We start from the raw sequence: 60,948 nt of genomic DNA, 5'->3' as shown, positions 1-60,948 counted from the left end.
ATTCAAGTTTTCACTGTAAGGTCAGTTTCCACTGATACTTTTTACAATTTGTCAACTAGTTTTTTGTATAAATAAAAGTAAGGTGTAATGTCGGTCTGGCGAGATTCCTCGAAGTTTTCGACGTTAGGTCCGTTTCTCAGATACTATGAGCAGCAGGCTAACTGTATCTAGTGCATGGAATTGTTGTTATAATATATGTACATACTCGTCTTGCAGGGTTAATCTGATACAACCCTTATTTTAATGAATCATTTTGTATGTCCAGTTTCTGTGATATTTGATTATAAAGACTCAACAATCAATTCAATTATCATCAGTAAAGCAGGCGAAACATCTCAACTGTGCACTGTTGTTTAAATTATGCGATCGTCAAAACAGAAATATTTAATCCGAAAAGAACAACACGATAATGGACACAACTACAGAGAATACCAAAGAAAGTTACCAAGTTATAAGGTAAATTTTATAAAAGAATAATATGGTTTGAAAAAATTTACAAACCAAAAATGAAAAGGACAAAAGATTGGGACAAATTACAAAGGCATAGCGAAAAGTAAATTCCCAAAATACTGAACGCCGAGGAAAATTCAAAATGGAAAGTCCCTAATCAAATGGCAAAATCAAATGCTCAAACACATCAAACGAATGGATAGCAAACAACTATATACACAAAGAACTTTCATTAATTAAAAATAAACAAAAGCATGAGAAAACTTTGAGCTATAAAAAACCAGAAGTGACACAGTATGTAGACAAAATAAACATTTCACCTTCTACACCTGTTAGACTGAAAAATACAACTTTACGTCAGACGAGATGACTTCAGCTCTACATTAGGGAACTTTCAATTTCTATGTAGCAACATTCCAGCCGTGTGTACTACGGAGTATTTATGTCCTAATATTTACGGGCTTGAATTTCCTACGATGATTTCCTTGATAGAGGGGTTTCACTCACAAGTAAGCTATAAAACAAATGGTGCAGTTGAAATCATTCTTTCATAAATTTTACAGACGCCTTCACGAGTTGACTTACATGAAATATCTGTTTCACAGATGATAGCAGATTTATTCCTAATATCGTAATTACAATCCTGTCCCCTTTTTACGAATAAGAACTACCAAATTAGAGTTATTACCGAGTTTGTACTAACATTATCAGCCTGACAGCCTCTCATTTAAACAGAGGTAAATGAATGTTGCCTTTATTTGTATATGTCTTGGGTAAAAGAATGAATTGGAATCATTTACTGGTTAAAATGTATGGAAGGTATCTTTTTTTCCCCGACTTAATTTAAATGCATTTTGAAAGTTATTATTATAATGGTATTTTTCATAAAAGTCACAACACATTTCAGAATTTTATGAAAAAGACTGCGTTATATTAATCTTATTCTCTTTGAGGTGTTATATTAGCAGTAACAATATATTGCATTTGTTCAACAAGACAAATAGACAGCATTCTACTTTTGTTATCAACACAAACACCACAGCTTGAGCTCAAGAATACAATGTTAATAAATTGTTCGATTTTGATATAAACATTTCTCTTCAAAAACATGTATTGCATTATAAAGTCATCACGTATTAAACTGGTAGGATTTTCGATTATATCGGTCTTCATCGCAAAATCTGAAAAAATAAAGATATTTTTAGTTAGCTTTTAAAAAAAAATGACCCCGTAAATATATAGCGATGTCCTGATAAATGATAATATTTTTAATTAAGCAATGTTGATATCTTGAACACTAAAATTGATACAGAGACGATCGTCACACGGTTAAGTCTTATTCATCGTTGGCTTTCAAATGTTTTGGTTTCAGCAATTCAAATGAAGTTTAGTTCAGCGGAGCGGTGCGGACACACGGAATTTATACGTGTTATTTACATTGTAAAAAACATCTGTTCTTTTGGACATTTGAATTATTTATGCATTCAAATCCATAACGTTATTCGGTAACATAACAACCTGTTCAATAACTATCATATTTATTTTATTCAAATATATCAAAACAAATATCAATAACCAATTCATCATAACCAACTTCATAATATCATAATAAGAAAAAAGCCACGACAATAAATTAATGTAAAGGAGTGGCGAAAAATGCCAAAGTGACAACAAAAAAGTCGAAAACAACCTGACAACGCCATGACTAAATTAACATAAGTCCAACAGACAAAACATCAGTTTATAAAACACAATAAAGAAAACTCCTGACTGAGCAACACGAACCCTACCAAAAAATTGGGATGATCTTAAATTCTATAGAAGGGTAGGAAGTTCCTGCTTTACATATGACACCCATCAAAGTTCAAATTAGATTATGTTTAAAAAAAAAAACAGCGTAAAATTCAGCTCATATCTGTATCAAAATGTTATAACCTTACATTTTAACAAAAATAATTCATTTCTTTTCAAAATATAGGTATTTTTTTAACGGAATAATTCCGAACAATGCCAATTTTATGTGCTTAAAGACAAGAATAATGATTTGTGTAAGGTCCATATTTACTCTGACTTTGATGCAACAAACAGTTTGTTAAAACATTTGATTTTTTATCATGTAAGGTTGTCAACTAGAGTGTTACTCTCTAACTTTCAATCATTATTAGTATTTTAAGGTTTTGACAGAACCACTCCCTTCCATTGTTAATTAAATTGAAATATCAGAAAACGGTGTTTATGTACATAAACATGCCATAAAACAGGGGGAAATACTTTTTGTGGCTATGATACATTTGTGTGACGCACAGTTCATAATTCTTTTGTTGTGTACTGGTAAACTGTGGTAAATGAATGGGAGGTGTCCGTTGTTATTCTAATGGGAGGTTTCCGTTGTTATTCTAACGGGAGGTGTCCGTTGTTATTCTGTTGTCATGTTATATTGTGTGATTAATTGATGTATTTTTCTATCCTGCGTGATCCAGTGCAGGAACATGGCAGTTATTATCAAATAGTCTTTTCTATGTATGTTGACGGGTTTTTTTTAGCAGTTCAGTGTTTCTGTTGCTTCATTGTTTTTCTCTTATAGTTGATGTGTTTCCCTTTTAATTTTTACGCAAATGCATGTTAATTGGCAGTGATGACTAATGTTTATTATTATTTTTTCGACTTTTATTTCACGTCATAATTGAGCCTTTTGATGGCCATAAACCATAAACCATAAGAACAGAATTCCCCTCTTTTGTTATCTATAAAATTGCTCGAATTTCCCTGCGAACCTTGGCAGAATATCATATTACCGGACGGTATATAAGTGCATATCTTAACGTTTTTCCTTTCGTATAACAAATCTTGGAGTGTCAAGATAGCCAAAAAGCTACCAGTTTAATAAAAATGGGTTTGAAGCACAGATTAATGACCTGCTTAAGGTAATTACCATGATTATGGTGCAACATCCAATTTGTTAACACATGATGCAACAGATTGTAATCATGTAAGGTGGTAATCTAGAGTATTCTGGTAATCTGGCCATTGTTATATTAGAGTTCGTTTCTGTGTGTGTTACATTTTAAAAGGTCACTCCCGATGGTAGGTGGTGGTGTAACCGTGTTTAACTACCAGGGGTTTTATGACACTATGTCAACATAGGTCAGCTGATAGCCATTGTGTATAGGTAATCGGTAGTCACCCATTGTGCCTCAACAAAATATTATAAAATACTCTGTAGCCAAAGTAATGCCACAAAGTAAAAATGTATATTCTAGTCATGAAAATGTAAATTCAAGTTGGTGTAATAAAATGTATGTTAAATTCAAAGGATTGTTTTTGTATTAGTTGTAAAAGTTATAAATGAAAAACAGAGGATGGAACCTCTACACAAATAAGTATAATATACAGAAAGTCTGTATAATGTTAATTTTGGTATTTGTGAATTACTGTAAAACAACAGATAAGGAGAGACAACTCTAGATGAATTTTTAATCACTTTGTGATTAAAGGAAGGACTTCAACATAGTTTAGAAATACGTCAAAAACTCTGGATCGTTGTTCTTCGTCTCATTGTTATTCGTTCAGTATTGATATAAGGTCTTCTTTTATGAGTATTGCAATTAATTGAGATTATAAAAATTTTATATTTTCAATAATCTGGTTTAATTCAATCAAATATTTGTGTGGGTGCGTGGGTGTTGCAGCCTGTAGCTCAATGCCATATTTGGCATGGCCATAGTGGCACTGGCAGCATGAATCAGAAATTTTGGAATTCCCGTATCAGCTAGAATAGAATTTTAGAATTCCCGTATCGGGCACTTGTTAATTTGCTGTCGACAAGAAAGCAAGTGTTACGCAAATAAGTTAAAATATCCAAACCCGCCCACCCTCCCTATGAGAATAGTTGCTGCTGTTTTTGTTTTATATTTTCAGGCACTGGTTTACTGTATTTGATTACAATATTATGGTTACCAGTATACAAGCCGGACCTTCATAGTATTGGACCTATACAGGACTATTTGGAATAAACTTGCGTTTCTATGATTTGGACATTTCCGTCATTAAGCACGTTATTAACATATGGACTATTGTGATTTAAGCATCCAGAATTAATTCTAGTTTTAAGTAGTTAACAGTTTTAACAATTGGAAAGAAAACAAGACATTTTAAAGAAATTAATTATCTTCTAATATCCTTAGGCTCAGAGTCAAATTTGAATGGGGGAGGTCCAGGGAGACTGGTAGTGATTGGGGGGATTATTTCACTCGGCCCTTGCTTTGGGCCTGACAAGTTCAACAATTTGAAGGTTTGGAAAATGTGGTTAGTTGTAACGGTGGGGTCTACAGATGGGTAACTCTGGGACCTCCTCCACCTCATCTTATAGAGGGGAGGCCAACACCTGCCAACAGGTGGGCACTAATAACTGGAGCATTGGTAATACGAGTGTTTTCCCCGGTCACTCCCCATGGTAGGTGGTGGTGTAACCGTGTTTAACTACCAGGGGTTTTATGACACTATGTCAACATAGGTCAGCTGATAGCCATTGTGTATAGGTAATCGGTAGTCACCCTGGCGCCTCAACAAAATATTATAAAATACTCTGTAGCCAAAGTAATGCCACAAAAAAACAGAGGATGGAACCTCTACACAAATGAGTATAATATACAGAAAGTCTGTATAATGTTAATTTTGGTATTTGTGAATTACTGTAAAACAACAGATAAAGAGAGACAACTCTAGATGAATTTTTAATCACTTTGTGATTAAAGGAAAGACTTCAACATAGTTTAGAAATACGTCAACAACTCTTGATCGTTGTTCTTCATCTCATTGTTATTCGTTCAGTATTGATATAGGGTCTTCTTCTATGAGTATTGCAATTAATGCATACTTTAATTTTTTTCTTGTCGTATAACATGGAGTGTCAAAAAAGCCCGTACATGTGTTTTAATATATATATTTTAACTCCCTTGGTGTGTTTTACGTCAAGAATTACCTTGAATATATAACGTAATTTTGAAAATTTCAAAAATGTAAATGGATAATATATTATATGACATATACACCCTAAATGGATACATTGTAATCCACCATTTCAAGCTTTTTATGTGCATACAAACATCAGTGCCGCTTTTTTCAAAAGACTGGATAAATTTGTCCATTGGACCTGATCAGGTAATCTGCTTTATATCTTGTGCGTCGATTGATACTTACGAGGTACACCCCAACAATGATGGGCAAGAACTCCTTACACATGACGCGCATGTTGGAGTATCAAACGTTTTTGATTCCATTCTTCCTAAAAATTTCAGAAGGTCACTTCTATGTTCTTTTTTATATTCCTAAAAAAAAACCAACAACATAAAAATTGAAAAAAAAATACTAGAAGAACGTAGAACAAAACATAATTAGTTTATATACATAAAGAGTTAACAATTATGTTCCCACAAAATATTGAGACAAATGAATATTACCTTTTTTAAGAGAATCTAATAGTAGATAAACGTATAAATATAACTCTTCGACACCTCTTTTGATTCAAATAAAATAACAAAGTTTTCATTTCACTCAGGCAAAATGAACTTAAAATGATTTTTCTATTATTAAGGTTCTTTTTTATGTGAAATTGATCTTTAACTGTTTAAGTTCTTATACATATTCAGCTTACAAGTAATCGTTTTTTAAGTGTTTTCGATGACGGTAAATCCAGAAAAGTGCTTAAAAGAGATTTAGAAAGGGTTTTTTCCATTTGATAAAGACAGACTAAAGATCTAAATTTATGAATGAATTACGTTTTTGTATACTCACATTGTCGTGTTGATGCTCATATGCTGTGTTGAATATTGCTATAAATATGTTTAGAGTGATCAGAGTGAATAAAGCCAAAAAGGCAACAAGAAAGAATCCATTGAAAAAACGAATAATTTCTTTGTCTGAGTCAACAGCAGTGAATGTGACATAAACTTCATCCCCGTTTACTAGAGCAAGCAAAGACTGGAAGGTTGATGTAAAAGAGGCAAACTGTAAATAAAAACAAATATTTCTCAACCAAACGAAATGTTTTGTATGATATAATAAAGCAGAACATTGGTCAACTATACAATGTAGATTCGAATATCAATGTTGTGATTCGTTCTGTTCCTTGTAATCTATATTTTATTCAATATATTCAGTATTGATATAATAACATCCAGGTCTCAACAAACTACCCACAGCAACAGTTTTGCCGTTTAATCGGTAAGGAAATCTTTTCATGATTTTTAACCCTAAAACTTTTTCTTTGTAAGAGACACGTTGTTATTAAATCGGGGTCATTGATACTAGTTCATAAGCATATTATTTTAATTGTATAGAGAGAACTGGGTTTTTGTCCCAGGATCAATACCATAAGATTGATGATAACTCATTCCTTTGTTTAGTCGGAGTCGTGTTTTATCAATTAAAGCGAGACTACAAAGAGTATTTTCAATACCGTTCGCACAGGAGAGTCATCATCGTGTTAGCATGTATTGTTATTCAGGTTATCCTGAACATGTGTTTGTAGTTTGTCTTAGTTGAATTGTATGAGTTTTTTTCCTTCGAAGACACGTGTTAGTGGTCGGATTAGTCTGTTGTACTGTGGTATTTTTGCGATTTCAGTTTTAATCTATTATCGTATTCAAAGATACGTGCCTTCTGTAAAATGCCTTTGAACCATTCATCATATGTATCGTTGGAATTATCTGTTGACTCAATAAAAAAGTTATGTATACAGGATAATTACAATAATGTGTACCTTTATATGATATGGTCCAAGAACAGCCCATGCACATAATACAAACCCACCAAATAATATCGAAACACAAGTCAGATACTTGATAACAACAAAAGCGGATCTCTCCATCACAGAAAATAAAAGCTGAAATATAATTGATACTATACAATATGATTATGTAACACGAATTAGTATAATGTTTATTAATCATAAACCGTATCAATGATATAATGTCAGTACAGGTACATGTATACTGACTACGAAGCTCAAAAGATACTGAAAATGTAACAGGGCGTTGTAGACAGACTCTATTAGAAATATTTGAACGGTGCTTATGACTGGGGTAACTTTAACGTTTTTCTTTCCAGCAATTCGTTGGAAATGACCTTATCAACAATGTTTTGTCGGGTCAGCAACGCTGTATACTCAACTGTTGATACCCTGAGAAACTTAACTTCATACTGCAGTGGTATCGATGTAGGATTGTAAAACTTCAATTAAGACACTTTGCTCATTATTTAATACACTAAACGCATGTGTTGTCCACATAAGACTCATCTAGACACAGAACTTGGGTAGAAAATCAGGCGTATAGTTTTATACTACATGACTGATTTAATTGAATCAAACGATTTTAAAGATCAAAATCAGTAACACGGTGGAGGTCCTATGAACTAAAAAAAACATATGCTTTCTAATATTTCATATATTTAAAATCTTTTGTGTTTGGTCTCATATGAGGACGAAGAATGTTCACTAAATTATGTATGTGAATTATTTTAATTGCTAAAATATTTCGATAACTCATTGGTGGAAAAGAAATTTCCCAGTATCTATTTAAAAATTCTGTTAAAAATAAAAGATTTTGTATCTAAATTAAAAACAAAACAGCTGAACACAATTGAAGACACGGAAATGTTTGGAAAAACATATTTATAAGACAAGAAGTATTTGAATTGTTTACTCGTACTTACGCCGAATACATGATCATACGCTAAATAATGCAATACACTGATCCAAGTAAACAGACAGCCAATGCCTAAGAGGATACCAGTTGCGTCATACATTGATATAATATAGTTTGTCTGTAGCTGAAGTAGAACATAAAACAGAATAAAATAAAACTGAAAATTTCCCCTACTTCGAATCGAGCATCATTTTTCACGAGGAAAGATCTTCTATTAAAAAAAGTAGATATACTAAGGCTACTATGAAGCCCCTTGCATTCGAAACGCACAACTGTTTTCTATTAAATAAACAACACTATTCGAATTTTCACAAGACATACCTTTGATACTTAGATAGAAGCAAAAAGAGTATGTACCACAAGATGTCTTATGTAAGGTTCTTTATTTAGGAACTTTAACCTTTTTTGTAGGGCTTTTGTTCGTAGATAATGTTAATTAAACCCAAACGTAAGATTGTCTTTTAGTGCCGAAACGTAAATGTCGACCTGTTTATGACATCATTGTAACATCAAATCTTATAACTATAGTTTCCATATCAGTCTCCGTATATTCATCCGTACATAATATATACAAATTATAGACATGAGGATTTTTTTATATTTGTGCAATTTCCGTCACCGAATGATCGATGGGATTAAGCCTTTCTTTATTTATCTTAAACTAAAACATATAAAACAGAAGAAAAGAAGGGCGATAGATACCAGTGGGACATTCAAATTCATAGATCGAAAATAAACTGACAATGCTATGGCTAAAAACGAAAAAGACAAACAGACAAAAAGTAATATAGTACACAAGACACAACATAGAACACTGAAGACCTAACAACACGAACCCCATCAGAAATTTGGGGTGGTCTCATGTGCTCCGGAAGGGTAAACAGAACCTTCTCCACATGTTGCACCCGTCGTGTTACTCGTGTTATTAATAAGTTTCTATAAACGAGATGAAAAAACTTACCCCATGATCAATGCTTATTTTTATCACCGATCCAACTATTGTAACACAATGCGAAAAGAACAGAATTAAATCGTTTAGTTTAAATATTTCCCAACATGCCCTTGTTGATAATCTCTTTCCTGTCAAATCGTTATAGTAATCTCTTGTTTTCTGAAATAAACATTAAACAATAATTTCGACAAATATCAGGTTTATCTGTACGGATTACATAAGCTTTTAAAATATGTTTTTTTATCATAAGACATATTGTAAGTCATATGGCTCTATAAGAATTAAAATTTCCTGTCGAGTATACACATTCTATGGAAAATATGTTACTTCAATGCATTTACATTCAATTACATTTATTTCAATGACATATGTTTTCATATTATAGCTTATCTACAGTAACTTTTGACACTTCTTCAATATTGATGCTTAACTGGATAAATAATTGTCTAAAAACATTTTATTTACTAGTATATCAAATATAGAGTATATTTTTTTTTGAATATCACGTTGAATTGTCAATTTCAACGAATAATGTAATAAAATCTATTGCATTACCTTGAACAGTATGGCAGAAGTAATCCAACCTTGCAAACAAAACAGCCCGTGCAGTAAACAGAACAACAATGCAAGTGCAGAAATCACAATGTCTTGTGTTTTTGCTGAAATCATTGAGGAAATAGTCTTTAATGATTTTTTTTTTCAAAAAAGGCTAATTATTTAACCATATGAAATTTACGCTTTGGTAGGTATAATGTAGAAGCGAGGCAAAAGATACCAAAGAGACATTACATGTCATAGATCGAAAATAAAGAAAACACCATGGCAAAATTCGATAAAACGACAACGCACACAATAGTCGTAGCACCCAACAAAGAAAACTTAAGACTAATCAACATGAACATAATCAAACACTTTAGGTGTTCTTATGTGCTCTGGAAGGGTAAGCAGATCCTGCTTTACGTATGTCATCCGCCCTGTTGCTCGTGTAAGTGAAACGCGGTGATTCTGATTCAAGGTAATATGTCTGAAACTGAATGTAAATGACCTAATTACTTTCTCGTGTATTAATAAGAAGTAAATAAAAGGTCAAAATCTAGATCAAGGACCTAAAATTAAGAGACCCTACGTATCTTTGAGTTTTGGTTTATAAGTGATTATGAAATTGCACTTATGTTAGGTAAAGAAGGGAAACTAACTGTCAGAACGCGTTGTGAGGATAAAACGAGCAATTTTGAAAAAAAATATGTCGCTCTCTTTTTCGGTTGTAACTGAGAAGTCATAACAAAAAAACGTGTTGAGGAGATATCTGTTATGAAGAAAACTGTTCGGTCAAACATGGTCAGTTTTAGAAGCGTATAAACTAAACGATATTATATACAAAATATATAAGCAACATCGTTTGAAACATCAATACATGTGGAAATAAAGATTAGTTAGAAGAAAAATTAAGCAAAAGAAAAAAAGATAATCTGAAAAACGCAAAGGGTCTTTCCAGGAAGAGGAAAAGCCTTATTATGGATAGCTCAATTATTTTAGTCAAAGGAACAGAAATTGGTTATGTTAAGACTTTATTGGTGATTTTGTAAATTGATAATAATTCAAGCGTGTGCTTGGTGTTTTAAACAAACATTCATCTTAAGATTATGTTTTTAAATATCATTTTTACATAAAAAAAGATATCATTAGTTTAATTGACATACCGAATCATTATACCCTATCTAATTAAAGCATGTTAAATTTACAAGTTTCCCTACCGTACGTTGAACAGTAACAATAGAACAACATTATTTAACCATATGTAACCTACCGTTTCTCGCACTGTCTGAATTGCATTTTACTTCTTCAACATTTGTTTTGAGCTTAACTGTTATTTGTCCATCTATTTTTCGATTGTCAAAGAAAACCTGCACCAGTTAATAATTAGAAAAGAACAAACATTGATATTTAAAACTATAAACAGCACATGAGGTTGAGGTATTTGTATGATTATTATTTTTCTTGAATACTAATTTCGAATGAAAAAAAGTATTTTCACTCGTCTGGATGCTCATTCATATTAAATATAACAACAAGTCGCATTCAGTGATGTCAACGAGATACATTAAGATCCATTGTCACGATACTCGTATTAAACCAAAGCCGAAAAATAACAAGCTGAACAGATCATTTACGAATACACATACATGTTTTGTTGCAAATAAGTAGTTTTTAAACAGATGAAACAGCAACATAGAATTATATAGCAGTGAAGCTGACTTATTTTTCTTATTATTCAACATAAACACTAGTAGAAATCTTACGAAGAACTACTTACAGTTCCGTGAATACCAAAACATTGTACAGCTTTCCCAGTTTCAGCATTCAAATGGATTGAACTTAGTTTGAATTCAATGTTAACCGACAACAACCTTAAACAAATAAAAGTGAGTAGAGAAATACTTCGTTCACACATGAGAAATAAATGATCATTAACATTTTCACAATTTTTGTTCTCATAATAAACACAATCAGCAGCCATATTCTAATATCAGAAAACTGTTCAAAAAAAACATAAACAAACACACGAAATTGAAAATTTGATGCACTGGCAGGATAAAACTAATGTTTTTATCCAATTTACTATAAGTCCGAATAGTGTCAAAACTATGAAAATGATTTTAAAAATATCTACAGTTGTCTTAAACAACTAGAACTATGCATTGGCTTCTGTAATGTCTTATTGCTTTAGTTTCATTTGAAATTGTGCTTTCTTTTGTTTTGTTTTGGGGGGAGGGGTACAGAAAAAGAGGGACGATAGACACAAGAGGGACAGTCAAACTCCCAAATCGAAAATAAATAACACCATGGCTACATACAAAAAAAAAATAAAGAAACAAACAATAGCACAGAAGACACAACATAGAATACTAAAGACTAAGCAACACAAACTCCACCAAAAAACTTGGGGTGATCTCAGGTGTTCCAGAAGTGCAAGCAGATCCTGCTCCACATGTGACACCCATCGTGTTGCTTATGTCATTACAAATCCGGTAAATAGTCTAATTCGGTAAGTCACATTCATGAAAAGGTACAGCTTGTACTAGTAAATCTAAATGGACATACAAAACTGTAGTAAGTCAGGAGAATCCTTTGTCATGTTATGACATATTGGGAAAACCTTGTGTTGGTCACAATATATAAACATTAATTCGTTGAACAGAAACTCCATCTTCTGTGTTTGATTGTGAAATAGTTAGTTGTCTGAAGTTACAAAACATTACGTTTACAAACATATCTGAAAGCATTTACATCTTAATGCTAATATGTATTGTTTGGCAAATTGTAAGGAGACTTTTCAATCATACAGGTGGGAGGTTTAGCTTGCTATAAATGCAGGTTTCATCCACCATTTTCGGAATATGGCCTATGTTTTCCCTTTTCTGTTCATTGATAGCGTTAATTTTGGAAGTTTTTTGTGGAATTCCCTTATTGAATTTGTGCTGGATTTCACTAGTTTTGCTTTACTTTTTCTGCATTTAAAAATAAACAGAAATTACAATATTGTCAACGAATATTCTATAAAAACTTGATTCCGATTACAGGAAATGGGAGGAAATATAATCAATATGAACGTAAGTAGCATTACAACATAATATAAAAAATAAAAGAAAGGTACAGATTTGTTTGCGCAGTTTGTAAATCTACACCAGATTATATTACCTCACTAGTTTCCCATCAGTGCTTCGCATCAGGTCTGCTATGCTTGGTTGAAATCCATACCCTGGTGGACTTTGTTTATCAATGTCTCTACAGTCTGGTAGTAAATAGAAAACTTTACATCATTAACGTGCTCGAAGTATTTTTGAAAGGATATTTGCTATGTTTGACAAAGCGTTTTTATATCAGGAAGTATGTACAGGAAGTTGAAATATATTTTTCTTTTAAATTATAGGAAGCAAATTTCTTTTTTATGATTTCTCATGAAAAACAAATATACATGTACTAATCATTAAACAACTCAATCCGTTATGACAATACCTTCCCTTTATTGTTTAATTAATGCTTTATACGCATTTTTAACTCATCTATTCCATCTAGTTGAAATAACAGATACACGAGAAATGTTATATTTGTTTCTTACTTTGACATTCATCTACAAAATAAACAGATATTGCCTGTGATGAACTAAAAGTTTGTCAAGAAAATTAATTGCCGATTGTAGAATTTAACAATTTTCTTACTTCAATGGACATTACTTGGTACACCGGTACAAAGTATCTTTGAATTTATGTATCGCAAGGAGAGTCTCGACACTGATTGCTTTTCAATGATAAACTAGTTGTATTTTGTAGACAGAACGCTCGTTTGACGTACAAAATGTTAAGTCTGGTATCTATTGTGATTGTATTTGTATGTGTTTTATCTGATTTTTATACATAAAAGAAATAAAATCAGATAAACAATGGCAGAGCTGAGTACTGGCGCCCCTCCCTCGTTATGCTTTGAGGACTATTGTTTGTCGTTTTGTAGTTCTCTCCATATATTAATATTAAAAATCATATAATTGAGAATGGAAATGGGGAATATGTCAAACAGACAACAACCCGACCAAATAGCAGACAACCGCCGAAGGCCACCAATGGGTCTTCAACGCAGCGAGAAAATGCCGCACTCGGAGGTGGTCCTCAGCTGGCTCCTAAATAAAATTGTGTACTAGTTGATACATATTTGGGTATCATAGACTAGTATAAGCCATAAGCAAGACAAGAAGTAAGCTGTTTCTTTTTGTTCAACAAAAACAAAATGAAATTTAAGTTTAGCAAATATGTTTAGTGCTTTAGACGTCCGAATTAAAACAGCTAAACAATTACCACATAAAATGGTAGCTTGAATAAAAAAAAACTGAGTGCAAAGTACGTGAATAAATGTATTGTGTTTCAATATGATACTCTATTCGACCAACAAATCTAAATGTTAATAAAAAAATTATTTTCGTTAACATGACACTAGGAAGAAGATTTTGTCAATTTATTTATAAGCTATCGGTTACAGTTAAGTCTTTGCATGTTGTTTATAGTTTATGATATCAAGCTGTCTATTGAACGGCTCATTACCTGTTTTACGAGTTGTATCAATTGTCGCTATTTTTTCTTTGGCTTCATTATATATTCCTGTTTTGAAGTAATTGAGACACACTGTTACTGGTTTTTCCTTCCCACCTGTTCCGTTTGTCCGTCGTATAAAGAAAGACCCGACTGATGTTGTCGGTATGTTGTAAACCTACGGATAAAAAGATCATATACAGTCGAGGCCAGTAAGAAATTGCATAATATTATGAAATATCCATTATTATGAAACTTCATAAATACTAGTTAATCGGATTGTTTGTAACTTTACTATGGAATTTAGTTATTTATAAAATTATGGAAACGTGTAAGAAAAGAAACGAAGTTTTTTGTGGATTGGGGAGGGGGCATGTGATGAATTTTGGGAAGTTTTTTAAAAAACAAAATGGAATTTTGAGTAGCAATAATATCAAGTCATAATGATGTAGAACTTAAAAAGGCAAATCATTAACCAATCGAATGCTTTAACTTATTTCTTTATTGATATACACTTTGAAATTAATAAGACTCAAAGGTTACTACTCCTATAGGTATGTTTGCCTTATGTGATATGTGTGTTCTTTTTATGCCTTTTTTTCGTCATATAAGTTTTCCAGTATTTCAGTCTTTATACTTTCCTGACTTTTTTTTTTTATTTGAGCATTCATGTTAAGGTTAAAGTTAAATCTACAGATGCAAGTTTCATAAAATTGATAGGTTTATCCAGCTATAACTCCATGTGCAATCCACCATTTTCTACATAAGATAATGTCTGTACAAAATCAGGAATGTGACAGTTGATAACATAATTTGATTGATGTGTTAGAGCTTCTGATTTTGCCATTTAATTAGGGACTTTTCGTTTAAGATTTTCCTCGAGGTTTGGTTTTGTATTAATTTACTTTTTGACACACGAGTCATTTATTCAGCATCAATAACCCACTTCATCTAATTATTTTAATTAATTTGTAGCTTCGCACAAACAGAGATTCATAACAAATGATTCTGGAGGAGAGGTAAGTTGTAAATATATACTAAAGCCGATTTTTTTTAACTTAGACTGATTTCTGACATTTTAAAACCAAGTAACCAAGAATTAGTCATAAACAACTATTACTAGAGGATTATCTACAATTCTATTATAACGACCTATTATCGTCAACCAGTATAATTACAATATATCTACGTTTAGCGCAAACGAAGTAATAAACAAAAACGGCTGTCCCGCGTTAAGACCAATTCATTTATACTGCCATATATTCTCAATTTTCGTCATCAAAATCCCCAGTTTACGAAGGTCAAGATTCTGATACAATATGTTTGTCTCTATTCTACAGCAAAATGAGCAAATCAGTCCATTTCAATTCATTTTTCATGGGAAAATTCCACGAAATGATGTTATTTTTTAAATCTTCATGTACGCCTCAGAGCGAATAAAATTACATTGGAAGAAAATATATAAGTGAAAAATGCGAATAAAAAGAAATCTTTGAATTATATATTAATTTTACTTATATTATCAAAATAGAGTTAAACGGAACAGCCAAAGCAGTATCGTGTGTATGGGGCTTTCGCAATTAACAAAATTAACGAATTTGTCCTATAAGAATCGAAATACTTCATGGCAGCCGTAAAATAATCGAATATAAATGCCCAAGCCATGGTTAAATAAAAACAAATCTACGGCTGCCGTGAATTATTTCTTCAACCAATATGTTTTTATTTGTTGTTCATTCACTATATATAGATATATAATTGATATAATTAGTTTTCGTATTTGTTGAGAGGAGTGAAACATACACATATCATTCAGGGTTTCACTTCTCAAGTCAATTGTACTCAAACGCCTACATTCGATCGGACAAACGGACGGAAATTGATTTTTTATTAAGCCACTTTACTTTAAACTCGCCCAATACAAATTGAGCAGGTTTTAGACCAATAAACAATGACACATATTTTCAAAATGTTGTACGAGTTTTGTTTGGTCCAACTGCACTCATTTAGACCTAAGATGCATCCAGGTTATGTACAATACTTACGTTTGTAACAGTATAGTTGATATGCTCTAGCAGATTATCTATTGTGTAAATTGCATAGATACCAGTCGATGGAGGATAGGGCATAGTTTCATAATCTGGTGACCAGTCTTTCAACAACAAATGTTTCATTGCTACATTATTTCGTTCCAAAAAGTCAGCAAACTGTGCCCGATCAGTTCCAAAAAGTACTAACTATAATGACAAAATAAATTCGACTAACTCTCATGTTGTTAAATATTCTTGATGAATGTATTTCTCAAAAACCGCCAATTCCTAAGATCTCCGGAAACTACAATAAATCTCACAATTATTCACTCGATAATATTCTACCCATTCAAACTAACTGGTTAACCTTTTTGTAAGGGAAGTTACTAGTGTTAAAAAGGAAATTCCATGTATAAGATATGTTATCAATTCTATTAAAGAAATAGAGTATTACAAAAAAAAATATATATATCATTTAACACATGAGGCAAATGATATTTACTTATTACCCAAATTATTGCGTTATTCAAAATGCGAAATTATCTTTGATCATCAGATACACTTATATATAATATTTTGTCATAACAACTTTTTCAGGAACTGGTTTACTGGGTCCCTCAAAAGTTTTATGCCAAATATGAAAAATTACATGAAAGGACATTAATTTAATATGATTAAATTTTCACTGTCCCAGGTTAGGGGGAGGGTTTGGAGTCCGCTTTTATATTTTTCTCCATCACATTCTATATATTGTGTAGCCTTTTTTGTATATAAATTAGACCGGTTTTTTTTCTGTTTGGATTTCTTTACATTATCATTTTGGGGCCTTTAATTGCTGACTTAGCTCATTGTTGAAGGTCGTACGATGACCTATATACATGTAGTTGTTTATTTCTGTGTCATTTAATCTCTTGTGGAGAGTTGTCTCATTGGCAAACATACTAAAAAAAAATATATTTCTTCAATAGCCATCAAATTATTTAAGAATAAAATTATTTTCCTGCCTTAAAATGTTCCGGAAAGGGATTGACGTTGTTATTAATTATGACTTTATATAGCAATAAAAGACATCAGGAAGTGCTTAATTTGCAATATAAAAAGAATCACTAAGACCAAATGATCATGTGATCACAGAGATAGTTATTTCAAACATTTAAATAAATATTTATATATATTATATTTGTATTGATTTTGTCATTCAACGATATTAACCTAAGATAATGAATTAGGTAAGATGTGGGTGTCACGATTCGGTCTCAATTTAAAAAACACTCATATCACAATACAATTTTGATCCGAGCTATGAATTGATACAAAAAATGTACAAATTGTAAAAAACATATAGTTCACATAATAAGCGAAACTTTTGATTATGTTTCTGAACAGAATATGACAGTACAAAATATGATATGAAATTCAAGAATCCGCACATATGCAAAGAATCTATAAAAAAAAAATGAATAATTGAAATGTGAAATAAAAATTAAGCTACCTGATATGTGCAGAAAAACCATACTAAAGGCAGAAGAATGAGTTTTTCTGGTATCCTACCAATACCACGATCTCTACATATCCGTGTGTATGGATCTTTGAAATGATTATCAAGTTTTTTAAGAAGTTCTGCCTCATCTCTCCCTTTTGTAGCAGAATTGTGCTGCAAATGATCTGCGTAAAAAAATAACATTCTCTAATATTATTTTTAATTTTAACGAAATAAATGTTATGCGATATTTAAGCTCTATTCTGTATGGAAATTCTAATCATTGCATGACAAATGAGGGAAAGTATCAAAATGAAGAAATAGGTGGACATTTTGTTTTCGATTGATATATTAATTGATTTCATATTTTATCTAACAGTCAGCTTTTTATGTTTAAATGACAATATTTCATATTTACCTTCAATGTTTTGGTCCGCAGTCTTCATTTCAAAACCAACACGTGCACGAGTTTTTGGCACGTCTCCATTGTCAGACATGTCTGCTGCGGGTGTTGCCATACCTATAATCAACTTTTTTTTGTGATTATTTTTACAATTCACCTGACGCATAGATAACTTCATACCACATTTCCTGTATCAGTTAATTGCGGAAATTTTAGAAATATAACTACATCCTGCATTTTATATGATATTATATACATGTTAACCATATGTGAAAAAGAGAGAAATAGATTTTAACGTTATGTTAATGAAAAGGAAGTTAAATTTATAATTTACAGAGCGAACTATAATCAGAATATGGTGAGGAAGAGAACATCCTATAGTCAAAGAACTGTTATATCGATTAAAAACGTGGTTGCACAATCTTTCTTTAACACTGTAAAAAAGAGCTAACAGAGAATGCATCCAATGTATCAATCAATTCCTTCTCTATAATTGAAAAGTCTCGTTTAACCAATGATACCATCCAACTAAAGGGAAGGATAATTTTTTTTCAGCTGGAAAGTAAGCAAACCTTCATGATTGCACTCCAGACAACACTTCAACCGTTGGTGGACTTAAAATTTCCAAATGAATAGTGGTTATTGCACGCTATCATACTCTCAACTTTATAATCCAGCTTCATAGTATTCTTTTTTTTTTTTACTTATTAAATATTAATTTTACTGTTTAATCTATTTATCTATTTGACGTGGCTCGGTACTAATACATCCCGTCATTGTGTTATTGTGCTATGGTTAATTTTGCTTATGTGTTTTGTCTTTTTGTGTTTTTTTTGTAAATAATTTCTTTATATTGATTTTACACAATGTTGACAGTTGCATCCCTATTTTGACAGGTTTACCTATTGAGCTCTTGATTTTGACATTTGATTACGGACTTTCAATTTTGAATTTTATTCGAATTTCAGTATCTTTGTGATTTTACTTTTTTCTTTATAAAGAGCTTTAGAAGTTTTTAGTATCCAGTAAAATGACAATAGATTTTCTTCATTTACTTTGATATTACAGTTGGCAGGACAGATTTGTGATGTTTTAACCGGTTATCCTTTGTAAGCGATGTTAAAGAATATGTTAGATTATCAGTTTTATTCCAAACTTTTTTGTGAGACATTTCAAGCAATGGTTTTTACATATAAAGACAAAATTAGTGGATGCTTTACCAGTTAGACAAACGACATCGTTGTCATTCAAAGAAGACAAAGTATCAACATCCTCTGGGATCTCAGGTAAGTAAGAAACCTTTGTGCTAATACATCGTAGTTTCGGGTTGCGTTTCTAAATGCATATTTGAATAGTTTTGGTCCATTCAGACAAAGTTTACAGTTTTAGTTCATCTGGATCGCACTTTACCCCTTTTCTTTCATAGTCTTTAACTGCATCTATCAGTAACCGAAAATTCTTTTTTCCGTTTGATGGGCTGGGATATTTTATATGCTGGTTATTGATAACGATGTTACGGTAGCCAGCAATTAACATGATCAATGACCACTGGACTTTAATTGAGATTATAAAACTTTTATATTTTCAATAATCTGGTTTAAATCAGATCAAATATTCGTGTGGGCGCGTGGATGTGGCAGCCTGTAGCTCAATGCCATATTTGGCATGGCCATAGCGGCGCTCGCAGCATGAGTCAGAATTTTGGAATTCCCGTATTGATCAGCTTGAATAGAATTTTGGAATTCCCGTATCGGGCACTTGTTAATTTGCTGTCGACAAGAAAGCAGGTGTTACGCAAATTAGTTAAACTATCCAAAAAGAAGATGACTAAAAGAAAGACGGAACTGGCCGGAGAAGAACTTCCAAGAAAACAAAAGAGGTCGGACACGTGGTGGCAGAAGTACCTGTGAAAACTACTGATATCTCATCAGGTAATGAGTCGGAGGAGGATGCACGGGCATTCCCCTCTTTAAGGCACGACCCGTTACACCAAAACTTTGAAATTGCAAATAATTCCATTTATTTCACTCCGTCACAAGAATCTAGCGTAAATGACACAGTGGGAGAACACGTGCCTTTTGAAATTAAAGAAAAGATTTGGGAGGGAAAGTTTATAGAGCTTCATTCTCTTTTGAGAACGCAAAAAGAAATGGAAGAGGTTGACGAGGGCGATTTGAAATTAAAAAGGGGGAAAATTTGCATTGAAAAAAGATCGTCGGGAGTTTATTTGTCAATAAATAAATGGACTTCGGCATTCATGATTTTCTAAGTGTCTACATTGAGAAATACAGCACACGGACGCAGGAATTGTTAAAATATATGCGCGATAAAAGATTAGCGGCAACAAGGTCAGAAAACTGGGTCACCTATGACGAGCAATTTAGGCTAAAAATAGAAAAGAATCCAAATTTATCTTGGGGAAATATACAGGTGAATATTGGCTATTACACATTACATCTCCCACAGTACATAAGAGTGTGTCAGTGCAATCAAAGGGTTATAGAACAAATACACAAAATCGTGGTAATTATAAACTCAAATGCAGCTACACTTTCAAACAATAGAACAAACCAACAATCACAGGTAACTAGTGGAAGTGTAAATATGTCATGTAAATACTATAATAATTGGTAATGACTGTCCCTACATCCCTCGTTGTAGGTTTAAACACATATGTGAAATATGCAGTGGCAAGCACAGAGAGGCCCAATGTAATAACCGGGCCCAACGTAGAAGTAACAAAAAGTATTAATTTTTATTCATTAGGAAATACTCCAATAAAAGTATCAGTCTTGGAATATTATTTAGAATTCTACCCACTTAACAATGTAGCACATGAAATTATATCTAGTTTTAAATACGGTTTTTCATTAAAATATTTTGGCTCTAGGGAACCAATGGAGAGTTCCAATTTAAAAAGTGCATTACAGCTACCCAAAATTTTGAAAGAAAAATTAAAGAAGGGAGTTAAACTTGGTCGCATTGCTGGTCCTTTTAGATACCCACCTTTTCCAACACTTCAGGTATCACCAATCGGGCTAGTGCCAAAAAAGGATGGGGATTTCAGACTTATTCAACATTTATCCTATCCTGACAATAATTCAATAAACGATTTTATTGATAAAGATCATTGTCCAGTGCAGTACAGTTCAGTGGACGAAGCAGCATGTTTGATTAATAGACACAAAACATTTTCCCGATTAAGTCAGTGTGACGTAAAAGCGGCTTTTCGTTTGTTGCCAATTGCCCTGCACGATTTTGACTTGTTGGGGATACAATTTCAGGGTGAATATTAAAATGCTCCATATGGTGACCTCAATATATAAGTTGTGCCCTATGGGAGAAATTTGCAAAAGCTTTGCATAGGATAATACAGCTAAAAAGCCGAAATGATGATATCCTACATTATTTAGATGATTTTCTATTTGTCGAGTCGAGCCGCCAAACATCAAAAGTTGGCAATACTTTGAAGTTATTCCAAGAGGTATGCAACAAAATAGGTATTCCTCTTGCTAGTGACAAGACTATTTTGCCGACTACATTACTTATGTTTTTGGGAATAGAATTTGATACACAGAATTTAATCATGCGACTTCCAAATGAAAAACTGGTCAAACTCTCACAAAATTAGAGATACCTTGGACAGTTCTAAAATAACTCTTAAAGATATGCAATCCCTTCTTGGGCTCCTGAATTTTGCTTGTAAGGTAGTTGCTCCAGGCCGCACCTTCTGTCGCAGACTCATAAATTCAACAATCGGGATAATCGTATTACAAAATTCGAGTAAACAAGCAGATGAAAGCAGATTTAGAAGTTTGGTTAGACTTTTTAAAACAATACAATGGTGTCACTGTAATAACAGACAATGTATGGGTTTCAAATGAAAAATTAGAGTTGTTCACTGATAGTGCAGGGGGGTCCAAAGGAGGGTATGGGATTTATTTACAGGTCAGTGGGCCCAAGGCATATGGCCAAAACATTGGGTTGAGACTGGAATCACCAGAGATATGACGTTGTTAGAGTTGTTTCCAGTTGTAGCTGCTCTAGATCTTATGTCCTGGGAATCTTATTTTGTTAAGAAAAACGTTATTCTTCATGTTGATAATCAGGCGGTTGTTCAAATCATTAATATGAAAACTAGCAAATCAAGTAGAGTTATGACTTTAGGAAGACAGATGGTTTTAATGAACTTAAAAATGAACTTAAAAAATAATACATTAGTTAAGGCAATTTATATCCCTTCAAAACAAAACCAAATTGCTGATTGTCTTTCTCGTTCTCAGTGGGGAAGTTCAGAAGCATAGCTCCAGAAGCAAACCAAGCAAAATTCCAACACAGATCTGGAACATTTAAGTCAGGTGGCTGAATATATTGTCAATCAAGGTGTGTCCAAAAATACACAAAAATCATACAATTTGGCTCTGTCAAAACTTTGTACTTTTAGATCATCTTATCAATTGAAACAGGATTGGCCGGTGCCAATGAATGATTTGCTAAATTTGATAGCTTTTTTGTCAGTACAGGGACTTTCGGGGGGAGGGGCATATCATCTTATATATTAGGAGTTTCATACCATCATAAAATTCAAGGGATACAGGATACTACAAAATTCTTTATAATTGGAAAGGCATTAGAAGGAATAAAAAGAATTCAAGGAGGAAAACGTAATGACATTAGCGAAACAATTACAGTGCAATTGTTATCAAATATGATAAGTTGTTTAGATAAAGTATGTAAGAATATACATGATAAATATGAAGCTGCTTTATTTTTATCAGTTTTTTCTGTTGCCTTCTTTGGTTTGCTAAGAGTAGGGGAAATCACTACTTCAAAACCCGAGTCTGTTATACATGGCTCCAACTTAACAATTTCTGATATTTTAGTTAGGAGGAAAGTCCTGGAGCTAAGAGTAAGGTGGTCAAAAACTGACCAAAAGGGAAAGTCTGTTACTTTATTGATATCTGAGAACGGAAAAAAACTACTGTCTGATACGACTCATTAATAGATATTTAAAGATACGACCTACCTGTAACAATACAAATTTGTTTATCAATTATACTGGTTTGTCTGGTATGCCTTTAACTAGATACCAATTCAGTAGTATACCCGGAAAAGCTTTACATTTTCTTCATATTATTAAAGGTCATTTTAGGTCACATAGTTTTAGAATTGGGGGAGCCACGGAACTAGCTAGAGGGGGTAATTATGAGATTAGGCAGATGGAAATCGCATGCTTATTCTCGCTATATTAGGTTGCAATTTTTCTAGTTTCAAAAGGCTAACAAGCTACAGGTTTTCACAGGTCCCAAGATTTTATGAATTGTTGGAAGTTCCCTTGTTCATTGGGCCAACGTAGAGACGAAGAAATATGGTAGGAACAACCTGGGACTAGGGTCAAAAGGTGTAACAACATACTGGATCGGGCAACCTGGTTTACAGATTAAAGATTTGGACTCCCTACTGGACGCAAAAAGGAATTGTTTACCTTCTCCTCATTTTATTATTATTCACTGTGGAGCGTATGATTTTACAGATTTAGAATTGACAGGGAAGGGTTTTCTCCTACGTTACAAGGCTTTATTTTAAAATGTTATTATAATATGGTCTTCAATGCTACAGCGGAGATACTGGCATTTTGCCCCCTTGAATGCGGGTGCAATAATCAAACAGAAGAGAAAAAGAGTGAATTCAGTGGTCAAAAACATTGTAATAGAAAACGGGGGGAAAGCTGTATTACATGAGAACATTAGGGCAAGTGAAGTGTCTTTATACAGAACAGATGGAACTCATTTGTCACAAACTGGAAATCAGGTTTTCTTCAAGAATATACAAGGGGGAATTGAGTCTTTCCTACGCACAACAAAATCAACTTTTCCAATGATTCAATAATGAACATTTTGTGGAGGTGAGAACCCCAGTCAGATTTGGTAGCTGACTGGGGCTCTCATATGGCGGTCCAGGGAGACTGGTAGTGATTGGGAGATTATTTAACTCGGCCCTTGCTCTGGGCCTGACAAGTTCTACAATTTGCAGGTTTGGAAAATGTGGTTAGTGGTAACGTTGGGGTCTACAGATGGGTAACTATGGGACCTCCTCCACCGCATCTTATAGAGGGGAGGCCTACACCTGCCAACAGGTGGGGCACTAATAACTGGAGCATTGGTAATACGAGTGTTTTCCCCGGTTACTCCCCATGGTAGGTGGTGATGTAACCGTGTTTAACTACCCGGGGTTTTATGACACTACGTCAACATAGGTCAGCTGATAACCATTGTGTTTAGGTAATCGGTAGTCACCCTGGCGCCTCAATAAAATATTATAGAACACTCTGTAGCTAAAGTAATGCCACAAAGTAAAAATGTATATTCTAGTCATGAAAATGTAAATACAAGTTGGTGTAATAAAATGTATGTATAATTCAAAGGATTGTTTTTGTATTAGTTGTAAAAGTTATAAATGAAAAACAGAGGATGGAACGTCTTCACAAATGAGTATAATATACAGAAAGTGTGTATCAGTTCAATTTTAGTATTTGTGAATTACTGTAAAACAACAGATAAAGAGAGACAACTCTAGATTAATTTTTAATCACTTTGTGATAAAAGGAAGGACTTTAACATCGTTTAGAAATACGTCAACAACTCTTGATTGTTGTTCTTCATCTCATTGTTATTCGTTCAGTATTGATATAGGGTCTTCTTCTATGAGTATTGCAAAATAATTGTATTTTGACGATGCACATGAGCAATCCGGACGTTTAGATTTCACTTGTTCATCTTAAAGGTCTTAGATACTCTCTTGTTGTTTAAAATATTGGATACAATATGATTGGTGTAAATCTATGGTAGCTTTCATTTTTGTAGTAATTAGGTATAGTTTATTTTTAGCTCACCTGGCCCACTTGGCGTCCGTCGTCCGTCGTCGTCGTCGTCATCGTCCGTCGTTAGCTTTAACAAAAATCTTGGCCACAATCATCAATGGGGTATCTAGTTTAAAAAATGTGTCAGGTGACCCGGTCAACCAACCAAGATGGCCACCAGGACTAAAAATAGAACATAGGGGTAAAATGCGTTTTTTGGCTTTTAACTCAAAAACCAAAGCTTTAGAGCAAATCTGACATGGGGGTTAAATCATTCATCAGGTCAAGATCTACCTGTCCTGAAATTTTCAGATAAATCGGACAACCCGTTGTTGGGTTGCTGCCCCTGAATTGCTAATTTTATGGAAATTTTACTGTTTTTGGTTATTATCTTGAATATTATTATGGATAGAGATAAACTGTAAACAGCAATAATGTTCAGCTAAGTAATATTTACAAATAAGTCAACATGACCGAAATGGTCAGTTGACCCCTTTAGGAGTTATTGCCCTTTATAGTCAATTTTGAACCATTTTTCGTAAATCTTAGTAATCTTTTACAAAAATCTTCTCCTCTGAAACCACTGAGCCAAATTAATCCAAACTTGTCCACAATCATCATTGGGGTATCTAGTTTAAAAAATGTGTCCGATGACCTGGCCAACCAACAAAAATGGCCGCCATGGCTAAACATAGAACATAGGGGTAAAATGCAGTTTTTGGCTTATAACTCAAAAACCAAAGCATTTAGAGCAAATCTGATGAGGGTAAAATTGTTTATTAGGTCAAAATCTATCTGGCCTTAAATTTTCAGATGAATCGGACAACCCGTTGTTGGGTTGCTGCCCCTAAATTGGTAATTTAAAGGAAATTTTGCTGTTTTTGGTTATTATCTTGAATACTATTATAGATAGAGATAACCTGTAAAAAGCAATAATGTTCAGCAAAGAAAGATTTACAAATAAGTCAACATGACTGAAATGGTCAATTGACCCCCTAAGGAGTTAATGTCCTTTATAGTCAATATTTAACAATTTTCATTGGGCCAAGTTCATTATAGATAGAGATAATTGTAAGCAGCAAGAATGTTCAGTAAAGTAAGATGTACAAATACATCACCATCACCAAAACACAATTTTGTCATGAATCCATCTGTTTCTTTTGTTTAATATTCACATATACCACGGTGAGCGACACAGGCTCTTTAGAGCCTCTAGTTTTGTACATATTTCTGGTGGAAACTACTAAAATATTTTTTTTAAATATTGCTCGTGTCCGTCTTATTTGTGTTAATGATGATTGCACTATGTTGTCTGCATTTTTTTGCATATGATCCTATTATATCTGTCCGTCTTATTTGTGTTAATAATGATTGCACTATGTTGTCTGCATTTTTTGCATATGATCCTATTATATCTGGTTGATTTTCTCACACATTGTTGTCAATAATACGGAGTTATATGCTCAATACAGGTAAGTGAGAGGTTTAGCTAGCATAATACCACTGTTTATGCTCCATTTTCCCAAACAAGGAAATATCTATGTACCAAGTCAGAAATATAACATTTGTTTTCATTCGTTTGATGTGTTTTATCTTATGATATCTGTCATTTATTAAGGGACTTTCTGTAATGAATTTTCTTTGTAGTTCGTTTTGTTTTATTTATCTATTTATTCTTCTTCATAATGCCAAGATATGGCATATGCGTTACAGTTCATACTAGAATTCTAACGGCCTGCTTTATTTAAAAATATACATTTTAAGGAAAACATAAATAAGAGCTAACGACAACTACTGGGTAACAGTCACCTGCTTCCGGACAGACACATACATCATGCGGAAAGGATAATATTACCCTTAACATGGCATAGCGTGTAACAGCACAAAATAAGAACAAACAAACATCAACGTCAACATAGAAAAACACAAAACAGCTGACTATACGTTCTTTTCCTTGTTGAAGGTAGTACGCTGTAATTCAATTGTTTGTATCTTCGTCATTTGACTTCATGTTCATGTGTGTTTCATTAGCAATCCATCCACATACCTTATTTAATATACTACAAATAACGGGAATAAAATATTGAGACACATTTCAAAGAAACAGTACCAACTACACAATTATAAACACTCAGAACTAAGATTATCAAATAATAAACAACATTTAAAGTTAAAGTTGAACCATGCAAACATTTTAAGTGACGTCACAGGCTTACGATGATGAGATTTGTGATGAATTTATTTACACCTGTTGCCTGCTGCAATTGTCATGTCGTTAAGTTATCAGTAGCAATAAAATTTGAATATCTTTTAGATTAAAGATGCCAATGCTTCGTCAAGTATCAAGACAATATGAATAAAATTGAGAATGGAAATGGGGAATGTGTCAAAGAGACAACAACCCGATCAAATAAAAAACAACAGCAGAGGGTCACCAACAGGTGAGGGCCCTCATGGGGTTTTTGATTATGTGATTACTTGGCCGTTTTTTTAATGATTATTTGATTATTAAGCCAAATATTTCATGATTATTTGATTACCTAGGACTGTAGTTTTAGTTTATGATTATTTGATTACTAAAGATAAGCAAATATTTAATGATTATGTGATTATATTGGCAAAAAAATGGTGATTATGTGATTACTAGGACCCCCCCCCCCCCCATGAGGGGCCTCACAGGTCTTCAATGTAGCGAGAAATTCCCGCACCCGGAGGCGTCCTTCAGCTGACCCCTAAACAAATATATACTAGTCCAGTGATAATGAACGCCATACTAATTTCCAAATTCAAAATTATATCAAGATGGACTGCATTTTTTACTCCCACTTCTTTTTGTGTATGCAACTACATATTAAAGATATTTTTTGTTTATTCAACACAAAAAATACAAATGTGAAAACTGTTTACATTAATAAAATAGTAAATTGCAATATTTCTTCTTCCATCTTGACATCAAATTATATCGTCAAAAACTGTTATTGCTATATGGAGTCCTGCTTTTAATTGGAAGGATTTTCGATTGTATTGGTTTCATCACAAATCCTGAAATATGCAGATGTCATTGGATGTATCATAATAAGTTTTTTGTTAAATGAAAACAATTACTATTACTATTATTAGTACTATTAAACAGGTCAGGTACAGTGTTCTCTGCGCATATGCATAATTTAGCATACCAATGTTCCCGACAATAAACTCATCATAAATACCAGGACATTATGATTGGTTGTTTACATAATCTTATCTACTTTGTTTCTTTGATTAATCCACGGAATTCTTTACAATACAAAAGACTACCACATGCATAAATTGTACCGAGATCATGTAATTTGAATGACATACAGCGCAACGTTTTTCAGAGATTTCATTTTTCTCTACTCTATGCTCACATTATCAAACAGTGTTTCTGTCTTAAGTACATAGTTTTAAGTACTCAAGACTTCAGAAACTCGTTCATAAGACAGCAACGACACAAAATCCGAAAGGTGATGTCAATTTGCATTTAGATTTTGAAATCAGGATGCCCCAACTTTTCAGTTATTTCGTAAAATAAAAGGAGTGAGTGTTAATCGTACGTAAACTGCATCCACAAACTTATTTTTTGTTTGTTTCACAAGGAATATTTTTTTTATTCAACTTACTTCTGTCATTGCAAAGGTCATCAAAACTTTATTAAAGGACCATTTTTAAATAAAAATAAAAGCCACATTCGGCACACCAACACAGATTATCAAAAGTATGTTGTCTTGTGTTACCAAATAATGATACACAGTGTTAACAAAAGCAATACTGTCATATTCGTAACTTGACACAGGATATTTTAAGAACATGGTAGGTTAAACCTGATTTTACGGCTAGCCAAACCTCCCGCTTAAATGGCAATGGTGAAAATACCGCTAAAATGACAACATTACTTGACAGGAATAGAGTACAAATAAACGCAAGAACAACCAGGACAGATAAATACATATGAAAATGATATAATATAGTACATTAAAGCATTTAAACCATATACTGATGTAATTATTTATGGGAAAGTTAGTTCATTCTTTCATCCCCCAGTTGTTTGATGGGGGAGGGGGTTATTAAAAATAAACTGGCATTAGCCTACAATGCATTGATGCTCATTGTGTTTTTGATCAATTTAATAGGAACATTTTTTTTTATTTTGTGCTTTTATATTATGCAAATGTAATCTGACGACAAAATTATATAGGTCTCGACCTGCTGAATGATTAACAAATCTAACGCAGACTCTTACAACTTTGTGAAAAAAACATAGTGCCCTAGACGTACCCTCCTCTTTGTAGTTTGGTTGTATTACGGAGACTTTATACTGAACTTCTTTAAATTAATGACAGAATTATCTGTCAGAGTGTGAGGTATAAAACCACTGATTTGTGACCGGTTGCGGGAAAGAACAAGAGAGTAGTACATATACTAAACAAATAGGTTCCTACGCATAGCTGCATCTTTGTCAATATGTGAATTATTTGGGTAGCGTTGGTATTAAATGAAAGCTTGCGGACTTGAGCTCACTGTAGAACCCTTGCTAAAAGTTTTTTTTTAAATGACAAAAAAAAAGTATATAAAATTATAGTAGGATTGTACACCAACGATGTTGTTCAGATCAGAAGTACCTATTTTTGTACTATCAAACTTCTGGAAACCATTACGCTATCAAATGCAATTAACAGTATGTTTAATTTTCCAGCACAAGTCAGGATAAAATATAGTTTTGACATGACATGATTGTCACCTTATATGAAGACAACGTAGCCATTAATGTGTATGATAGCGATATCAACCCTAGAAGTCAATGGGGCTATGAACTAGTGGTTTTATACTTTCTAATAAGAATAAAGACGGCTCATGTGATGAATATGAAATTCAAAAGTCAGCCACTTATTTTCGAAAATGTATAAAACTGAAGTAGAATATATATTACATCCCACAGACAATAGAGATAATATATGCTTTAAATTCCAAGCTAATGGCGGTCTTAGAAATATCAATTATAATAAATTGGGCAATATTCATACTTACGACATACATCCCAACATTGATGGGCAACAACGTTTTACACATGACACACATGCATCGGTGTCAAACGCTTTAGTTTCCATTCTTCCTATAAATTTTAGAAGATCACTTCTATGGTCTTTTTTATATGTCTAAAAAGTCAATATTTGTATATTAAGATAACACAAGATAAAAAATCAATTTTTCGATGGACTGCATTAGAATAATTGGAAGGTTACTGTCGAAAAAAGATATCTTTAATTCGCTAACAAGAGTTAACTCCATCAGGGAGGAGTAAGTTGTATTTAACGGATCAAATAAATTGACCAACATCTCTGCTTTTCATATTAATGACAGATATAGATTATAAATTGATAACTGATTACTAAATGAGATACGTTTTACAAAATATACTTACATTGTCATGTTGATGTTCATATGCTGTGTTGAATATTGCTATAAATATGTTTAAAGTGACTAAAGTAAATATAGCCAAAAATATCACAAGAAAAATTACATTGATATACGAAATAATCTCTTTGTCAGAATCAATAGCAGTAAAAGTGACATAAACTTCGTCTCCGTGCATAATAGACAACAAAGACTGGAAGGTGGATGTCCAGGAAGCAAACTGTAAATAAAAAGAAATTAACCGTTTCAAAAGAAATATTCTTGTTCAGTATATTTTGTATACAGAACATATGTTAACATTACATTGCGGTTTATATACACTCCAAATGCTATGATTTTCTGTCGTTCATTTAAGAGATACCTGTATTGCATTTAAATCTCCGACGGCATTAATAAGTGTGTTGGTGGTTGCTAGATAAGGTAAATGGCGGGGGTATATTACCGTATCATCAATTATGGATTGATACCATGAAAATTGGTGACGTTATCCAATCAAAATGAACGCAACCAACGATGTTGCATTACAATTATTTGTTCTGAGCCAATCTGAGGTAACAGTTTGCTGCTATACACGCTATATCTGCCAATAGAATCTGAAATATCATAATAGGGAGCCAAACAATCGATTTAAATCTTGGAGTCTTCTGTCTGATTATTGAGACCCATTCATCTCGGTCAACCAGTCAGCTAATTCATTATGGTGATCATTAACACTTTAAACCAGTTAGTTTGCCCGGTCAACAACTTAGTATTATAGATTATTTGGAACTGTTATGATCAACGTATGATGGACTTTTACCCTTTGTTTCAAGATGTAAGAAATAGTTAACCTAGATAACATTGTTTGCGCTATACTAAACCGATAAAGGTTCCTCTTTTGTGCATGTCATTCACCCATGTGACTTATATGTGATATTAACCTTTAACACTTCGTCTTATAAATAAAGAAATGTGAGAAATACGTTAATGAAACACCCACCACCTACAAATATGACAAAAAGACAACAAACATTTAATGATCAATATGTTCATTATAATTTAATATATAAATGTATTGAAAACATTGTTTCTCTGTTCACTTTCTTTTTATATATATAAAGTGTCTTTAATCAAACTAATAAAATAAAATAACTCTTTATAAATTGCATACGTCCGACGAACAGTACTAGTGCTTTACAATGACTAGAAATCGAGTTACTTTAAACAGAAAAGAATTTAAAAGAAACGATCGATAAAAAGAAGGGACCTGAGAAGAAAACATTAGCCAAATTCATCTATGGTCAATAAGCTAAGGAAGATGTTTTTTGACTGCGTGTTTGTATTTTTGCATGGCTTGTGTAACTGCATAGTAAGCGACCTTACCATGTGAACGCAACTGGGTTAGCTCTATCGGAGTTCATGCTATGTCGCCAGTTTTATTTGTTTTTTTATTTGCTTCTTCATTGATTTACGAAATGTAACCATCGATTAACATTTTTTACCATTTCCTATTCCCGAATTTGACATTTTGAGTGAAAATGTATTCGTAATCCCATTGAAACAAGCATACCAGAACGCATATCATGACAATGCTACAGATCATGTTCATTTTGCATTCTTTTGATTTAGTTTTTCTTTTAACTTTGATTGTATCTCGTTACTGAACAAATAAATTTGAGCATTGGTACCCTGCTGCTATTTTCAATTTCAACATTATGCATGATATATTTGATAATTTTAATACTATTTTCAACTCTGGGATATAAGTCTGAAAACATGATTCTAATAGTTTGACCGAATTTGAAAGATGACTATATTTCGAAGATGTCAAATGAGTAATGTAGTGAACTTTTACGAATATCTTATTTCAACTATTCTCGAAATTCTTTAAATAAGACGAAACCTCGTGCAACATATTAAGATAATGTACCTTTATATGGTAGGGTCCAAGGACTACCCATGCAAATAAAACAAACCCAGTAAACAATATTGAAATGCAGGCCAGGAACTTCAAAACAACAAATGCTGATCTCTCCATCACAGAAAATAAAAGCTGAAATATAAATTTAGAATATAAACTTATCAATCATTTAATTGAAAACTACACAAAATTCATTCACCTTTTGTACGTTTCCTTATAATTATAGATATTAAATATTAGTATTAAAATATCAGACTTAAAAGTACATGTAGTGTGTTATTGATGAGATGACGTAGGCAGTAAGAACATTAAAAATCCCTTTTGTACTCAAGATTCATTGTCGGTGCTCGCATAAACTGTATGCGTCCAAAGATTTTTTCTTGATTTACCTCCATATAAGAGGCTCAAATAAAGATCTTTCTTTGTTTTTTGTTATTAAAGCTTATCTTATTAAGATAGTGCTGTACATAAGACTGCAATCATCTCATATACAGTTGGTCTTAAATTATTCTATTGTTTGACTTTTATATCATTATGCATTCAATTTTTGATGAACTAGTTATTTTGTTGCCTTACTATTCGATCTCAAAAGGGCCTTGGAATAGTAATTCACTAAATTAATCACGTGAAAAAAATCTTACTAAGCAGATGTTTGTGACATTACTATCAAGCTGAAAATAGCACTTTTCTAATTGCCTGTCAGTCTGCGATTTTTCAAATCGAGAAGTTTAGACTGCTGCTGACGACGTAATCTTAATTTTATTTTATTAAACTTTTAAATCATATAATTGAAGGATCTATCCTAGAATGGTGTGTGAATTATAATATGTGTCAAAATATATATTTTTCCAAATTCTAAAGTAAAGAAACTTGAAAAAGATGAATAAATCTTAAAAGTAAGACACGTATAAAAACAGGGAAAATATCGACTACTGAAAAAAATCAAATTCGGATTAATTAATCAATATATTTTTCGTACTCCATATTCTTTTTACTTACGCCAAAAACGTGATCATACGCTAAATAATGCAAGACACTCATCCATGTAAACAAACAGCCAAATCCAAGGAGAATACCAGTTGTATCGTACATTGATATGATATAGTTTGTTTGTATCTGAAGTAGAATATACATGTGTAAAAGAAAATGAATAAACAAAAGTCCATGTTAATATGAATTAAACTTGTATCGCTAGTTTTCCTCAGTTAAGATGGAAAACTTGTATCTTCTTTATTAGCTTTTAGCAATCCGCCCTTAACTTTTTTACTTTTAACACATCGTGACACATAAGAATTTCAGTTCATTTGCACATACCGTTTCCTGTTAAAATAAGTCCCAAAAGAACTTTCCCATCATTCTGATTAAACCGCCCTCACAACTTTAATCTTGAATCGATCATTGAGTTTTTCTGTTTGATCATGATCTCTGATATGTTCTTATGTCGTAACTACAATCCCCTTCCCTTTTTTTCGAATGTGACCTGCCGAATTAAACTATTATCTGGGTTTTGTAATTACAAGAGCAACACGATGGATTGCTACATGTGTACTTACCCTTCTGGTGCACCTGAGATCACCCCCATTTTTGGTGGGGTTCGTGTTGCTTAGTTTTTAGTTTTTTGTGTTGTGTCTTGTGGTCTATTACATGACTGTTTGTATTTTTCTTTTTTAGCGTTGTCAGTTAATGTGTTTACTATTATCTAAAACAGAATATTACTCACCCCATGGTCAATACTTAATTTCATTACTGATCCCACTATTGTTATGATATTCGAAAGACATAATATCAAATCATTCAGCTTAAATATTTCCCAACATGCTCTATTAGACAGTATCTTTCCTTTTTCCTTCTTCTTGTAATGGTCTTTTGTTCTCTGAAATCAGCATAGAAAATGTTTTGCATTTTTTTTCTTGAAGAATGACTTTAATCATATTGAAATCATTTTTTATTATTATTATACAAATTAGACAATCCTTTGCCACTATACGATAAGACACTGCTTTCTGATGTGCCAAAGTATTTATCTTGTTATAGCATTACTTACCAAATATAATCTTTAACATATTTGTTTTTCGATGCAATAGAAGATTACAACTGTTTTCCAGGAAAACATTTAGAAAAGTGTATTTATATCAAATGTGAAATCGCTAAATCATGTAAATCAATTAATAAATATAAAACAGGATGTGAATCGTGTTAACTTGTCCAAATTCTAGCTTAGAATTTACCCCCCCCCCCCCCAAAAACAGTTTGGTATAATGACATCATACAAAAACTGTTTGTTTTTATAATGAATTTCATCATCTTTGAAGTTTGCATAAATGGAAACATCGTTTGGAACTTATTTTAAGTAGATGATATGTTTTGCGTTTTGTTTTGCGTTTTGTGTTGATGTCAATATATTTGTAGGAATCGGAACTGCGACGGTCACGCTGAAATGCTATGGTCCAAGCCGAAGTGCGTTGGTTAACACGTTGAAGTTCGAAGGTTAACGTTAATGTTACGATTGAGTGTGATGGTGTATACCAGCTAGATGAGATGGTCTGAAGTTGGAATCCCATTTAATGAAGCGGAGAAGAAGTTAGCAGGCTAGCTTCGCATTTATGAGATCGGGTTTGATTTTTGGTCCGGACAAACAAAAGTTAATTTGCTAATCATCCGCTTAGCCCGCAGAAGTAAAGAGTTAGTTGGAAACATAGACTAGAGTCTTCCGATTTAGTACTATGGATAAGAGAAGAAATGTCGTTATAAGGAGATCGATTGTGAAAGTTCTTACAAAGCAATATTTGTCTCACGAATAAAACAAAATCATCTCGACTTCAAATGGCAAAACGTTGCATTTAATTATTTTATTTTCCACACAAAAACAAGTGAAAAATATATTAGAAGAAAGAGTCATCATTATGATTAAGATCAAGACATACTATACACATGGAAAAAGTATTGCAACACCAAATTGAAATTGAAATTAAAAAAACACTTTTAATTTTTTTGTGATATAATTTGGTAAAATAGAACTAATTAAACATTATTTAAGTATCACCTGAGTTTAATCAATAAATATCGACTCGATAAGTTTTTATCTGCACATGCAGCTACTGTACCCGTAAACAGCAAAACAGATGTTTTCATCCTCATTGTTTTCAACACTTTAAATAACCAAGTTTTTAAAGTTATGTGATTGACACCTTGTAATGGGTCCTCGGCAACTCTAAACTGCAGCAAGATGGCAGATTATCACAATGAGAGAAGCACGGATGTCGCTGAAACAACTGCACGTATTTTTGGTCATCACCATTCCACTATAAGTCGTTTTGAGAATAAAAATAAGGCACTTAACGATGTTAAGGAACTTTCGAGATAAAGAAGACCCCCTATACCATTTGCTAGGGAAAATCAAGCATAATGAAGGTTGGTCAGAAGGAAACCCATTGCATACAATACAATCCTAAAAAGAGAATGGTGGGCATACAGGAGCCTTTTAACGAAAACTATTCAAGATCGACTCATCGCTACTGGTTATCGTGCGATAAGACCATTTCGGAGACCTTTGCTTACGAACAGACACACAGTTTTCCGTATCCAATGTAGTGCAGAGCTCGCTAAAGTTGAAAATTAGCATCGTGGAGGAAGATCCATTGTTCCAATGGAATTCGGTTCATCTTCCTTGGACGGATCGTAGCCCGGATTTGAACCATATCGAGTATATACGCACACTATTGGACGGAACGTGCGCGAAAGGACACCCCAGTTCAAACACATCATGAAATAAACAATGCCCTTCATCAGAAATGGTTGCTGCTACCTTAGCAACAAATTAGTCGATTTTTGGCAGTAATCAGAAGACGTTTAGATGCTGTTATCCGTTTGAATGGAGGCTGCGCACAAAGTACTAATTATTTGGCGTATAACGATCAACCATGATGTGAACCGTCATCTGAAGATTATTTTTGAAATGTCTGACATTGTAAAGTTCGACTACAGTAAAAGTTGTAAAATGCATTTTTTTGTACAAAAAACACTTCATTTTGTTATTAAAATTGTGGTTATATAAATCATTTTTTTTTTAAACATTTTTTGTTCGTTTCAATGCCAATGTTATCATAAACTATGTTTCAATAATATTATACAAATATTTTATTATATTTCATCCAAAAAAAAGAGGCTGATTTTTCAAATTTTAAAAATCAAGGTGTTGCAATACTTTTTTCCATGTGTATATTAGTCATACAGAATATTTGCGGCATACTTTTTCATTTGCAGACCATGATCATATTTGAGCTGCTTTGTTCCTTATGATCTGTTGTCTGTCTTACTTTTACAAATTTTTGTAACCTTCTATTCTCCTGTCTGCGAACAATTGATTGTGTTTTTAAAGAAACGTCACAAAAACTAAACGTCATGACAAATCATTGCACTTCAGCGAAAGTACCATTTTACTTCCGCGCGTACCATCGAACTTCAGCGTTGCAATCGTATTTCCGCGTCCCCGTCGCACATCCAAGTCCTACATATTTACCTTGCACAGAATGATAGAAGAAATCCAACTGTACAAACAGAACAGTCCGTGTAGAACACTGAACAACAAAACAAGTGCTGAAATCACAATTTCCTCAACTTTTGCTGAAATGATCAAGGAAATAGTTGTAAATAATTAATTCATAACGTAAAACATCTTTCACAGCATACATTTATGTACTATGATGAACAACATGTAGATATTGGAATATCAAATTAATCTTAAATGGAACCTGTCAGGTAACAAACGTTTCATTAAATTATATTTGAGAGTCATAATACATCATGTTGCTGATAAAATCCATTTATTGACCCTTTTAGAAAGTAGAAATAAAAAAATACATCATCCAAACGTATTTGTATCTTGATGTAATGCATTCTTTTTCTAAGTATATATTAAATATCAAGGTTGTATTTTTTCTTCAATATATAATGATTATTCGACTACCCGTAATAATAATAATAGTATTTTATCAATATCATTATTATTAGCATAATAATAATAATTATTATTATTATTATTATTATTATTATTATTATTATTATTATTATTATTATTATTAGGTCTTTCCACTTTTCTGTGGAAAGACCTATTGTTTTTCTTCTGATTATTTTTTTTTTTTTTTTTTTTTCTTCCGCCTAATTTTGTTCTTGCGATAAACATTTGTTTCGCAATATGTCGCTTTGATATTTGGTATATGATATCGAACAGTTTATGCGCTTTTGAAATTTACCTGCGTAACCGAATACTTTTCTTTGTAGGAGTTATCTCCCCAAACACTGTTTTCCTTGTGCTCAAACTCCTCCGCAACCGTAAAAGATAACGACAAATTTATTTTACAAAATTGCTCGTTATATCCTTTGCATGATTTGTCCTATTTTGACCGAAGCAATATGACCGCTCCATATGAGAGTTATTTCCCCTTATGCATCTGATATAAATGATATGCATTTCTATCTTATAAACCATAAGTGATAGAGACTAGGATCTGTTGATTTGAGGTCCTTGGTCCAAAAAAATGAAAATTAGGTCAAGGTCAAAGGTCAAGGTCATATTCTAATATTTGAATTTGGCTTATTTTCACTTATATCCAAAGACCGTATAAGATATCAACTAATTATTTTTACTAAATTGTTAGTTGCGACATGTCGTAACACATAATTTTTTATTGCAAGGGCACGTTGAACGTAAAAGGGAGTTTTCTCCCCTCTTGTATTTAAAAATACGTGTTTGGTGATATAAGTCATTAACCAAATATAATTAAGACCTATGGTCTTTTGATTTGTTGTCCTTATTTCATGACCTTGAAATTGGTCTCAAGGTCATAGCTTAATTTGACGTTCTAGATTTTGACCTTTGCTTTTATTTTATATGTATACATGATAAAGCTATGAAACTTTTGGAAAAAGGTATCAAACCATTTAACCTTGAAAGAAACAACCGGAAGTGACCTTTTGTAAACCGGAAGTAGCTATTTTTTGTACTTTATTAATATAAAAGTATATAGAACCAGATATTTTAGGAATCAGTGTCAAGTAAATATTCAAATATAATGGTAAGTAACATTTTTCAAACCGGAAGTAACAAATTATCTCCCTTATTTAAAAAAAATGTATGGAAACCAAATATTTTAGGAATCAGCGTACTAGAAGCTATCATTTGACGATTGAAATGACATTTTAAACTTAGTTTCACAACTTTCATATCAAAATACATTGTTTTGATGGAAAGACCTTCAATTGTTCTCTGAACAATTGGTTTTTAATTATTATTATTATTATTATTATTATTATTATTATTATTATTATTATTATGATTATTATAAGATAATGATAATAGTATAGTAATAATAAACACTTTAACATTTAAGGCAATTGAAGAGGAATGCAATTAATTATGCTTGTTTATTAAATTCGTCTTACACTTTTTATTTTTATTTTTTTATATCTATCTTAAAGATATTCATTAAATAATACTTCACCTACTAAAGTAGATGTATAACATAATTTGCTTTTCACCTACCATCAACCGTACTATCTGCACTGCATTTTACTTCTTCTACACTTGTTTTAAGTTTAACTATTATTTGTCCATTTATTTGTCGATTATCAAAGAAAACCTGCAATATTGAAAATTTAGCTGATAGCAATTGTGTCGTTGTAAATAATATAAGCAAACTTTTCGTTTTGTCAAACGCTTAAATAAAGAAGATCAAAGTAGAGCATTGAAAATATGAAAGAAGCGTACAATTACGTAACCAATGAAACTTATTCTTCCGGATCAATTTGATTGGATTGATATGAGTATACTTAATGTTTTAATCGATAGAAATCAATGATTTGAAAACCATTACTTCTTTATCGGTTTAAGGCAATCTATATTTACCAAAATTTTGTAAGGATTCTGTAAGTAGAATTGAGTATAAAATGTATGATTTCACCTTTGAATAGATCATAAATATATAAAATAATAAAAGGTGTGAACCCCAAACCAAAGCTAAAACCGGCAAAAATGCATTCGGTTTTTATGAAAAAAACTGATAATATGTCGCGTTCATTGTTGTCAGCATGATGTAAAATGGATGGGATTGTGGCTTACGTCATTGACTTTAGTCTTCCTGAACTTATCAAAATGAATATGAAAGTTTTGTTGCATCCATAGTATCTTTACTTAGGCGAAACATGAAAGAAACTGATAATCACGGATCTCAATGTAGCTAACGTAATTTCCGGAATATAAAAATTTGATGCTATGGTTCTCAAGAGAAGTTTAAATAATAATTACTTACAGTGCCATGAATACCGAAACACTGTATATCTTGTCCAGTTTCAGCATTCAAATGGATTGAACTTAATTTAAAATCAATGCTAACTGACAATAACCTAAAATTAAATCATGAATATGTAGAGAAATAAGTCGTTCATCAATGACACGTCCACTATATATTGTTTGCAATATAACATTGAATTAAATGTATGTTAAATGTATATAGGAGTAAAAAAATTAGTCACAAGTCAGGAGCTTATAGTTCAGTAGTTGTGTCTGTCGTATGCTTTTGTCAATTGTACTAATTAAATAATGCCGTGTTTTACATTTCTCGTTCCATGACCATTTTATAAAAAATATGATACATCAAAAATAATGAACTTCTAGGAAAATCCAAAAAGGAATGTCCTTAATTAAATGGTAAAATCAAAAGCTCAAACACATCCAACGAACGGATAACAACTGTTATATTCCGTACTTGGTACAGTCATTTTCTTATGTAGAAAATGGAGGATTGAAGTACCAAGTCAGGAATATGACAGTTGTTGTCCATTCGCTTTTGATGTGTTTTGTTATTTAATTTTTCCATGTGATTATGGACTTTCCGATTAGATTGTCTTCTAAGTTCAGTTTTTCTTGTGATTTTACTTTTTAAATCTGGTTTTATATCTAGCTAAAACTCTCAGTTTATGATAGACGCATAAAATTCTATTATATTTGTAACACTCAGAAACGTGTTTTCCCCCAAGCGTGTCCGCTTTCTCCAAACGTGTCCACATGGACGTCACTGAACTGCAAAACATGTCTAGTTGTAAAACAGCGCCAAAGCGTGTCAATTGTGTTCATTATTTTTACTGGAATTATCATTCGTGTCAATAACATAAATACGTGAAGATATTAAATCGGACAACCGCGTTGTGAGAATGTGCTATTATTCTCTGTGCGTTTCTTACTGAATTCACAAAAAAAACTCGGTTTTTACTAACTCTCAGATTAAAATCCGAATCTGTTAATCCCGAATAACCGTTAGAACTTAGGTCCAATCTTAAATTCACGGTATGATAAAAGAAGCTATCTAAAGTATAAATAAGAAGATTGCAAATGACACAGAAATTAACAGCTAACGTACGGCATTCAACAATGAGCAAAGCAGTTACCGCATAGTTAGCTATTAAAGGCACGAATTTAGTGGTGATATAAACCTGAAAATTGATATGTAAAAAAGCTGATAACCAGTTTATGATTTTAAGAGCTTTTAAAATATCCGAACTTTTGAAAGCCTGAACATTTGCTGAAAGGAAGTCAATTCTGCTGAAAACAAGAGTGCAGTATTTGTAGTAATATAAACGGCATCAACGAAGTTTATTAGTACAAAATAATTTACATATCAAACAATTAATTCAACAGTTCAAAAATTATATGTATGTTTGCTCTAAATGAACATGAAATACTTGCAACTGGACAATAATAAATTTCAGTCAAACGTCAATTCATATGTCACAGAATAAATTTGCAATATTGTTTATGCTAATCATTTAACACATGCTATTGAACAAACAAATGCCATTGAACAAACCATAGATATGATACTACATCTATAAACAAACAAACGCTAATAAATGACCACTTCATCAACTGTGTTCCCCATCACAGAACTGTCGTAAACGTTAATGATTTGGGACATGCATTTATAATGTTAGCACTAAAAGACTTGACACGTTCTGGCGTGTAATAATGGACACGTTTTTGGCGAATAAGAATTATCGTACACGTTTGGGGGTCATGAAATCGGACCCGTTTGGGGAATATTGAATATTACGGACACGTTTGAGGAGAACAGACACGTTTGGGGGACTCGGACACGTTTGGGGGGAAGGACACGTTTGAGACTGTTACATATTTACAACGATGCGTTAACAAAACAACAGACATAATAGGTAAAAATGTGTTTTTTTATCCTTCTTGAGTGAATTCAGTGACCAATTATTGTTTTGCTCATTTTAATTTGAACACTGGAGGAAACTTGTGTCATTGAAATGCATACCATATCTCCTATTATCAATATAAGATATTTTTAAAGGTATTATTTTGATGTATTCTTTCATTTGTTGTTCTTATTTTGCTTTTTATCTCTTGAAATACTTCAATTAGATATTGTCCGGAGCAAGTTTAGTTATCTGACTGGAAACCTCTGGGGTTTTTTTTTATATCGGGCAAAAGAAGGTGATGCATTCCTTCAGACATTTTGAGTATGTTTGTATAGTTAGATTGTTGCTTTAGTAATTGGGACTATAGATTTAATCGCAAAAAAAAGAAACCATGATTGAACCATTAAACATACAGTTAAATATTTTTTCATTCAACTATCGACACGTTCCCCTCTTCGTTTATGTGCGTTTATAAATTGCACCAGATCATCGTTGCTGTATTTTTATCTGGAAAATCACCGTTTGACGAACTGATTCGACAAGGATTGTTTTATTTCTTTCAAGTTTAAGTTGAAAAAAAAAGATTTGAAAGGACTCAATACATATTTCTTATCATTTCTCCATGAAATATATCTCATTTACGTCATTTACGTATAAGATGATATTACAAAATGACAAAGTGTACTAGTGTTATGGTATTAACGTTTCTTTACTTTCAAGACATTTTACTAAATTTAGGCATATATTATGTCTGTAGTTAGACAAGAGGGGTCTTGAATAGTAGAAGAGGAAGCGTTTTTCGTATATCTTCGCACAAAACTTGGAACAAATAATGTAAAGAATGTAACGCTCTAAAATTGGAAAAATAATATGTTTCCTGGACTGCCATTTTGCAAAAATCACGTACGGACTAACCACATCTCTTTTAGTTTTATATTGAAAATCAATATCAACAAGCGTACTATGAAAAGCTATGCAATCAGAAGTGTAAGATAATGAAATAATTGACTGTCATAAGTTAGATAGAAGGTTATAACAAAAAGTTTTTTTCTTCAAATATACTAATATTTGAAAATATATATATTTGTATGGTAAAATCTTAACCAAATAAAACTTTTTTCTTTTTGCACTCCGATTTTAGGAAACATTTCTTCATTGAACACATACGCACTCAAAACTTGATTCCAAATGATTAAGGAAATGCCTGATTTCAGGGGATAACAGGATATCAAGATAATATCAATACAATAGCGTTAAGGCAAACTTAGATAAATTAGAAGCACACAGATTTTACAAATTTATACAAAATATTACCTCACTAGTTTTCCATCAGTACTTCTCATCAGGTCTGCTATGCTTGGTTCGAAGCCATAATCAGGAGGACTTTGTTCATCAATGTCACTACAAACTAATGGTAAATACATGTACGATGATTAACACATCAAAATGGTGAAACATTTCAATGACAAGATGTATGGTATGTTCGTGGACCGGGGTTTTTTTCGTAAGGAAATCGTCATTTCTGGTTCACCTTAATAAATTCTTTTAATTGTAAAAAGATACCTGTTTTCAAGATTTTTCATGTCAATTTTTAAACAAACTACGTGTAGTCCTATCATTTACCAATTCAATCTGCTATGAAAATAACACCCCTTTAATGAATCATTTCAAGTTTGATAAGCAGGTGTAACAAATATATTTCATCAAGCCTGTAATAAAAGATTCAAGAAATATAATGAGAGGTATGTGTCATACCTTGACCTCCATCTTACAAATTGACAGAGATTGCCTTTGGAGAAAAAAAAGCGTAGGTCAAGAAAACCTCACATGACCATTTTTTTTTAAGTTATTGCTTTTTTATTTCTTTCTTTTTTGTTTGTTTGTTAAAGGTTATATTTCCCATACAAGTATTTCCCATGAACTCTCACTTCATTTCTTGCATTCCGTAAAGTATGAAGATTTGTGATGACTTGTCGTAAATTCATGGGAGATGTGAATTGTTATTCTTTTGTTTACATGTTGTAATACATTTGTAGATTTTTCTAATTGTTCTTGCGTTTATTTGTACTGTGTTCTTGTCACGTAATGGTGTCATTTTAGAGTTGTTTTTTTACATTGATATATAGTGGGAGGTTTTGCTACACATATAAACAGGTTCTACGCTGCATTTTTGTTCTTTCAATTTCCTTTAGAAAGTAAAAAATGTGGCAGTTGTTATATAATCGTCCTTTTCTATGTATGTAAGGAAATATTTTACAGTTTCTATCCTAGCTTATGCACAATTTTTCATGTCTCATGACATAAAGGTGCCTATTGAATCGTAAAATACCTGTCTTATGGGTTGTATCAATTGCTACAATTTTTTCTTCGTCTTCATTATATATTCCTGTTTCGAAATAATAAAGACATAGCGTAACTGGCTTCTCGCGTCCACCTGTTCCGTTTATCCGTCTGATGAAGAAAGACCCAACAGATGTTGTTGGGATATTGTAAACCTTTGGACAAAAACTTTACGTAGAATTATAACATAAGAATTAATATGAGCAATTGACGATATAATCCAATTGTCTTAATTTATAGTAGAATGTCCTTTGACGCGATTAACAATCTTTCCTTCGAAACTGAATGATTAAAAACTTTTTCTCAATTTTCCGTTGATAAATTTTATAATTAGAAAGAAACTAAGATTCAAAATCATGCCTTTTGATGGTTTTGTCTTTTTCTGAGATTGTTTCTATTTGTCGCTCCTCAAATATTTAAAAAGATTGTAATCTCTGACATTAAAAGTTCTTCGGTTTGAACTTTCTTTATGAAGGTAATTTCAGCAAGCGCTTTAGACTCACAATAAATTTTAAAAGAGTTATTTTCACATTTATTGTACACAAAAGAATTAATTATCTTTTTCATTGTCATATAAAATGTTAGTTTAAATAAATGAAAATTGCCCAACATATACTTCTAGAGATGTATGAGACCAACTTACGTCAATGGTCCCTATTTATTAGGACAATCAGCTCTATTCTTTTTGCAATTTTCTTTTGAAGTTTGACAATACTATCACAAAATATGAATATATTCATCTCAACAAATGCATGTAGAACTTGACAGATTTTGATTTTATTTTTCCCTGATAGTCATAAAATTTGTATTTGTTTTTAGTAGAAGATGGAAAATGGACAAATGTGCATAATAATTAATTTAAATGCTACATATTTGCAAATATTTAGTAAAGACAACCCTCTTTGCAGCAAGTGTTAAGGAAAATGTGCGCAGACGTCTACATTAAAAATCTCAGGATAACTGTTCAAGAAATGCCAGCAGGCAAAAGGTTGTCAGACCACTGTGGAAAATGCGTTTATGACTGATAGATTCATTCTTTATTTTGAGCGTACGGGTTAATAGATGTTCGTTATCAGACAAACGGTATGTTCAAACCTTCGTTTGAGACAAATTGACCAATTTATATAGTTCGATGATAAAAAGTGAAGCATTTTTTTCTAAATATAATTCGCCAGAGAATAGGCATATTTCCCAGAAGTTCGAAGAGTTGTGTATGGTCCAAATAAACTCATTTTTACATTAGATTCAACCCAATTATGTGCTTATACTTACGTTTGTGACAGTATAATTGATATGCTTTAACAGGTTATCTATGGTGTAAATGGCATATATACCAGTCGATGGAGGATAGGGCATAGTTTCATAATCCTGGGACCAGTCTTTCAACAATAAATGCTTCATTGCTACATTATTTCTTTCCAAAAAGTCGGCAAACTGTGCCCGATCATTTCCAAAAAGTACTAACTATAAGATATATAATACAAGATATGACTGTCATGTTGTGAATTATTGTTCATCTTTATTTTCACAAAAAACGCAAATGTCCGATGAGATCCGGAAATTACATATGATATTTGTTATAACTCAATCGATGATTGTCTACCAATCTATACTTAATAATGCTATTCTCTCTTTAATCTAGGATAATTCATGATTGTTAAATTCAATAAAAGAAATAGAGCTTTACAATGATCTTCACAGGTTATCAAACTTTGAATTTTTCGAAAAACTAAGGATGTTCTTGTCCCAGGAATAGATTACATTGTACCTTAGCCGCATTTGGCACAACTTTTTGGAATTTTGGATCCTCTATGCTCTTCAACTTTGTATTGTTTGGCTTTATAACTATTTTGAAATGAGCGTCACTGATGAGTCTTGTGTAGACGAAACGCGCGGCTTACATACTAAATTATAATCCTGGTACTTTTGATAACTATTTACACCACTGGGTCGATGCCACGGCTGGTGGACGTTTCGTCCCCGAGGGTATCACCAGCCCAGTAGTCAGCACTTTGGTGTTGACATGAATATCAATTATCTGATCATTTTTATAAATATCCTGATACAAAACTTTGAATTTTTCGAAAAATTAAGGATTTTCTTGTCTCAGGAATATATTACCTTAGCCGTATTTGGCACAACTTTTTGGAATTTTCGTTCTTCTATGCTCATCAACTTTGTATTGTTTGGCTTTATAACTATCTTGATATGAGCGTCACTTATGAGTCTTGTGCAGACAAAACGCGCGGCTTACGTACTAAATTATAATCCTGGTACTTTTGATAACTATTTACACCACTGGGTCGATGCCACTGCACCCAAATTGTTAACATTTTTTACCTTTTATGTCTGTTAGTTTCGCTCACAAATTGTTGTCTATATAATGGAATTTTATGCAACTGTGCACTATTTTTTTCTACGATTGTGACAGCTTATTTATTCGTATTGAAATTATTTCTTTTAAAAATGAAGATAAAATCACCAATACAAATCGGTTAAAAGACCATAGAGAGAAATTTAAAAACCTATATTTTATACTATGCGACACTATATACGTTTGAATTTGAATGATTAAAAAGTAACATGATAATAAAGAATCAGGGAATATGTAAATAAAATAAAGTTCAGAGATAGAAAAATTTCATATTTTTTGTATGAGGCTTTGTTGCTGCCTAACAAGAGAGATTTACTTAGAACTCGAACAGTTCCGATGTGAATATATTGGTTGAAATTTTCTTACCTTGATATACCATTGTTTTTACATCGAAGCTAAAAAGTCTACAAATTGATTTTGAATCCCTAATCGTGCCCCATATTTTGAATAAAACTGACTACATTGCAAGAGTTAGCACGTTTACTGATAAATATAGAAATGTTCTGGGTGCATTTAAAAAAAAAGTAAAATCCCAAAAATACTGAACTCTGAGAAAATTTAAAACGGAAAGTCCCTAATCAAATGGCAAAATCAAATGATAAACCACATCAAACGAATGGACAACAACTGTCATATTCCTAACTTGGTACATATATTTACAAATGTAGAAAATGGTGGATTGAACCTGGTTTTATAGCGCTAAACCTCTCACTTGTTTGACAGAAGCATCAAATTCAATGTTTACGTCGGTTTTAGGTTGTGACCGGGATTTGTTTTCTCCCTGTCTGTCAATTTATGACTTTTGAACAGCGGTATACTGTTGCTTTTATTTACAGGGATACTTAATATAAATAAAAGATGAATTAAACAAATACCTGATATGTGCATAAAACCCATACAAACAGCAGGAGGATAAGTTTTTCTGGTACCCTGCCAAGTCCACGACCATTACACATTCGTGTGTATGGATCGTTAAAATGATTATTAAGTTTATGTAATAGTTCTTCCTCTTCTTTATCTTTACTAGGTGAATGATACTTGACAGGATCTGTGCAAAATAAGAAAATAAATGAAACACAATGGTATCATCCTACATTTTAAGTAAATAGTGCGTTAAAGATCAGAATATTAGACAATAACTGAGAGAAGATGTCAAATAAAACAAAAGTACAAGAAAAGTATCGATTAATTAATAAGTTGATGTCATATTATATTTTAGAGACAGTTAAGTTTTAGATTCAAAATATTTCATATATACCTTCAAAGTTGTCCTCTGCAGATTTCCTTTCCTTTTGTATGTCTCCATTGTCAGAAATATCTGCTTCAGTTGTTGCCATACTAAAAATAAACCTTATTGAGTTTTTGACTATTTACTTGTTGATGCTGTTTTAACTTGACATCACATTTTCAGTATCAGTTTTTGACGGAAATTTAAAAATTAAACAACCACATCCTGTATATATGTTATTTTATTTTTAAACTGTGAACAATAATTAGTAGAGGCTTTGATGAATATGGAAACAAAGAGAAAAACCCTTTATATCGGATGATAATATTTTGCAACACGAACCTCGCTGAAAACCTATTGTTATTTGATTTTGCCATGTGATTATAAACTCTCCAAATTGATTTTCCTCTGAGTTCAGTATTTTTTTTATTTTACTTTTTTGTCCTATCTGATTTTTATAGGTTTGTTTGATTTCGTGTGATATGTTAAACATTTATGTAAATTATCATTTAAATGTGAAAAACTGTTGGGGTTTTTTCTCGAATAGGTCACGAATGGTTATTCATACTGTCTCTCTTGTTTCGGTTTTTGATGTAAGGTAGCAATACAAAACAAAAGTTAATAATTTAGCATCGCTTAACTGGCCCCGTTGAATTTCTCAAATATGAAAGTTATTGTCTTAAAAGGTAGATTGTTTGATTGCTGAGTATGATAGCCTTCAGAGTGGGTTACTATGACATCAAGATTGTGTTTGCATGTTTTATAGGCTATGTTCTGTTTGACAGTCCGTATTTTTCACATAGGTATCATCCATACACAAAATTTAAGTCGTTATACCGTGGTTAGACTTTGTTGAGTGTACCATTTTTCTCAAATAAAAAGAAAACATTTATAAAACATATATGAGTTAAAACATCTAAACGATGTTTAAATACAAACATTTTCTAATCGAGGATTATTTCTCTTATAAAATGCATGTATACATACCTTTTGTAACCACTTGATCAGTCTGGTGGGTTTAAATGTCGGACCTTTGAAGTAAGCAAATTCCTAACATTATTTTATGAAACTATAAATAGATAATTAGTTTGCAGACACTATAGAATCAACATTTAAAGGACATTATTAATAATCACGTGATCAATTAAACATTCTATTGAGGAAATGTTTAAACATTTTAAAAAACTTTATTTGGTCCACCTGTCTGTATTTTAATTATCTGGTATAAACAGAATGTAACATCAGTAGATTCGGAACTACTTCTATTTATCTTTACAATGTAACAAAGTACATTGGAGACCTTTAAGTGATAAGAGGAATTCGGGATTATCTATTAGTGTAAAAGCAGACATAATTTAGTTGTAATCCTGCGCGAATCTCTATATTTTAGACGAGCTATCAAGTAGTTCCCTCAAGCTTGCAACCTTACATTAAGGAGATATAATACAACGCGAACATATAAAATAATTACAGTAAAATAAGAAGTCGACTATATAACACTGATTCTATTGTGGTGTATGGTTGACGTCTATTCTGCGATTTTCCCCTGTTTGCGGGGGAGGGAGACAATTTTTTTACCTGGCGTGTTGATTAATCGGTATTCTTTATAAGACAGCTTTTAATGTATCAATTTCAGATTTTGCATCTGAATAAAATATCTACTCAGTATTACAAATTTACAAAATACATTGAAACATTTTGTAAAACATGTTTGTATGCTTGTCATTGATCTTTGCTATGTGCTTTGTCTATATGCTTTTTATGTTTCTTTGATACATATATGACGTGGCTCTGTGCTTATACATCCCGTCATTGTGTTATTGCACTATAGTAAATTTGTGTATTCATTTCTTAGTATTTTTGGTCTATATGCCATTGTGTGATTCTTTGTTACATATTATCGGGTTTGTTTTGTTTTTAATGATTAAGATTATAACGTAATGTTAACTGCCGTACCCCTTTTTGACATTTTTACCTAATATGTCTGTTTGTTTTTGTTCACGCATCGTTGTCAATATAATGGAATTTGATGCGACTGTCATACAAGTGAGAAGTTAAGCTAGCTATAAAATCAGATTCAATCCACCATTAGCTACATAAGAAAATGTCTGTACCAAGTCAGGAATATGACAGTTGTTATCCATTCTAGCACAACAGCGCGCTTCAGTTTTTCTCGTGACACATTAGTTATCAGATTTTGTTTTCTTTATTTACACATGTACACAGCTGTTCTTTTGTGGTATTCTAAATACTTTGTGTTGATCAATTAAATAAAAAGGCGCACAAATGTGTTGATCAAGAGAAAACGGATTTTCTTCACATTTAAAAAAAAATTAACACGAAGGATAAAAGTTTTTTACTGATGACCCTCCACAGCAGCTTTAGTTTTAACATGTTTATTTATAGTGGATTGAGAAACTAGTTTTGCAACTTATATTTATCCCTTTCCACTTTGCGGGTGCGAGTGCAGCCTTGTAGCGGCATTAGCCAGCTGCTTTTTTTTTTCGAAATCTACAATGGGTGTCTTTAACGTGCAAGAGATATGGCTCTCTCTTAAGACGGGTCAGCCATTTATCGTCCCCTTCCGACGGACTATCATCATTTCCTCAAGACTTTTGTGCACTTAGATGGAAGTTTTATAAATACAGGAGAGACATTTCAAACCATGCAGAATAAGAAAAATCTCTAGACAGTCACAAATTATAGCAACACATTGAAAATACACATAGTAGTGAAAAAAATATATGATCCAACAGATTTCTAAAATAGCCCGATTGAAGATAGGAAGATTGACGAAAAATACCTCCGTAGATAAGCCTATGGAATCAGGATCTTACAAGGAGTCAATTGAACATTTATAAGAGCAATGAGTGAAAGATATTATTCATGTATATGCAGACTAAGATAACTGTTTATCATACCTCCTATACATTTCTAGGAATGCGATTGGTCAAAAACGTCCTCGTGAAAACCGTGTATATTTATTATTAGGTAAGTTGGGAGGCGGGGCTTATTTCATACACGGTTATTAGTGGAGTTACGTCCCTTTATATTCCATATAAGGTAATAAGGAGGCGGGACTTATTTCATACACGGTTAGTAGTGGTGTTACGTCCCTTTAGAAAATCAAAAGATAACAGTATGTACAACACACACATGACACAATATCGTTATTTTCGTTTGAAATAGGGATTTTTTCCCTTTGTGAAATAGTTATACTGTTTCTATGTTTCAAACTGGTTAGTGCAGTTGTAAAACGGGATCTTATAATCTTGGATTTAGATATGTGAAATCTTTAGGTGATTTAAATGGCAGATTTCCCTTATATTATATAAGGAAATTGCTGCGTTGTGATTTCATCGAATATGTTCACAGTAACTACAACGTACAGTTTTTCACTTGTTGCTATAAAACATTATTATGGATCAGATTTATTAACATATAATAACATGTTGGACAATTTGATGAGTACGATTACACTTATTTGTAGTGCTCTTCAACTTCGTACTATACTTGGCCTTTTAAAATAGTTCAATTCGAGCGTCACTGACGAATCTTAAGAAGACGAAACGCGAGTCTGGCGCAAACATAAAATTGCAATTCTGGTATCTACGATGAGTTTATCTGTATGAAAATTTCAATTCTAATATATTGATTAAATTATACATGTAATATATAATCACGGTTTTAAACGACGGTTTACAAGAGAAAAGAACAATTTTTATTTGAAGGAATTTAGTAAATAAATACTTTAGATTCAGATTAGCATGACGGGAAATCTTTTTTTTAATTGTATTACTGAGCCTGGGTGTAATACACAATGGAAATAATAAAGATTTTTTTTTTAAATGAGTCACTTCCAGATAGTGAAGGCCGTTGCAGGGCAAATGAGAAAATAAATATTTATATTTATATGCAGTAGATTGTAAAAATGACAACAATAATGTCAGAAACATTAACCGTGAACAACATAGATATACACATGAAAAGCGGTAAAAAAGTGACAAATGGCAAACTATTAAACTTTATTTCAACTCAACAACAACTATACTGCTGTCTTTAACAATTGATAACCTCGACCTCGCTCTAAACTCGATATACCACTTAGATAGTTTCTTATATGTAGAACAGAAGATCAGAACACATCTATATCAAATACAATACCTAAATGTTGCAGAAATATTTTTTTTGAAAATGGCGTATACTTTATGCAATAGAGAGAACAGAGAGTACAAAACAGACCAGTATACATAAACATACGAATAGAAGAACACAGAGCTCACAAAAATTAAATAATGAGACAATAAGTACAGGCAACAGTACAGTACAGGTAAAGAAAACATATATCTTATAAGAATCGTAATGGATTTCGATAACAAGATGAAAGTTATACGAAATTCTGAATTGGATTTACATCTATCTTATTGAATTCATCCCGACGTCTTAGTAAACTCAGTATGCATGCATTGCAGAACATCACCATTTAGAAAACTAACCGAAAGAAAAAGAAAAAGAGAAAAGAAAAGAATAGGTGTGCAACTAACCACAAATTATTTTACGAAAAATAAAACACAGAGAAAAAGGATATAAAAAACTAAAGAATATATTGCAGTGTGTGTGACTGAGGTCAAACTATTGAATACATTAAAAGAAAGTGGAGAAAAGGATTGCTTAGAAAGTCAGATATAATACGACATAAGAATTAAAAAAACAGGATCACAAGATGAGCTATACTTTACAGCAGTATATTTAACATTGTCATAAAGCGCAGAGGTTTGGATAGCCATAAAACCTGGTTCAGCTAACTCTTTTGTTTTCTTAAATATTCTGTACCAAGCCAGGAGAATAGCACTTATTATCTCATAGTTCGTTTCTGTGTGTGATGCATAGTCGTTTGTTTTTTGTTCACTTCAATGTTTCTGCAGTTTTGTTGATTTCCTCTTATAGTTGATGTGTTTCCCTCGGTTTTAGTTCGCAACCCGAATTTGTTTTCTCTCAATCGATGTATGACTTTCGAACAGCAGTATACTACTGTTGCCTTTATTTTTCTTTATCTATAGTCAAGAATACAAAAACAATCATCAAAGTAAAGAGAATGGAGTTGATGTGTTTAATGTTTTTATGAATAGGATATAATTAAAATAATTACAAATTCTTGTTCGGTGTTCAAGGAAATAGTATTTTTAGTTAAACGTGTATAATTTCTTTTCAAGGTGTGAGATTGTTCCTGATAAGAAGCTTTAGGTATTGTTCTAACCTCCCCTTAATTTCAAACATCATGTTGATAATTTTTGCGGCACCAATTGTAACATTTTCAGTATATGACATAAAGTTAAATCTATACATCTGTTCACATTAAACGTATTTGGAAATAGATATTAATCTATTCAATATATTTTTCAAAAGTAAAAATGATTGTACTTTAAAGCTGCACTTGTAAGAAATAAGCTGTAAAACCTCTAAAATTCTTTGTCCAATTATTCAACATATAATTTGATAATGTGTCAAACGTTGGAAGTATAGGTTCGTGGTATGTTCGTATGGTCAGAATTGTGTATTAATTTAAAATCTGGAGCCATACCATAAATTTTTTGACTATAAACATGTTTGTGAATGCCTTACCTTGTACAGTGATATTGCAACAACACTAAATAACAAACTGTAAAAAGCATCCGTTGGAAATAGCATGATTCGTCATATGTATTTAGCATGAAAAATATCTGCCCCATGGTCATGTAGGCAAACTATTAACAACTTATTAGATTTTTTTTTTGTGTAATTTTCTATATAATTTAACTTGTAAAATTGAGATGAGTTTAAATCTTAAAGTATTAAAAAATTACTTTAAAAATATATACATGCATTATCCATACATATTTTAAAGATATTTATGTATTCATTTCTTTATTTCCTCGGCCATCATTTTTGTGTCATCGCACCTTCATCGTTAGTCTTTTCCTATTTAATCGTAATACTATTTCTCATCACTTTCTTTTTTACTTCAAAATTGCAAAACATATTAAACAAAAAGTTTAAACAATTGAAATATCTATTCTTACATATCGTATGTGCCTGCAAGGGGTTTATATTAGACGAAAGAGATATCTCTCCCTCCATGCACTGGTGCCAACAATATAATGTAGCTATTCATACACGCTCATATCTCAATAAATGCTGTATTTGTTTAAGCAATGAATATTTAAATATAGAGCATTTGAAAAATGTATTTTTGTAAGTTACAACCTACGATCTTATTATCATGAAACGAGATAAATGCCATCAAAGTTTACTATTAACGACCTTAACTAAAATGTCAACGTACTTAATGATCAAATTAAAATACAAAAGTCGATAATATTTACTACTGGGATTGATGTGGTCATTTGCCTTAACTGAGAAGGCGTTTATGTTTATAAACTCCTGAAAACCATTCAGGTACCACAGTCTTGCTTTATACTCTGAAGCTACAATTAAACGTTTGAGGAATTTTGAATCTTCTTGGTCCATTTATATATGTTTTTCACAATGAAAAAAAGATCAGCGAAAGTCAACTCACTGGAGGAGGAAAATATTTTTGTTAGTGAATTTGTAAAAAGACAGTTAGAAGGAAAACTATTTCGTGCGATATTATGTCATAAATATAAACTGGCTAGAATATTGGTGGAAGGAGGGGTAGATGTGAACTGTAGACTAAGAACAGGCGTAACACCCCTGATTTTAATTTGTGATCAAAATGTGGACGAAGACATGAAACGTATGCAGCTACGTTTAGTACGATGTTTAATCAGTAAGCATGCAGATGTGAATGCAAAAGACAATTTTGGACGTACGGCCCATACATATGCATATTTATCTGGTGACATACGGCTCATGCGTTTGCTAGAGCTCATTGGACCGTCATCATGGGATGTCAACGTTTCATTTCACAGACGGGAAAGCGTAGTGATCACATCTAACTTAAATATCCATTTCCATCGGTGGGAATCCAACGATTTTGCTCAACAAATTAATTAATATACATATATATCTATATCTATATGTTTATGACTATGTTTTAGTTTGTTATTTGCTTTAACTAAGACATTATATGAATTCATATGCAATAATTTTGTCAAATTGCTTAATAAACACTCACATATATAATTCAATGTTCATAATTAATCATTTGATTAAAAAGGGTTTGTGAAATTTTATCAAAATGTGTTTTTATTTACCAACAGTTTTAACACATCAAACAGCTGCTATCGCTCAGTAGGTAACTCTTTTTATTATAAGGGCAAGTCAGGAAATAATTATACAAATAACGTCAACGAAGTTAAGTTATGTTTGCCTTTTCATCATCATTACAAAATTAGTAAAATGATAAAAGGTAGTGTATGTATCCAGTATTTCTGTTGGTCTTTATCATTACTGGTCATTCTTACACACAAGTGTTTACTATTATATGTCTGTTTGTCTTTCTCTTTTGTAACCATGGCGTTGTCTGTTTATTTTCTATCAATGAGTTTGACTGTCCAGCTGGTATCTTTCTCCCCTCTTCTTTAAGTGCCCCGACATACTGAAATTTAAAAGAGAAAACAAGCGGCTTGACTTATGTTCAAAACAACACTTTAAAAACAATAATGATATACATTAACAATGACAACCACTGAAGAACAGACTTAATAATTTGGTTGGATTAAATATGTTTGCGATCGACCAATCCTCTCGTTACATGGCACGATGGTGTGACAGCACAACAAAGGAAAATCAACCAGGTAAACCATATTTTAGATAAAATCCAATGTATGCCCTCATTTTTAGAACTCAATCATGCATTTTTCTTTTTTTTTCTTCAAAATTATAAGTAAATATGTGTTTTTATAGGACCATCAATCCTTTATCTTTCATGTGCTACCTTAATTATCAAAGCATATTCTACATAGTTTTATATATTCACCTATGCATAGAAGCTATTTCGTTTTAAGTATTGAACTACTTCCAGTATGTTCTTTTTCACTGTGTCCAATTTGGTTGTGTAAAATCTTACAAAGTCTAAACACATTTCTTTATGCAAAAATCTTCCGCTTAAAATGGTCGTTAACTTGCAGTGGCCTGAGAGGTTTTTTCTCTGTGTTGTAGAACGTTCTGTGATTTTGAGATTATGAACAACAATAAATGCGATGGTTTGGGGGTTTTGTGTGTTTTATGATGTGCGTCTACCGATTTTACTGATGGAAATCCCATATCGTTCGTGTTTCTATTAAACCATAAAATAGAATAGTAGCACATGTTTAGGAATGTTTTAATTAATTTATTTATCAACATCAATGTTAAAACCGTTAAAGGGGCACTAGCTGTCAAATTCATGTTCACCGATTTTAATTTATAATAATGCAAAACATTTTTCCAAACTATTAAAAGTCTTAAATAAACAAGTAACAGGGCACGGGGATGAAAATACGCAGTTTTATTTCGTGTGTATTTTATTCTAGGCGCCATCTAATTAATTATCGAGTTGACCGCTAAAGACATCCGATGACCATATAAGCGATGTACACATAAAATATAGCTATAAATTGATTAAGCAAACTCGTGCTGTTGGATTATTCTAGGTCTATTTAATTTCATATTATAGATGAAAAATAAATGTTTATCATCGTTTTTACCTTAATAAGAATGATATTTTGTGGATCGATTCAGTTAATCAAATGATTTACCTTTGTTTCACTTTCAATGTTGACATTCTTTTCTTTAAAATAACATCACATATACAATTCACGTGTTATCCCTCTCATGCTAAAGGATTAAATTCAAGTCATATGAATACGGATTCAATGAGGTCTAATTATTCACTTGCAAGTGAATAACTCATAATCAATGTTTTTAGCTAATTTTGACAAATTTTAACCATACTGGCTGCTAAAATCGAACTTTTACTTAACTTTTTGCATTTCATTCATGATTGCACCAAACAAATAATATATAAGACTTTTTATTTAACTCGAAACTAGTGCCCCTTTAAAACAATATTTAAATATCTTTGTACATTGGTAGATAATGGACAATCTTAAAGTAATTGATAAGTTTTTCGTCGATCTATCTAAACTGCAGGATCTAAAGGATTTGAAATTATGATAATTATGATCTCTAAGTACAACCAAAATTACAAGCTATAAAGGGCCCTAAGTAAATGACAAGTTTTAAACAATTCAAACAGGAATTAAACTGTGAACTATGAATTTTGTATAAAAAAGAAATTTTAAAATCGCCATGGGTGAAATTATTGCGGACGGAATATACTCCAACTCTTGCTAATAAACAAAACTGACGGGCATTTCTATCAATGTAATAAACCAAAATGGAGTGCTAACCTAAATGAATATGAGACAACACGCTAACACATGAGCTCTGATTTCGTGCATGTGCAAAACATTGTATCCATTGCAATCAAATGAAAATAACCTTTAAAAATATTGTTCGCCCAAGGAGCTTTTGTGAAATATTATAAGAAAACCTATAGCATTAAAAAGACAATTAAAGACCTATACTCACATGAATGCGCACGAGGAGCATTATACCCAGATGAGAATTAAAAAGAGTAGCCAAATCCATCGATGAATAAAGATCGTAATATTGTCTGTTTACAGCGTTATAATTTTTTTTCTTCATGTTTTCAAATTGGTAAAGAAGATTTTAGCAAGAGCAAATTAGATAATGCTTTTATTTGTAACCTTTAAAGTAACTATTGACTAAAACCATCGGTTGCATTGAGAGCTGTCAAGATTCCACTCTAAAATGTCTGAGAAATTGTCTTACCATTAGAAAAATCAGTTCTTCACGTTAAAATTCTTGATAATTACAACTGTATTGTTAATGGTAAAACTGTTTCAAATATCATTCAATAAAACTAATGGAGAAACATGCTAATTTGAGATAACTTATTGTCTCTGGATTACTAAGAGCTTGAAATGTGATGCACATGGATATTGATGAAGGCAAAATGAACACATCTATTCACATTTTGCATTTTTGTTTGTATGTTTTTTGTTTGTTTTTTGTTTAGTTACTTTTTCATTTTCTGTTTTGGGGTGTCTTATATGTTTGGCGTTTACCAAACACTTTTGTTTTATCATATAAACATACATATCAAGGGTCAGCGAATGCATTTTTAATCGGTTGTGTGTAAGACATATATACAACCTACAACTGACTATCGATACTGCAGATGCAATCGGTAAAACACTCAGATCTAAATCTGCTATATAGTAAATCAGAATACATATCCACGCTAAAGCAACGAAAAACAAAAGAAAAACGTTTGCAATACGCGATAAAAAAAATGTTTTGAATGATAATCCGGAACACAGATTATTTGAAAATGCAAGAATAACAGACGTTAACAAGATGTGATTTACAATACTTAAAAAAGCAACAACCTTTTGTACGAAAACGACTTTACAGCTAAAGGGGTATTGACATTAAATCATAACTGTTAAGATGTGTAACGAGTTTATTGTAATTTTTACTAGTTGTTATGGCGTGTTTCAATGTTAAAAGACTAAATAGTAAACTTTAAAGACTTTAAAGCAGTAGATCCTGGGGAAAATATCAGAAGACGAAGAGCAACAAACAATGACATGGCACTCTAACTAACTTAAGAAGCAATCATTTCAAGAGAAGTAATGAAAGTAAATCACAGAATCTGCTATTTATCATCACGTTAGGATTTCGATAATGTTTCCTATTTCGGTACATGCTGGTTAAAATGTATTTATATATAGTATAAAAAATTAAATAAATAAAAACATTTTTTTCATTTTAATGAACGTATGCTGTTAATTTGCAATCTGTGATTCTCTTTTAGTTGAAGGCTGGTATATTTGTTTTAGTTATGACTATGAGACGTATAGTAAAGCCACTTCTAAAGTTGACTATTTAAAAAAGAAAAACAAATATCCTACCCCAGTTTTCACTACAATTGTGACTTAAGGATGTACTTAGGTGAGGTTAGGTGAAAATTAATAAATCAAGAATTTAAAATTAAAATTAAAAACTGGTAGAGCAATCGTTAAGGATAAAATTAATCTAAAACAATTTGATAGGTCATGGACCTCCTTTTCGAGATATTTGAGATTTTAAAATATGGCGGGAAAAGGCTGACTCGGACTTTTACCCTATATTTGCATTGGTATTGTTTGGGTCTCAAAACAAAAGAAACAAAATCAAGAATCTTCTAAAATTTCGGTAAATGACCTTTCATGAGCTATTAAGTCTTATAAAAAAAAAAAAAATTGGGTGTCATGGGGCAAATATTTTACCTTGTATTGTATGGAAAAACACAAAGGAGTCCGAACATTTGACACGATTTCCAAAACCTCACCTAAGTACATCCTTAATGCTAAACAATAAAACGATGTATATCACTAAAAAGAAGTCGAAAACTAATACCTCAAATATTTTCGTCTATTATTTAGTAATTGTTTTCCAAATGTAATGTTGTATTATTCCTTGGCTGTATTATAACATACTCATAAGTTTGGTAACTCCCCAACCATATGATTTTAAAATCTAAAAATGTATAAATACTTGATTACTTGAACAAAACGGATAGAACAAAATTAGCCATATCCACTAAAGGTCGTCTTTGCATGAGGGAGATGTTATCTTAGTTTCTTAATAACTTTTAAATTGATCTTCGACTTATTAAAGTAAGGTGTTTTATTTGCCTTTTTAACTTTTTGGGATTCGAGCGTCACTGATGAGTCTTTTGTAGACGAAACGCGCGTCGGCGTATATACTTAATTTAGTCCTGGTATCTATGATGAGTTTATTTATCTATACTATTAAACGAGAAGACCTCATTTTGTGGGTCGCTTCTCTTCTTTCCACAATAAATTATTTATCATGCCTCTGTGTTCTTTAGATAACATGCATAGTCGCATTTGTCATCCATTCTTATCATCATTCAGATTGAGTTATTTTAGGAGAAAAACGACAAAATAGGTGTCCGGATATTGTTTCCGTTATCAGACTGACTTTTAGTCATAGATAAACTTCCGTTTTCAAACATGCACAAGAACAACCAATCGTATGATAGATTACACAAATGAAAAATAAATAAGCCAATCAAAGCGTTCTCCATATCAAGGCTTTTAGATCGCAAGAACCACAACTATTATACCTCCTTAGAGACAATTATGTTCCTGTAAACTACGAGTATACTACTATAATATACAGAGACTGTCTGTATTCTGTCTACTTTTTTCTAAAATATTTACTATCTAAGGGGTCATACCAGTTGCATATAATTATATTGAAATAAGTAAAACATGTGGAAACAAGAATGTGTCCATAGTATACGGATGCCACATCGGCACTATCATTTACTATGTTTAGTGGACCGTGAAATGGGGTAAAATCTCTTATTTGGCATTAAAATTAGAAAGATCATATCATAGGGAACATATTAACTCAGTTTCATCAAAATCAAAAACTACCTCGACTAGAAAACATAATTCCTATACATAGGGCATAAAAATTTATTGTTGAAAGTGATAACTTTAACCTGAAGCCGGACAGAAAGACGGACAAACGAACGAACGGACAAACGAACGAACGGACGAACAGACTAGAAAACATAATTCCCATAAATGGGGCAGAAAAAGTTATTGTTGAAAGTGAAAGTAGTGATTTGGCCAAAATGAAAGTAGGGTAGAGATAAGAGGGAGGCAGGACTTATTTGGGACGTCGAGATGGGTTGTATTTAAGCTCGGGATTTGTGAATTGATCTTTACGGGATGCGGGAATAAATTTTAAGTATTTCGGCATGTCGAGATATGAATTTATTTTAAAAAATACGCACCTCGGGATTTCATTTTTTTTAGCCCGGGATTTCGGGATCAGGGCCCCTCAGACCACCCCTCAAATGAGCCTTAGTCATTTAAACGAGATTCAAATCCTACCATTGGCATGTTAATAGGGCTTTCAAAAGGAAAAGCACTGATGGATTGTCCTAGAAGCACGTTTTATTAGAATAATAATGGTCTATAAGCAGTTTCATTTATTTCATGTTTGAAGCGGTGCAAATTTTTAATTTAATTTGACTTTTCCCAAAAAATGCATTGTAGCAAAGAGGAAGAATAATTGTGGTATAAGGCCAGAAACACGAAAAATAATTGAATTTAACAGAAAGGAAACACATAAAGGACTTTGGAAAAAAGGGAGAGGAGATACCTTATATGAAATTCTCCAGTCATAATATCATACAAAAAATTCATCCTACAACCGTTTACCAGCTGTATATGCCTGCGATTTTAAATGTCAGAAGTTATGGTGGCGTTCATATGTCGTTGAAGGATATACCTTATATCCTTTTTTATTTAAAAGGTAATGTCACCATAATACGCTCGATTTGTCTGTAAGATATATACACAACATAGTTACGGCTATCGGTACTGTAGTAACAATAGGTTACACACTCGGATCAAAGTCTGCTATACACGATTAAAAAATACATC

General features: G+C 32.2%; 1 protein-coding gene across 6 annotated transcripts; it reads right to left on the bottom strand.

Annotated features, from left to right (window-relative positions):
* Window positions 1-1,272: 1,272 nt before the first annotated feature.
* On the bottom strand, window positions 1,273-48,510 carry LOC143082945 (mucolipin-1-like). Of its 6 annotated transcripts, none has more exons than XM_076258997.1 (15): window positions 48,437-48,509; window positions 47,480-47,559; window positions 47,097-47,269; window positions 45,120-45,311; window positions 43,837-44,002; window positions 42,822-42,915; window positions 39,602-39,695; window positions 38,836-38,932; window positions 36,814-36,917; window positions 34,015-34,167; window positions 33,294-33,410; window positions 32,304-32,426; window positions 30,402-30,614; window positions 5,650-5,777; window positions 1,273-1,631 (listed from the first exon to the last, which is right to left on the bottom strand). In XM_076258997.1, the coding sequence occupies exons 2-15, from the start codon at window positions 47,556-47,558 to the stop codon at window positions 1,580-1,582; spliced, it is 1,785 nt and encodes a 594-aa protein (XP_076115112.1). In that variant the 5' UTR covers window position 47,559; window positions 48,437-48,509; the 3' UTR covers window positions 1,273-1,579. The 6 variants fall into 6 exon arrangements, with proteins under 6 accessions (XP_076115112.1, XP_076115114.1, XP_076115113.1 ...); XM_076258999.1 differs by lacking the exons at window positions 30,402-30,614; window positions 32,304-32,426; window positions 33,294-33,410; ... (2 more) ...; window positions 38,836-38,932; window positions 39,602-39,695 and adding exons at window positions 6,244-6,456; window positions 7,211-7,333; window positions 8,164-8,280; ... (2 more) ...; window positions 10,916-11,012; window positions 11,423-11,516 and having other exon boundaries at window positions 48,437-48,505; XM_076259000.1 differs by lacking the exons at window positions 1,273-1,631; window positions 5,650-5,777 and adding exons at window positions 27,813-28,003; window positions 30,008-30,135 and having other exon boundaries at window positions 48,437-48,510.
* Window positions 48,511-60,948: the final 12,438 nt, after the last annotated feature.

The sequence above is a fragment of the Mytilus galloprovincialis genome, chromosome 7 (assembly GCF_965363235.1).
Source record: "Mytilus galloprovincialis chromosome 7, xbMytGall1.hap1.1, whole genome shotgun sequence".
NCBI classification, from domain to species: Eukaryota; Metazoa; Mollusca; class Bivalvia; order Mytilida; family Mytilidae; genus Mytilus; species Mytilus galloprovincialis.
This window is presented reverse-complemented; position numbering and strand designations above follow the sequence as displayed.

Excerpts from the sequence above, each read along its gene's own strand:
- LOC143082945 (XM_076258996.1), bottom strand. The coding sequence starts at position 18,268 with ATGCGTCAGGTGAATTGTAAAAATAATCACAAAAAAAAGTTGATTATA. Across the intron at positions 17,885-18,117 it reads TGCGGACCAAAACATTGAAG|ATCATTTGCAGCACAATTCT; the intron begins GTAAATATGAAA and ends TTTTTTACGCAG. Across the intron at positions 9,768-10,915 it reads TTCAGACAGTGCGAGAAACG|CAAAAACACAAGACATTGTG; the intron begins GTAGGTTACATA and ends CAATGATTTCAG.